At 36.1% G+C, this 72,089-nt stretch overlaps 2 protein-coding genes and 1 long non-coding RNA gene across 13 annotated transcripts in view; all 3 read right to left on the reverse strand.

The window, feature by feature from the left end:
• Positions 1 to 6,003: 6,003 nt before the first annotated feature.
• On the reverse strand, positions 6,004 to 53,993 carry LOC141385628 (uncharacterized). Of its 4 annotated transcripts, none has more exons than XR_012406398.1 (3): positions 53,804 to 53,975; positions 46,418 to 46,677; positions 6,004 to 7,052 (listed from the first exon to the last, which is right to left on the reverse strand). It is a non-coding gene; the product is annotated as an uncharacterized lncRNA (long non-coding RNA). The 4 variants fall into 4 exon arrangements; XR_012406396.1 differs by lacking the exon at positions 6,004 to 7,052 and adding an exon at positions 35,744 to 37,732 and having other exon boundaries at positions 53,808 to 53,971; XR_012406399.1 differs by lacking the exon at positions 6,004 to 7,052 and adding an exon at positions 35,744 to 37,732 and having other exon boundaries at positions 46,497 to 46,677; positions 53,804 to 53,921.
• A 2,670-nt stretch (positions 53,994 to 56,663) lies between these two features.
• ppm1db (protein phosphatase, Mg2+/Mn2+ dependent, 1Db) lies at positions 56,664 to 66,184 on the reverse strand. Its single transcript, NM_001007340.1, is given in 6 exon segments — positions 56,664 to 57,241; positions 60,295 to 60,519; positions 61,682 to 61,863; positions 62,588 to 62,712; positions 63,155 to 63,383; positions 65,630 to 66,184. Coding segments are annotated over 6 exon segments (1,605 nt in total). The 5' UTR covers positions 66,114 to 66,184; the 3' UTR covers positions 56,664 to 56,881.
• si:ch211-127d4.3 overlaps positions 63,155 to 72,089 on the reverse strand; it is a 32,140-nt gene continuing 23,205 nt past the window's right edge. For 7 of the 8 annotated variants that reach the window (XM_073951508.1, XM_073951510.1, XM_073951509.1 and 4 more), the window contains one exon: positions 68,740 to 69,332. In XM_073951508.1, coding sequence (XP_073807609.1) covers positions 69,130 to 69,332 — 203 coding nt within the window. In that variant the 3' untranslated portion in view covers positions 68,740 to 69,129. Of the gene's footprint in view, positions 63,384 to 68,739; positions 69,333 to 72,089 lie in introns of those variants that run through there. The other variant, XM_073951506.1, reaches the window with a different exon arrangement.

Consider the following 72,089-nt stretch of genomic DNA (forward strand, 5'->3'; position numbering starts at 1 on the left):
GCTATAGATGTTAGATTTTAAATGCTCTATTCTTGTAACATGTTTTGTTTTAACATTGGTCTGGCATCTAAATAAACACTTTGTGAATAAACCTGTTATGTTTTGGTCATTAAGAGGTAACTATTAAAATACATCAAATCACAGATTTCTGAGTATTCGTACAAGTTGGGAATCAAACCCGGACCATTAGCAGCACAGTATCATTGTGCACATGCATAGTCCACTAGGCTACATGAGATACGTTTTTTTCTACCCGTCTAAGGCAAATGATGATTTGCCAGGTCACAAAACGCTTCTGAAATAATCGATGCTTTGGTCACATGACCTGGTGTTTAGAAACACTTTGGTCATGTGACTTGGGTGTTTTGAATTACTTTAGTCACCTGATCTGGGTGTTTCAGATCATGCTTCGGTGCATTGTTTTAAAACACTTGCGCTTTGGCATCTTGACACTGTGTCGAAACATCAGTTCCACGTCAGCCATCCCTACGTGAAGCTAGTGATGGTGAAATCAATCTTTCTGAACCTGTCAACTGTTTGAATCAATTATATAGAAAAAAAGGTCTGTTACTTAAAGCTTTACAAATCAGAGCTTAATGAGTATCTCTGCTGGTTAAAGTGTTGGAAAGCATCGTGTTGCAAAAATGTAACAACTGATCAATTTAATAAAGGGCACCTATGGTGAAAAATCAAATTTTCAAGCTGTTTGGACAAACGTGTGTAAGTATAGTGTATAGACCATCAAATTAGGGTGATATAAACACACACAGCCTTTTTTTTTTTCAATTTTACAACATAAAAACGGTGGACCAATTGAAGCGGTTTTTAGATTGACCGCAACTTGACGTAGGAGTGCGGTCCCCCTGCCCACCAAAATTGATTGACAGCAAGCATCACCATATCCTTAGTTTGTTGTTTCACATCTGCCATTTTTAGCGTGTGAGTCAAAGCGATGTCACTAAAGGAACACCCTTGCTCTATTTTTAGATGTAAGGTTCATTGGGCTCAACAAAAGATCAATATTCTCCACATGATCACTCTAATTGAGGGTAAAGGTCAAAAGACACGAAGGTCCAGAAAAGGAGCCAAAATCATTGTCAAAACATTCCATGCAATTTCAATGGATCAACTGTAATCATACAAAGCATCAAGAACACTTTTGTGCTTAATAAAATAAAATAAAACAAATACTTTGCTTGTCTTATATTTCACATAAGATCAGAGTCATATTTATAATCATATAGAGTCATATTTACAATTTTTCTGGTGCACAAAAGTGTTCATGAGATGATTACTGTCATCACATGGAAAGCTTTGACAATATATTGGAACAATTGTTTAGCCTATGGAGGAACTGGGATATCTAAAATTAATTTGTGCTATGGAGATTAACAAATTTCTCTTGGGCTTACAACAACATATGAGTGAGTAATTAATTAAATAAAAAAATTGGGTGAACTAATCATTTAATGGCTTCTAATGAACAATTTTAAAAATGCAATATGCAATCTGTCAGTGTTTATTGCATATTTGACAAGAATACAGAACAATTAGGAGAGAAATGTTCATGCAAAATTCAGTGGTTGTCTGAAACTTTAAAGGTGCACAGAAAACCTTGAAAAACGCACAGAAACGTACATAGAAGAGAATGTGATCACTTTTTATAAGTTGCAATTAAAGTGCATTTAAGATAGTGGGAATGTACTATATGTGTGTTTGCAGGCTATAAGGATCAAACAAAAATATTTTAAAGTTAAATAGTGTTTATGTGTGTTTAAATAGTATACTATCGTAAAAAAATGCATGTTTAAAAAAACTGTACATCATTGTAGGACATTGGAACTTTTATAGCCTTCTTTGAGGTTGGAAGTGTTAAAACATGAAGTGATTTGTGTGCGCAATTGGTCAGGTGTGTTTGTACATGTACGTGTTAACGATAGACATCCAGACAGCAGAAAAGCCTCTCAATATCCTTAGACTCCACAATTCAGACAGACAGTAGATTGACCCTCGACCCTAGAGCCTGCTGTCTTGCTATCGTTTTCCCCTTATCTCACAGGGAATCCCGGTCTTAAAACCACGGCGCCTCTGGTTATTGTGGGGGAAAAAAACTGGCCTGAGCTTTGCAAGATCAAAGATGGCTGGATGTGTTAGTAGTAACATAACCTAAGCCATTACATTTGGAATCCAGGTTGTGGCACTAATCAAAAATGACAAGTATTGAGAAATGAGTATTAGAAAGAAACTGAATTTGTTTTAAAACGTTAAGCCTTCAACTTGAGCTAAAATGTCTTCATTTGTACAATAAAAAGTGTCTGGCATTAAAGGTAAAACTACTTTTGTTTCCATTGACAAGGACACTGTATTTAAACTCAGATTTGATTAAGCACAATGACCTAAAAGTAATTTAGAAGTATTAAATTTTCCTTTGAGAACACTGCAGAAGTGTCTATAAAGAAACAGCAGTAAAGAATTTCTCACTTTCCGATTCATTATGCTAATTGTTCAGGCGCAGAAGTATTGTTTGTTTTGGACAATTAGGGTTTGGTTCAATGCCCTGCGTCAAAGCCCACAGCTGTAAAGAACTCCAGCCTTCGCTGTATGACACTTCATTTATGACTCTCGCAAATCAATTATACTTTGTTCAGAGCAAATAGCCGGTTTGTGTCTTCCCCCACCGGAAAATGTCATTGTCAAACTGTGAGAGGGTTTCTTAATAATGTCTTCTGTCAGAAAAAGCGTAGAGTCTCACATGTGTGCGTGCGAGCCTCGTCTCTTGACAGTATTTAGAATACACACATAGACACGAGGGGATGAAAGGGCGTTTTGTGAATGTCGATTTCCAGTTATCGCTGAGACATAGTGCTGCAGTAAACAGTTCAGCACTGGGTGGCCATGCAAAATTTTAAACAGAGAGGCGCACTGAAATATTTTGCATTCAACAGAGAAGTTGCGAAACTTAGAAAGAAAAGTGGGTCTACACAACAGTTTCACAAACAACTCATTGTGGTACTCGATGTGTCATACAGTAATGTGTAGAGCTTCTAAAGAAACAGACAAACATCAAAAATAAGGATATAATCAATAACACTTGAAGGAGTGTATTATAATCATGACAGAACACGTCAAGAATAGGAAAGAGATTTTACTCATTCTTATGACTACTGTGCTTGTTTGAGATTTCTTTGTTATGTCAAGTAGACATAAAACTACATCATAACCTGTCTTTGTCTTTGACAACTTGACATAACCAAGACAACATAAACTTGACATTGGCTTGTCATAAATCTGTCATAAACATGATTGTTATGGGGCCTTTATACTTGTGTCATCATGAATTATATAACAGTGTCATTAATGTATTTCTTGACCTCTGACTGACTACAGTGGTACATTGAATTAGATTTTAAATGCTATTCAATGTCATTAAATTAGAGAATAAAGATAATTAACATTTTTAATGAAAAATTGTAATATCATTCTTTATTTTTATGGTTCGTTTGTTGAATTTAAGTAACATTGCATCTACATGCCAACTAATTCTCATTAGATTACTGTATAAGTAGACTGTTAGGTTAGGTTTTGGGTTAGGGTTAGGGTTAGTTTAAGGGAGCAGTATCAATGGACCAAATACTCAAATGGACCATCAAAATAAAGGGTTACCAATTGTCATGACAATTTAATTTTGTCCCACTGAAGAAGATTTGACACATTTATAATGGCCCCATTATATGGCCCCACGTTTATGACAGATTTATCACAAGTTATGATGTCTTGATAATTTCAATCTGCCATGAACCCATGATAAATTAACCCCTAATTTAATTTATTGATTCATTAATTTTCTTTTCGTCTTAGTCCCTTTATTAATCTGGGGTCGCCACAGCAGAATGAACCGCCAACTTATCCAGCACATTTTTACGCAGCCAATGCCCTTCCAGCCGCAACCCATCACTCATACACTACGGACAGTTTAGCCTACACAATTCACCTGTACCACATGTCTTTGGTACTTCCACACAGAAATACCAACTGACCCAGCTAAAACTTGAACCAGCAACCTTCTTGCTGTGAGGCGACAGCTCTAAAAAGCTTTACTTTAAGCTGAATACTATTATCTTGAAAAATAAGTAAAAATTATGTACTGTCATGGAAAGGACAGGCTTTATTAGAAGGACAAAAGTTTTTATAATTTTGTTATTAAAACTACTATGTTTAAAAAAATGTTGAAAAATCCCATGTCCATTTAACAGAACTTGGAAAATATTTCAAATATAAAAACATTTCACAGAATGGCTAATAATTTTGCAGAGACAAGTATACCATTGGTAACGTATATCATTTTACTTTCTATGCTATTAATCTCTACCCATTCTACAAACATTACATTGATGTCTGTTTTGTTAACAAACATTTTAACACTTCCTGTGCCATTATTCTCAACCCAATCAATGATCCGGTTTTCACTTTGTATTAATATGCATTCTGACCACAGGCGTTCACACTTTGTTAAGAACCTTTTATGTTATTTAGTCACATGTTACATCACTCTCAACTCCTGGTTAACTAAACAAACCCATATTGCAGTATGTGGGAAAGTAACGTAAACTTTGTAGATGATAACTTCATTTTAATTGGTTTGTTTTGATACCTTGACTACAATAAAGAATAAAATTCTTGTTTTTGTCCATTTTGTCACAACATAGCAGCTATGTGTTTGGTCAGAAGGAGGAAAGTATGAGGTCTTTGTGGTTTTAAAGCTTTGGCTAGGAAAGAGCATTTACACTTTAAAAGCATTTTTGATTGAACTCAAGTGGTTGAAAGTAAACAAGCTCAAAGCATTTTTGACCCCAGATACAGCTTTATGTGGCACTGTACACTTGTGAACAAATGAGCCAGGGTCCACTTAATTCCCTGAGTAAACCAGGCTAATGGTTTTGTTTGGTGCTTTTTTTTTCAGAGTAGATGTATACTTTTGTTAACACAAACTTGGGATATTTTCATGGTTTAATCTACCGCTTCATTTATTTAAGTAATACAACATGTGGTTTTTAAAGCGTTTACTTGGTTTTTATGGTTTTTACAATGCATCTTTACAACTATTTACTTTTTGATTTAATGGCTAATTTGTGTAATTTTTTTTACAAACTCTTTTTTACATTTAGTACAATGCCCTAATGAGGGATGTCTAGGGGTGAGGTTAGGGGTCATGACTCCTTTTCAAAACATATTTTAAAAAGTTGCTAATTTATAAGAATTCATACTAAGCCAATATGTAGAATACAAAAATACTTTTGTATGTAATATCAGCAACACAAGCTCAAGTCGAGCACAGGTATACACTTTTGGCAAACGCAAACATTTGCCCAGGCATACGCCTGGCTGCATTTTGTGTGTAAAATGAACAGTATGGGTTGTCTGATGTCGCTAAAATATTCTGTTCCTTTTTTACGCTACTGCTGACTGCTTACCTCCGAATGGGTGGCTTTTCTGGTGGAACTAGTTTGCTTAGTAGCTCACCTTGTACGGTGTCAGACTTCAAGCACAAAGGGTTTGACTAAATATGTATTTGAGATTCACAGAAATAGCAGCCTCTGGTGGATTTATGAGAAATGGCACATATAAGAAAACGTGACCCACTAAGATTCGCACTTAAGGAAATCTCCTTAAGTAAAGCTGCATGAGTCGTTCAAATATCATATGAGAACCACCTCCCACAAAATAAGGCTTTATACATATAAATGTATAAATAAATTAACTTATAAATGTTCATTACTAACTGTTCTGTGGAGATAATTTGATCATAACTGCAGATCAATAAAAGTGCTAAATAGCCTTCTGTAAGGTCTGCGATTATATAAAATAAATAAATAAACGCAACATATATGAACACATTCAGACATTTACAGTCTCCGATATGTTACCAATTACAGAAAAACTACACACAGCATACATTAAGTCCTTATTTAGGTTCAAAAGCAACATGCAACATTTAGCCCAGTCAGTGCAAACCTCTCATCTGTGTCTTTAATTTTCATCAGCACATGTATCCTCTGTTAGGCTGCATTTACACTGCACTGTTCAAGTGACTCAATTCACTAGATTTTTTTTCTCCCATGTGGCACAGATTGAATATGGCTCATGTACGTGTAAGCAGGAATAAATCACATGGATTCTGATTTACTCAAATCAGATTCAGGCCTTGTTCATATGTGGAAGTTTATCCGATATGAATCGGATCTGTGTTCTGCTGTCTGCAGTGTAAACAGGTAGATCGGATTTTCACCTGTCAATGCGAGTCGCGCATCATTAAAAACCGTAGCGAATGATGTCAAGTCTAACACTTTCTTTTCAGAACAAACTTCAACAGAGTCCCAAACCTTAAATTTCATACACGAGGACTTAAACAGCTTTCATATTGTCATGAAATACAGGTATTTAAGCATGTTAATGAGAGTGATAAAGAGCAATGTTCGCCCTGTAATCAATATAAACTTATATAAAACTAGTGCATACATCACATGCATAAATCACGCCATGGACATTACCTTAAGATGCCTAAAGGTTTTTCAAAAAAGCCTATATACCCAAAGAAGATGGACAAATGAAAACCTTTCTGTTATAGACTATAGTAAAACAGCTTTTCAAAAGCTGCGAACAGATTACATACAGGAATAGAGAAAAGAGCACTCTTTAATTATCAGCTGTTAGTCAGCGCCTGCTCCTTTCTTCCTGGTCATTGCGCCTTTGCCGTGTGCTGTGTAAATGCAGACGATCGGATATGAGTCACTTTTAAAAGATGAAGTAAACAGGTCATCAAAAAAAATCAGATACAGTCAAGAAATTAGAATCAACCATCAAAATCTGCAGAGTAAGTGCAGCGCTAAAGAGTAATTCCGTCATTCCGAATTCATAATAGTCCAAAAGGTGATGATAATAGTTAAACATGGCAGTTTGTTCATCTTTTATGTTGCTTAAACAATCATTTGCTCCTTTGTTTTTTCCGGCTTCTCCTTTGTTTTTTCACACTTTGCTCTCGCGTTTGTCCATATCTGAAATTAAGAATCAAATGTCATAAGTACTTCAATACTCACATGCACATTTGATCATCAGTTCAAAAAGTTTGTTATTTGAAATATAGATGTTCACGCGAGTGATCACAAGTTCTCTAAAAAAGTGAAATCATGCACAGTTTCAGTTGGCCTCGTTAAACAAAAACAGGACATGACAGATTTTGTTCTTCTTGGCTTTGTGGCTGTTCATCAAGACAACGACAAGGTTTGTTTAAGCTCTAGTCAACCATGTCTCGTTATTAAATGTATATATTATTAAAGTGTAATGTCTCAGCTGTGTATTTAAAAATGGCGGTGACATAACTCTGTAAACCAATAGTATTCAGTTGTGCATCTTGCTCTGCCTTTTGGTACCCTGTTGTTGTCCTAGGTACCGTTTGCAAAGGGTACCCAAAATGGGGTACAGTACAGTTCGCTTTTAGGTATCTTTTGACGGTGGAAATGGCCATAAAAGCTTAGCAAACTAAATCTTAACATACCACTCAGTGGAAACGGGCCATTTGTGTTCATTTACATTTCTAATATATCACTGCATGTCATCAGTATAACCTAGCAGTACTACTTACCAATACAACTTAAAACAATTGTGCAGGCATGAGCTGTTAGTAAATCTGGGACTTGGTCTTCTAGGCAAGCTAAACTTAGTTTAGTTTGTCTAGAAAATGAACTGTCGGTGTCTGTCTCGTTCTTGAGGCGTTTGTTTACTCGCAGGCTGATGTGCAACGTCTCAGATAAACAGAGACATCTTGGCTTGGTTAAAAGTATGAAAACTGCGAGTGACAAAGCAACAAATAGCAAACCCTCTGCCAAGTTAAGAAAAGCTGCCGTCAAGGATGCAGGCAGAGACAAAATACTCTTCTCTCTCAGTTGAGACATTCAGCTCCACAATCAAGTGAAGGAAAACGGAAACTTTTTTGACTGTTCCCTCTGCCATCAGGTGTTGTGTTAGTGTTTTTAGGCTGTTTATGTCGGTTTAGATTTGCAAGATTGATAGTCATGCTTTCAGCTTTGAAAAAAAGAAGGAATTCCTGAAAAGACACAAATGCTGCAAATGTTGACGTATTCAGCTTTTCGTTTCATCACCTTTGCTTTGTTTTCGATATTTAGGGCCTTTTGGAAAGTTCTTCAAGATTTCTCAGAAACAACTGGGGTGATAACAAACATGTCTCATTATTTCTGATCGGAGTTGACAGCAAAGGTTAAAAACGTTTGAAGTCGGTGGTGCCCCTGCTGTTATCTAAAACTAGCCGCCTGCAGGCCTCTCACCATGGGGCATCTGGACTGGCGGCATTCAGGCCCTCTCAGCTCACTGGTCTGTGCTGGGCCACTTAGACTGATTAATACTTAGCTAAGGGTCAGGAGAAAGTTTAGGGAAGTCTCAGAAACAACAGCTGAGTTCTGTCTTGTGCAAAACGTCAGGTGACAACAGCAAGACGGGTTTAATAAATTAATACAAATGAACTTTGAAGTCAGCTAGATATAAGACTGGAGAGAGTAACATAAACAGTGGGGTCTGGAAACTATTGCTTCTGTATCAGGTTTTTGTATCAGGTCCATTTTTAATAATAATAAAAAATACAATTTTGAGACTATTCGGGGGAAACGACATCTCTGAGTGTGCATGCGTGTGTTTGTGTGAGAGCGTGCATGCATGGGTGTGTGGCTAGTGTGGGAGTGTGTGTGCATAGTTGCATGTATGTGTTTGTGTTTGAAATAAAGTGGAATCTAATCTTTTGTACAAAGGAGTCACATGATCCATGTCACCAATTTAGTTCATAAATTACCTTGAAGAAAAGTATCTAAGTGGCCTTGAATAATGAAATCCACAAAAAATATAAGCTTTTGTAATAATAATAATAATAATAATAATGATAATAATTATTATTATTATTATTATTATTATTATTATTATTATTATTATTACTATTATTATTATTATTCATTTAATAATTTTCTTTTCGGCTTAGTCCCCCCACTAATCCAGGGTCGCCACAGCGGAATGAACCGCCAACTTATCCAGCACATTTTTACGCAGCAGATGCCTTTCCGGCCGCAACCCATCTCTGGGAAATAATAATAATAATAATTGTTATAATAATAATAATTATTATTATTATTATTAGTAGTAGTAATAGTAGTAGTAGTAGTAGTAGTAGTATTATCATTATTATTATTATTATTAATATTATTATAAACATAGATTTTGATTTAGTTTTTTTTCTGTAATTTAGCTTTCAAATTTAACAAAAAATATTTATTGATTGATTAGTGAAGTTAATTTATTTATTCATTTAGAAAATGTTAATTAAAAATGTTCTTCAGAATTTCATATTTTTCATTTTGTTAATTTTAAAATAACATTATAAATCTTGTCTAGGTCAAAATCTTATTTCTGAAACCAAGATTATGAACATTAGACATAAAATATAACATAAAATATTTTTTGTTTTGGCGTTGTAAAAATATATTTACACTATGTTTACAGAAAAATTTCAATCATTATACTTTAAGATTTTTTTAAGGAATCAAAGTGTAAGTTGTTTATTTCTAAGTCTAAATGTAAGTTTTACCCACAGATCAAATCAGAAATTGGGCCCGATCACGCGGCTTCAGACTTGATCAGAATCAGATGTTACCTCCTGATGAGGACTCGAATATATATTTATTAGAGTTAGACCTCTTTCTTGAGATCACACAACACGTGTACGGCATGACATCACTTTGTTGCAGAGACATTAATGGGTAAATGCCGCCAAAGCAGAACATGGAAGCAGCTTAAAGTGGAAAGCAAGAAAATGTCTGCGGTCTGGAGGTTTTATAAAGTTGATAAAGACAACATTGCCATAGCAAACTGTGAGACATGTAAACTTGGGATTGCCTGCCTGCACAGTTTAAAGTGACATTTAAAGGCTTAACTAGGTTAATAAGGTGAACTAGGCAGGTTAGGGTAATTAGGCAAGTTATTGGGTCACACTTTACAATAAGGTTCATTAGTTAATGTTAATTAATGCATTTACTAACATGAACAAACAATGATCAATACATTTACTACTGTAATTGTTTATGTTAGTTAACGTTAGTTAATGAAAATACAGTAGTTCATTGTTAGTTCATGTTAACTCATGGTGCATTAACTAATGTAAACAAGCATGGACTTGGATGTTAACAATGCATTTGTAAATGCTTAATTATGATTAATAAATGCTGTACAAGTGCTGTTCATGATTAGTTCATGTTAGTAAATGCATTAACGAATGAACCTTATTGTAAAGTGTTACCAGTTATTGTATAATGATTTGTTCTGTAGACTATCGAAAAAAAAAATAGCTTAAAGGGGCTAATAATTTTGTCCCAAAATAGTTTTTTATAAAATTTAAAACTGCTTTTATTTAAACCGAAATAAAAAAAGACTTTCTCCAGAAGAAAAAATATTATCAGACATACTGTGAAAATTTCCTTGCTCTGTTAAACATTATTTGGGTAATGATAAAAAAAAAAAACATAAAAGACAAAAATAAATCAAAAGGGGGCTAATAACTCTGATTTCAATTGTAAGTTGAGGTGCTATTTGTTTTTATATTAGTTTTATATATATATATATATATATATATATATATATATATATATATATATATATATATATATATATATATATATACTGTTGCACTAAAGTCCAGAAGTCACAAATTGATGTTATTTATTACTTGATTGTTCAAGCTAAACTTGTTAACAGAGTTGTTGAATGTTAAAATAAGATGAATCACATAAAAAATAAGGAACATCCTTGAGATGTTTCTTTGCTCTTCTTTATTCTTTTTATGTATTACAGAAGTATTGGATCAGGTTTCTGTATTCATATATACTCAAAATCCAATGACTTGGATTCGGATTCGATACCAGAATTAAGTTAAATAAAAATTTTAATTCATAGATATCAAAAATGTCTAGTACATAAAATATACATTTCATTTTATTAGAAACCTTAAACATTTAAATCTTCATACATAAAATTATTAGGTTAAAGGTTTCCAGCTTTCTTCAAAATATTCAGAGTGAAAAATATGAGTGTTTAAAAGAAGAAAAAAAGACAAGCAGGTTTGGAACAAATGATGTGTGAGTAAATGATGACGGAAATTTCATCCAGTTTTGGATTAACAAATTAATTAGCATTTTATACACAGAAAAAAAGTATATATATATTCTGCTATACTGTTATCATATGGGTTGAATTTTGTAATCTTCAACTTAATTTGTTTGTTTAAATTCAACCCAAATATTTTTTACAACCTCTAACCTAAAATAATTTTGTCAATCCAAAAAGTCGTCTTTGAACATTTTTTTTTCAGTGTAACTTTTCCAATATTCTAAATCTTCTAAACTAAATTTAATATCTGACCACCAGACATCAAACCTTTCTTATAAATAAAATAATCATTTACTTTTATTTGAAAACAGACCACAAGGATTAAGCAGTAATTTTTACTGTACAATCTTTTACAGTCAATTTCCCAATAGGAAAATATTTAGCAAATGATGTTTAACAGAGCAAGGAAATTTTCACAATGTGTCTGGTAATATTTGGAAAAAGTCTTTTTTTGAAAGTCTTGTTTTATTTCGGCTAGAATAAAAGCAGTTTTTATTTTTTAAAAGCCATTTTAGGGTCAAAATGATTAGTCTCTTTAAGCTACATATTTTTTTCTATAGTCTACAGAATAAATGGTTATACAGTAACTTGCCTTATTACCCCAACCTGTCTAGTTAACCTAATTAACCTAGTTAAGCCTTTAAATGGCACTTTAAGCTGTATAGAAGTGTAGAAAAGAAGTAGAAAAATAAACAGGGGGCTAATAATTCTGACTTCAACTGTATTTCTAAGTTTCGTTAGATTCAAATTTTCACTGTAATCTCACACTTTTTGTGAATCCACTGTCTATACAATTCTCTAGTTTAAACTAAGTAAAAGCAGTGTAAAGACAATGTAAAGGCATGCTTTAAAGAATTAGAGGTTCAAAGGTTGAGCAACAGTGCCCCCCTGAGCTAACAAAGTTGTTGATGTCACTCTGACCTGTACAACTTTGTTTTACATCAGAACTGATGACATAACAACTTTTCAACCGTCAATAGCCAACAGGGTATATAAAGTGAAATGCGAATAATATAAGCATGCTTTTATTTTTCATAAACACTCAATGTGCTCTTTCTCTTCTTTCTATCAAACATGTGCTTTATCATTGCAGGTATGATTAAGAAGAGAGTCAATCAAGTTTTTCATAAAATCTTAGAGTTAGGTCCCTTATTAAGTGTCTCCAAATAAAAGTAGAAGCTTTCAGCAGCCTCTCTAATAAAGCAGCTTTGAGGACACAATAAAGCATTGTCCATGCCTCTCTCTCTGCGGAAGGAAGTGGAAGAGAGAAACAGAAAACCAAGGACTGTGTGAATCAAAGCAATCATCAGAGAGATGCAGCCCGGGGTCAGGATCTGTTGCTCCATAGCTATGGTGATAGAGATAAGGCATGTTTTTACTGCGATAATGCGGTCAAATGTATGCTGTCTTAAAAATGACGTTGTCAGCTCATGACATGTGAAAAGGTCTTCTGTGAAAATTTGTTAATTTAATTACTTTTTACTTTCACAATTGATTATTTTGTTTTTAAGTAGCACGGAAGTTCAACTGACTACATTGATTCAACATCAAATTTAATCAATAAAACTTTTTAATTCAGTGGCAGTTAATATCTATAGTGTTGGGCAAGTTACTTCAAAGTAATTAATTACTAATTATATCATTACAATAGTATTTAAGTTACTTAACTGTTTATTTTGTCTGAAAAGTAACTCAATAAATGAATTCTTTACTTGAAAATGTTAAAAATCCAATTGAAGCTCTTAATTTTGTTAAGACCTTCTCAAGTAACATTTTAGGTTTATTTAATTAACACTTAAAATTTTAACAATATATGTATAAAACTTAAAATGTTTCGAATTAATGACACTATATTATATACATACACTAAAAAAAATGCAGAGCTGCACACAATTCATTCATGTTGTCTTAACACAAATCCATCAAGTTAAAGTAATTAATTTAAGTGGGTTGAACAAAAGACAATAAAGTTTCCTCAAAAAAGCTGCAGAATTGTTTTGTATCAGCTTATTTTAAATATGTGGTTTGAACAAGCAGCAAAAAAAACTTATTTTTATTTGAACCATATAATGACATATTTCTTTAAAAAAAAAAAGAATAACAATAACCTTGAGCAGTTTTCTGACAAATAAAGCCTTTAGTTGAAAAATGTATATCATATATTGTCATGAACTAATTTTTCAAATGTTTTCTTACCTCATGCGACAAGTTTTACAGTTTTCTGCATTCAAAGTTCATGTTTGGTGAACTCTAACCTGCGAAATTACATCACGTGACTGTGTGAGACTAATCGAAGATCATAACATGACCTCTGCGTACAGAAATTTAAAATATGGAGTAAACGCTCGCTTTTTTTAATGTATAATCATCTTGCTGAATTCCACCCCTTTTCACAGCGCAGTACAACAGAGTTTGGCATGCTCAAACTCTAGTGTGACCGTGGCATAACTGTAATAAAGTGATCTAAAAATGAAAAGTAATCCCTAAAAAAGTAATTAAATTACTTTAAGTTAGTTACTTTGTAACTAAAACACCCAACACTGTTATTATGCAGGTACGTTTCTGAAAACATTACATCCACACACTGGCCTGATTATTTTCACGAGATATTAATGTTTATACAACAGTTCTGTCTGGTTCTCGAATCTGATTGGCTGATAGCCGTGTGCGATATTCTGCAATATCAGAAATCCTACAGCCTCTTTACCCTTTGTGTATAACTCCGCCCACATTCAGCCAGCAAAAACAAAGAGCTTAGAATGACCAAGAGGCGACACTCTAGTGTAATTTGGGAAACAGCCACTAGAGGATGCGGCGGCCATTTTGGAATGAAAACTCCAATAGAACAGCATATTAAAAGTCTGTTAAATAAACTATTAAAAGTGCTAATGATTGTGACAGTAAGTGTTGTATTGTCGTCTTTCAGGTTATATCTCAGCTTTAATGCGCTTTTTAAATAAATAAATAAAAAACAAAGCAGCTGCTTGCCATCGCGACAGTAATGAGATCCAATGGACGGCCGATCACTTTCACTCCAAAATGGCAGAATCCGGGGCTGTCGCTGGGCGCTGCTGTTGCAATGGAATGTTCTATTGAGTGTCGCCTCTTGGTCATTCTAAGCTCTTTGGCAAAAAGCAGACACTACAGATCTAAAGTTTAAAAGATGCACGCTCAACTGTTTAACTGTCAGCTTATGATTTGAATCCAAGAGGAAGAAAGTAGTTCCTCATACAAAAGGGTTTTTGAGACTCTCCATGTTTGATTTTGTATTTATATACACAATTATGCCGTCAAACTGTTGTATAAACGCAATATCACAGGAGTAGCAGTGGGATATGGCGGTATATCAGCACTAGTGGGAGCCGTGCATTGGCGTTTTTTCTATTTATTTACTTTTTCAAATTGTATGGAACCTTAATCTCTGCTTTAACAAAATTTGATGTTGAGAAGTTTAACTGCAACCTTTATAAACATTTTTAGTGGTTAGAACTAATATACTGTCTGAATTGGTCATGTAAATTAAGGTAGAGAAAAATATAAATTTATAAATTTAGTTAAGTCAGTTAAACTGCAAGTTTAGCATTCAAGGTTGCCTGGGCTTGTCAGGATCTGAAATCCTAAATTGCAGCTACATTAAACTAACATTAAATTACAGCTCACTTAATTCCTTCATTCCTTCATTTTCTTTTCAGCTTAGTCCCTTTAGTTATCTGGGGTCACCAAAGTGGAATGAACCACCAACTTATCCAGCATATGTTTTACGCAGCGGATGCCCTTCCATCTGCAACCCATCTCTGGGAAACACCAATGCACACTCTTTTACACATACACAGACAATTTAGCTTAAGAAATTCACCTGTACCACATGTCTTTGGACTGTGGGGGAAACCAGAGCACTTGGATGAAACCTATTCCCAATGTGGGGAGAACATGCAAACTCCACACAGAAACGCTAACTGACCCAGCCGAGGCTCGAACCAGCAACCTTCTTGCTGTGAAGCGGCAGCCCTACCTACTGTTCCACCGCGTCACCTCTCATTTTATTTATCTGGTTATTTTTTATCAAGTTGTGATCAAAGCTATATTTTATGTGGTTGAAATCATAAAAATAGATTTGAGCATGCTGAATATTGTTGGTTTCTAATGTTACTGTGTTTAGTGATCGCAATGAGACAAGAGTTGCACATTGCTGAAAGCTGAAATAAAAAATACATTAAGAGTCAATGTTTTTTTACGTCAGGAGAAGTTCAAGCTTGATGGCAGGCAATAGCTACAGCTACAATCTATGTCACAGGTGTCAAGTTTCTGGAGGGCTGCAGCTCTGCACAGTTTAGCTTTAACCCTAATTAAACACATCTGATCAAACTAATTGAGTCCTTTAGGCTTGTTTTAAACCTCCAGGTTAGTGTGTTGAAGCAGGGTTGGACGTAATCTGTACAGTGCTGCGGCCCTTCAGAAACTGAGTTTGACACCACTGCTCTATGTGTCGTCAGAGAGGATATTAAACATTTGATATTTACAGCCAAATTAAGAAGAGACAGAAAACACATTTCTGTGTGAGTTTATTGTGTTCAGAATGATGTCTATTAGTTTACCATTTTGATTTGGCAAGTACTGTAGATGAAAGCTAGAGTTAAAAAATCTGATCAGATTTTAAAAATCTATCCATATTTAAGGAACTACCAGCGACATTGACACAACATGCAGAAAATGACTTGGAACTTTTTAAAAACTACAAATCAATTGCTTGAAAACTACCCACAACATCCTAAAATGTTCATCGATCATTACAACAATGATATTTTCTGCAAATGACCTTTACATAGTATTTGTCAGCTAAAAAGCAAAGTTCTCTTGGAGCAGAGACTACTGTGCGCTTATGTAATGTATACAAGCAGTTTATTATTTATTCATTTATTCATTTTCCTTCAACTTCAACGCTATGGTGGAACGGACCACCAACTATTCCAACTATACCTGCTCCATGCAGGGTTTTTTTCTGCATTTTTTATTCTGCATTTCCATCCCGAGGCCCCAAGAGACTATTCAGCACCACTGATGTGATCCAAGACCAGCGATGAGATGATCCCAAGGTTTCCATAAATCTTGGATCAGGCCATATCCTGAGCAGCTGCTGTGGTGGTCTTGGAGGAGTGGAGAGCATGTGACTGATTCCTGTGATGCTCCAGGGTCAGTCTTCGCTGACGTCCAGCATTCGCCAGCCTTCAGCGCCTAGACTGCAGCGCTGCACAAGACATTTGGCCATAGTTGAAATGGTCGTGCCCAACTGAGTCTAGTTTCTCTCAAGGTTTTTTATCCTTTACTTTTGCCAATTGGTGATGTTTCTTCCTGTATAATGAATTATAATTATATACTAGGAAATTACATTGACAACTTTACAGTTTGGACCCTGTTTGGACAACTTTACTTTGCACCCCTGGTGTAGATACTTCATTCTGATCAAGAGTTATGGGTAATTTAGTATAAGTGCTCCATCCACTCTACTACTTTTAATATTTTGGCATGCAGCCAATTAAAATATCACATTTCAATTTTTATTCATATTTTTTGAGAACTTTTTTGCACTTCTCAAACCAGTTTATGAAAGTAATCTGATAATGTTTGTCAATCAAAGCTAATGTATGTTTTTTTCTGTTTAGCTTAAGCCAAGTGTTTTAATTATAAAAGAGCTTGAGTCTGTAGTGAGTTGTGTAAGTTATGAGCACTTTTGATCACTGTCAGCATCACAAGAACAAATCTACAGAGAATAGATGCTCTGTGTTTTGTTAGTCTGTTCCTCTATCCCCCATCTTCTCACGTTCTCTCACTATCTCACTGACAATGGGCCCAGACACACTCATGTGGCACCTCACACCTGCAAAGGGGTCCCCACACCCACCATCCTACCTATCAGATCAATGTTCCCTCTTACTTTTCACCCGTCACAAGCCCTTACAGAAGGGATATGTCCAGTGTGATAACCCCCCTTCAGGCAGGGTCCCGAAGCCTGCGCCTGTCTGCACTTAATGGACCCTCGATCTGACAGGCCCTCCGTCGCCCCTCACCTCAGACAGTGTGGCACGTCTAAGAGTCCAGGCTTGGGTGTGCGAAAGCAGTACTCAGAGTTAAGTGCACCAAAGAGCTGCCTCTTCAAGGGCACAAGACAGACAGAGATGGTGTTTAGGAAAAACAATGTCTGCACCAGATTTTGGCAAGCTTGCAAAGTGTCTATGCCTAAAAAAAATTCCACACTATAATAATAATTGTAGACAGAGAGCTGTTCTTCTTAATGTAAATGATAAATCTGTGATGAGTCTCAGCAATGGATGCAATTTCAGTTTAAGAGTGACCATTCCATTCATATTTCCTTGTTATATGTTACATATACTGTCATTCCCAACAGTGCTGAGTGTAAAAAGAAGCTAGTTACTGCAATTAATTTATAGTCTTTTTCACTGAAAAAGTAAAATAAGAAATTACTTTTTATCTGAAGTTCGTTTAATTAAAAATACTGAATGTAAATTCAAAAGATTTGTAAAAATCAATTCAGAGAAGCAGAGAAATTGTATTGTAAAGAAGACTACATTTATCAAAACAAGTAAATATGCTTACGAAAGAAAAAGAATCGAGAAATTACAGTATTTCATGACAATTCAATAATTCATTTTCTTTTCGGCTTAGTCCCTTTATTAATCCGGGGTCACCATGAAGGAATGAACAGACAACTTATCTAGCACATGTTTTACACAGCAGATGGTCTTCCAGCTGCAACCCAACACTGGAAAACATCCATACACTCTTATTCACACACATATACTATGGACAATTTAGCTTACCCGACTCACCTCGTCTTTGGACAGAGGAAACCCATGCGAACACGAGGAGAGCATGCAAACTCCACAAATGTCAAACCAGCAACCTTCTTGCTGTGTAGCAATCGTGCTACCCACTGCACCAGCATGACACCCAGTTCATGACAATATAAGTCATAGGGCCCTATCATACACCTGGCGCAATGCGGCGCAAGGCGCGACGCAATTGTTGTTTGCTAGTTTCAGCTTGACGCAAGTGTCGTTTTGACGTTTTGCGCCATGCTGTTTAAATAGCAAATGCATTTGTGCTCATTTGTGCACCCATAGGCGTTTTGATCTAAAAAGGTAGGCGTGTTGAGGCGCATTGCTGGCGCGTTGCTGTTTTCAGAAACTATAATAGTCTGTTCTATAGACCAGAAGAAAGCCGGTCTAAAGTCCAGCACAGAGCGCGTTAGTTGTGCGCCTCCACTGCTTAATACACAGAAGATGTAGAGCAATACGCAAATATCTTTACAAATGAAAAACAATTACAATATTAAGGATATATATATATATATATATATATATATATATATATATATATATATATATATATATATATATATATATATGATATAATAAGGATATATATGGGATATAAATATAAAGGATTAAAATATCACAAAACATTATTTTCTAGCCTACATAAATATAACCACCATATACTTTCATACCTTACTCATCTTGGGGGGCTTTTTCAGTTTATTCATAACACTTTGCTTTTGTATAATGTTATTATTATTAGCAGTATTATTTATTATATCCATATTTGTTTTATTAAAAACAAGCTTAGATTTGCCCACCTGTCAGGTTTCAGACCATATGGGGCACAGGAAGTGTATTTGGATATTACTCAGGTTTTTGAACACACTTCGTTATTATTGTTCATTTATTTGATTGCTGGAAATTAGAAATTAGAGTTTGCTACTGAATTTAGAAATTATTTTGAAACAAATCTTTGCGCTTAATAAACAAAATTAATTAATTATAGGCTAATTGATGTCTGTGCATACAAGGTTTCCCTATCTACGAGAGCGAAAGTGAAAGTAAATAATAACCCCTTTCACACAGTGATACCGGTAAATATCCGGAAAATTTCCGGAACGACTTTACTGGTATATTCAAAAAAGCGCTGTTCACACAGGCGAGGACGTTACAGAATTATTCCGGAAAAGAGCATTCACACATCCATCGATGTAAATTCATTAATGTAAAACACATCCATGTAAATTCTGACATCATTAACCAGAAATGATCTCTAAACGGCTGCGCTTGTGTTTGTAAACATTTGACTACATTACAAACTCTTCGGATGGATCAGTATTGAGTACAACTCCAATGAAAACATAGAGAAACACTTTCGCATGTCGAAATGTTCAAGATATGTGTGTGTGCTGGCACTATGGGCACTCACATGGACACGCAAAGCTTGAAGGTAAACAAACAACGGATTATCTTTAACATTTTATCGATAACTATTTACACAGTTAGCATTAAGAAGGAACATATAAACGTTATCTGACTAACATCTAGCAGCTAAATATGTCTGGAAAAATATTCAAAGGCTTTTATTCTCATAAACCGCGTGCACGTGAATGCGTCTGACTGTTCTGATTTGATAAAGTAGATGTCTCACGTCAGCAGGTTCTTGACGTGCACCCACTATTTCTGGCAAACTTCCTTCTGCATTCACACAGCGCAGCATTCCTGCAATTTACCGGTAATGTTACAACTTCTCTTTCCGGAAAATAGCCAGAACGAATTTACCGGTATTTTCAAAAAGGGCCTGTTTACACATACAACCTTTCCGGAAAATTGTAGGTAATTTTCCGGAAAGGTCTGTGTGTGTCAAAGGGACTATTGAGAAGGCTCTTTTCTCATTCTCATGCTGTAGATGCTCTGTTTAACTGTTTTCTCTCTAGTGAAGCGTTCAGTTTTTCCACTTACAAAGTCTATCATGAGAATAGCAAATGCGCTATGGCGCGACGCAACTGACTCTTAAAGGGAACGGGAGATGAGACTCTGATTGGTTTATTCTCAAAACACACCTATAACTCATTAAGAGAATAAGCTTAACCCTTATAGACCATGAGCCACAGCGTAAAGCGGATTTTTCCGTTCTTATATTAGCAAAAGTGGAAAATAGAGCCCATATAGTTGTATATTATTGAAGTTGAAGTGTTGTTCAGCCAATGAAATCTTACAGCCAAAGATTGATGTAACTATTTCCAGCTTCATAAGGAACCTTTCACAGCATCAATAATGTAGATTTTTATTTAGTTAAATAACAAAACACCAGTAATCGGTAGCTTGTGCTTTACTGAGGTGAAGTTGGTTTTATATTCACATTGGTTCATTTTTAAACAGACAACCTGTGATGTGCTCTATATATTGTTTGTCATTGCTACTCTGAATATTCGGTCTGAAGTAGTATGGCTTAGTAATAAGTGTAAAGTGTAAAATTTTGCTTGCTACATCACTGAAAACGTGCTTGATATAACACAGTTTTTTATTGGGAGTTGGAGTATTATGTAAAGTACCATAAAGTTTTCAATCTGGGGAATGACGTGGGTTGTCTACTGTCATCTTTATGGTGCGAGTTTGTGCTTTTAGGAGTTGCGGTTTGGAAGGCAGTGTTTCAAAGACATTATGCTTAACGAATAGCATTTAGGCAGATCATCTACTGCACCTTTAATTTCTAATTTTAGCATTGAGATTCATGTGAAGGTTTGGTATTGAGTAATTAAATTATGTATTGAGTAATTAAGCTACTTTTCAGACAAAGATATTGGAAAAGTATTTCATTGCAATTTTATTAACATAATTATAATAAATAACATTTTTTAAATAACTTACCCAACCCTGAACCCAATACATGAAAAACACCCCTTGGTGTTAAAATTGTGGGGGCTTTCCCGTTGATATGGTCCTCTCTTAGGTCACTTCAGGCCCCCTCTCTGATCAGGGCCTTTCTAAACATCTTAGCTCCCCTGTTTTGCAGGTCACCGGCATAAGGTATGTTGCAGCATGGATGATCCCCAGCAAAGGAACCAGGAGTGTTGGGGAATAAAATGACAGCCAGTCCAGAAATATACCAGCACTATTGTCTAACAAGCATTGAGCAGCCTGGACCAGGATTGGTTTATGAGAGATTTTTCAGCATAGATGATTCTATTCCTGTCGCTTCCTTTTTAAAAGTTCTTCTGTAACTAAATTGTGAACTCTCTAAAAGATTAACTTTAACACTTTAGAGTAGTAACATATTGCCTTAAGGTATGACTATGAACTTTTATGAGTAAACCGGGTACATACATGTAGTAGGTACATAAGTAGTACTGCTCTATTCACAATCTGTTTTATTCATAAAGGTACAATTCTACACATATATTTAGAGCGATGATGAATATCCAAGTGTTAAATTAGCTGATAAACTACATCCCAGTTAGATCAACAGCTAAAACCCGACTACAGTCTCTTGTCTGGACAAAGGCATCTGCTTAAGAAGCACGTACAAGAAACTGTTTAAACAAAGAAGGTCCTTTTAGCGCTATAGGCGAAGACAATGTCGCCCTGTTGGGAATCCCATTGCCCCTTTGAAGAGAAATAAGAGTAGACCCGCATGCACAAGGTAATCCTATTACCCAGGAGACAAGGGAATCGCTGCTTTCGATCAAGGGTCAAGGCCTCAATGACCTCACTCTTACCAGAACAATAGAGCAGAGGACAGTGCGCTTGGGAAGTTGCCAGTGATGCAAAAGCGAAAAATAACAGACATGTTTTTACCAGACTATTAGAGTTTGTTTCTTCCCAGCAGACACACAATGACGTTGATATTTTGTGGGTTTTAGGTAGTGTTGAAAAGTGACCAAAATCCAACATCGAGCCAATATCTTAAACCAACGTCATATTCTGACAATCAAATACTGAATATATTAATACTGATATTCATTCGTCAGGTATGGCAACCAAAATCCAGCATTTGATTATATGGGTAATGTCTGCACAAGGACAAGCTGTAATATCATTAGACGTTGATATTTTGTTGTTTTGACCAAAAAGTTACCAAAATCTGACATCTGTCTGACATTGGACATTGACGTCAACCTGCTTTTCATTTCCAATCAAAATGCTACATCCCACGACGTTGGGGTAAAATATCAATCTGACGTCATGTCGACGTTCTGTGCCTGCTGGGTTTGTTAGTGCCAGAATTATAATTATATACAGTTGTGCAAAAAAGTTTGTGTACCGCTTGCAGAATCTGTTCAAATTTGAAGAGTTAACCAAACAAGAGAGATCATCCAAATTGCATGTTTTTTCTTCTTTTTTTGTGTGTGTACTGTCTATTTTGCATAAAATATTAAAGATAATTAAGATTAAAGATATTAAAGCTTGAATTATTAAAATAACCCCATGCAAAAGTTTGTATGACCTTGTTTTTTTAATATTGTGTGGTTACTAGCAGTGGTGGAAAGAGTACTGAAAAATCATACTCAAGTAAAAGTACCATTACTTGCCTAAAAATGTAGTGTGAGTAGAGTAAAAGTATATGTTGTCAATTTTACTCAAAGTATAAGTAAAAAGTAGCCCTTTTAAAAGTACTCATGAGTAGTGAGTAGTGAGTATTACACTGTGAAAAGCTGATGCGTTTACATGTAATTTGTGGATGTGTGTAAACGTAACATTCTGTAGTGCATGTAGTTATTGCCCAGCGGTCACACAATGTCATAGGAAGTAATATTAGGTTAGATTTAGGTTGTGATGTCAAGTGACTAAAATTCAATATCCAGCCAGCGTCTAAGTACAATGTTATTTTGATGTCTACTAACAACGTTAAATAAAAGTTGATATTTGGTTGATTTTAGGTTGTGTTAGAAAGTGACCAAAATCAAAAGTCGAGCCAACATCTTAAACCAACCTATTGACGTCAAATACTGATATTGATTTTGGACGTCTTCTTGGACATTTTTAATGCTTCCAAACAGTTTGCTGCATTTTATAAATCGCCCATGTCTTGAGGTAGTTATTTATGATGCTATTTACTTTCTATGTGTGATTTGATTGAACAGGAATCACAGGACTAATTTTGTTAATCTCCATAGACAAGAAAAAAAGTAGTGACTGCAGGTTGAAAAAAGTACAGATACAGCACTAAAAATGTACTCAAGTAAGAGTAAAAGTACACATTTTTAAAACTACTCAATCAATTACAATTCCTGAGAAAAAGGAATAAATTACAGTAAATTGAGTATTTGTAATTAGATACTTTACACCACTGGTTACTAGGCATGGGTCAGTAAAATTTTCTGACAGTATGATAACCTAAAAAAAAATACAAACAATGTAGTGATGAGTGTTTACCTAAACCGTTGTTTCTCAGTCGCAGATCCATTGTTTGAACCACATTAGTTATAATGTAAAACCTACATAATGAGTACCTAAACAGGGTGGAGTAATTACTTCTTTAGAGAAAATCCTACTTAATAATAAATCTTTCCTACTTAATAATAATAATAAAAATGAAATATATTTTTGTTTTAAAAAGCAAGATATAAAGTAACTTCCCCTTTTAAATAATAGGTCACCCATAGCTTTCATCATGAGCCAGGGCTGTGTTCAAAATGGCATAAATGTTTTCAAAGTGCACTATGAAGGGAACATAATTGTCAATATGAAGATCACTAAAACTGAACTGTAAAAATACTCTGAAAGCAAATTACACCTAAGAGTGATGACTTTAAAGTTGTTGTTTTTTTTATCTTTCCAAGCTTAAATGTTAGAATGTTCTAAATAAATAGGGCACAGGGGGATAACTGGAAATAGAATACAGCCTGGAACTATGCGTCTAACTACAGCTGTAGTTGCAAGCGTACAACTTTGCGATGCAGTTTGCAAATGTTTGTTGGAACGATGGATTTGGGAAACGCCAAATCAACAAACTATGTTTGTAATGAAGAAACTTGCAACCTTAGTTAGCTAACAATGGTTTTCGCAAATGAACTGATCAGTTAACCTGTTCTCCAGAAAGAAAAAAATCCATGTACTGCAGATCCATCTTTTCACTCTGAAGATACACTACACAACTACTGTAAAGGTTTGAGTGCTCACTGATATTCCAGAAAAAAACAAAAGCCATTAAGAGCTGTGGGGTGAACACTGTTAGAATCTAAAGATTGCAATTTTTGACCAATTTGTCATCTGTGAAACATGAAAATATCTTTTGCTATTTCTGAAGGGCAGCACTAAATAGAAAGAAAATGATATCTCAACAAAAAAAGAGCATTTTCGTCCTGTTTATAAGTGTTCACCCCCAGTATATCCATACAGAGAAATGTCTAGAGGATCAGCAAAGTCTGTTTAAATGTTAACCTTTTTATCCCAGATGAAACCTCAAAGACAAAGTGCAGGCCTGGGTGCTCTGCTGAGTTCTTGGCAGAGATGATGGACTGGTTGAAAGAATGCAGCTTGGTTCTGTGTGTGCTGGCACAGTCGGTGCAATCGAGACTTTAATGCAGCTGGCATGATTCCGCACAGAGGTAGGTAGAGGCAATGCAGGCATCTCATCAGAACCACCAAAGCTACAAAAAAAAACAGCTGTTTCTTTTCCTGTCCTAGCGTGAGAACAGCAAAGATTTTGTTGGTGAGAGCACCAAAAATATTCACTGCTCATACAAGGCTGTGGTTTAAAGCTCTGTACTGAGAGTTCATTTTATGTACACTTGTGCATTTCACTCTTTCTGAAACTTAAAAATGAAGTGTTTTTTTTTTTTTAACTTTCATTTGAATTCTTGGATGTTTCATAAACTTTCTGTCTCCTAAAGTCATTGTGAATCATACCTACACAGGGAACATGATTGGAGATGTACTGTTCATTCCCTCAGCACTTACTTGCAGAATGACTCACATGCAACATTTAAATTTTAGCCTTAGGCGTTTCTTCAAAGCCTTACAAAATTGCTGTTCTTTCTTGCTATAAATTGGTATGAAATCATCAATCGTTTGCTCCCTATCATTTATTCATAATGTACAAAAAATTCAACATCTGACAAGAGTTTTTTCTGTGACAAATACGGTGAAAGATGTTAAGTATTACTCATCTATCCCAAATAAGTTGTGCATTAAGTCACCTATTATGCTTAATCCTGATTTTCCCACTACTATACAGAATATTGGCTTTTTGATTTGAAGGTCAAAGGGAATGTCGGAATTGGGTCACTTATTTGATGATGGCCAAATAAGATCCTTTTAGAAGTTAAGACAGGAATTTAGTCCTCCCAGTAAAGACTTATAAATTAACTTCAAATTCAACACTTATTAGCATTACATCTGAAAGAAGGTAATATACAATTTAATCTTACTGAAATAGAGAAACAGCTTTTTTCTTCATGGACTCTTGAAAAAAAAGATCTTTGAATTATATACGTTACTGTCTAATACTGGTCCTTCAACCTTTGATTCTTTAAGGGTAATATGGCAAAAGGATTTGGGGTCAATTTCGATTCATGAACAAAACTCTAAATGTATTCACAGGATTTATTTAACTCCAATTCACCTCCCCGATTGTTCTCAGTTATGTTTCAAATGTAAGGCAAAGTGATGCATGCATTTTGGGACTGTGAAAAAATCATGATGTACTAAAAAGAGATACACAAAATTATTCAAAAAATAATTGGAAAACTTTTTCTTTGACTTTCTTGATTGTGATAAAGAATGTGTATAAAATTTTTGTATATACTTTGCCACAAAATGTATATCATTATTATGGTCAACTGTTCAGATACCTTCAGTCAATACTGTATGTGGCTAATTCAGGCAACCACACTTTTACCACTATTGTCACATATATACACTGATCGCTAACATACTACAAATCCGCAATTTTATGGACTACAAGATCCAGTCATGCATCACACACACAGCAGTTCCTAATCCTGACTGATTGCATACACACCGCCTGAGGATAGTGAAGAACTAATTACATAGACTATTTAAGCAGCACAGACACACACACTGTTGCTGAGTCTTGTTCACTGCACGTGTGACATTACTATGCGTTTTTTTTTTGTCTTGCTTTGTCGTGTTTGGACCCTCACCTTATTTGTCTGTTTATTATTGTCTGCTGCCTGCCTTCTGACCATCTGCCATGCTTATTTAACATCTGCTTACTCCTGGTTTGACCATTGCTTTCTTGACCATTCTCTGTTTAATAAACTTGCATTTGGATTCACACTTCTGTTGATTTATATTAGAAATGCATTAGGTGCATTTGGTGCATTTGATCCTCCTGTTGGAATTTTTTAAGGGTTCTCAGTGACTGTGTCCTTCTAAATTTGGTTTAAGCATTTGAATGTCTAACAAAAAATGCTGTACATGTTGTCACAAGATCCCAGTACCACTTTTATTCTGTTAAAAAATTATTAAAAAAGAAAATAAATAAATAAATCATCAGTCAGCAATCAAAATCATGCTGGGAGAGGTTCCTAAGCGATTATGAGCTCCTATAAGCCTTTGTGCCTCATGCATTCTGTTCCCAGCCCCACCCCCTTTGTGCAACACCCCTGTATCTCACATCAAGCAAGCTATCAGACCACTGATCAAAAGATTTCAAGTGTTACATGACAAAAGACCACATTGCCCTGCCAAAAGTTACCAGCTCCTACAAAAGTGTCATTTCTCAGTCTCAATCTTATCACTTATTTTGCTGCCAGACCTGACCTTTCAGTTTCGACCGTTTTTGATCAGCAGGAAAAACTCCCTTAACTGCAATGATTAGAACATGCATTAGGGGCTGATCAATCAGAAGGCAAATGCTTCTCTTAATAATTGATGACAGGCAATTTACACACTGTCTCCGCAGAGGACTCTTTCCCAGCGCCTGACGAATTCAGGCGCCGTGCACTATTGACATGCACCAGTGTGATGGAGTTCACCCGTCCCTGCAGACAGCCACAGAGACTCTCACTACATTAACTGAATGGTTCTGAAGATGTCCCCAAACAGACAAACAGAAGTACCTTGACAAGAAAAAAGTTGCTTCACTTAGGTAACGATTCTGAGGTACATGAGCCTTGAGACCATCAGCAAAGTTACAGATGATGTTTAGGGTCAACATACACAGAAGTTCTACCTCCAGTAAACCTTGCGTGAAGATTTGTTCACATCTATGCACTGACATCTATGTTTGGTTTTAAATTTCACACTTCATAAATAAAACATCAAGGACTCTTTGCAGTTATCTTCTGGATTTAAAGACTGGCTATAGCAAATAAACTGCATCTAACTGCTATTTGTAGAAGCATTTCATTGGATGAATCTAATGCAGAGGTGCCCAAACTTTTTCTTATGAAGAGCCAAAAACCTGCCATGGGTACTTCCTAATGTATTTAATAATGTTTAATTTTATTTTAAATAACTTTCTAATAACTAATGTAGTATACATTTTTGAAAGTTTTTATAATGAACTTATTACTGTAAAAATCTCATGTACAACAGAATGGATTACGCTAGTCAAGCTGCATCTGATTTTGCCTTTATTTGCTCTTGATGTCTTCTGCATTGTCCTCTATGTCGAGTGACCATATTTACATTTTTACAAATTATTTATTTACGTATTTATAATTAACATTTAAATGAAATCGGTGTGACGACGTGGTGGCGCAGTAGTGCTGTCACTTCACAGCAAGAAAGTTGCTGGTTGCTGGTTTCTGTGTGGAGTTTGCATGTTCTCCCCATGTTAGAGTGAGTTTCCTCCGGGTGCTCCGGTTTCCCCCGCAGTACAAAGACATGCGGTACAGGTGAATTGGGTTGGCTAAATTGTCTGTAGTATATGAGTGTGAATGAGAGTGTATGGATATTTCCCAGAGATGGGTTGCAGCTGGAAGGGTATCCGCTGCATAAAACACATGCTCGATAAGATGGTGGTTCATTCCGCTGTGGAAACCCCAGATTAATAAAGGGACTGAGCCGAAAAGAAAATGAATGAATGAATGAAAGAATGAATGAAATGGGTGTCACAGGGTTGCAGTGAGTAGCATAATCGATTTCTGTGTGGAGTTTGCATGTTCTCCCCGTTTTCATCTGGGTTTCCTCCGGGTGCTCCAGTTTCCGCCACAAGTCCTTAACATTTCCCAGTGATGGGTTGCAGCTAGACGGGTATCCACTGCTCAAAACATATGCTGGATAAGTTGGCCATTCATTCCACTGTAGCAACTCCAGATTAATAAAGAAACAAAGCCAAAAGAAAATGAATGAATGAATGAACAAACGAACAAATGAATGATTGAATGAATGAATTATTATAAATAAAATATTTCATTTTAATTGGCTTTTTTGTAGCTGAGCAATAAAACAAACGACCTAAAAACATTTTTTTTAAACTGGAAATGACAATCTCTGTTAAAATCTTTCGCCCCAACCCTGGCCATCATTCATACTCCTTTTTCAGATGGGATGGTGGGCCAATTTAAAGGTTGCAACAGGCCAACATTGGTCCATGAGCCCTAGTTTGGGCATCTCTGATCTAATGCATACATCCTGTGCTGTCCTTTCAGAAATACAGTAATTACGAGATGGCAAAAACAGCTATTAGAAACTTCCAGACTAAGGTGTTGAAACAGGCTGAAGCTAATTCTGACTTCAAAGCTAATCTGATTTACTGAATAAACAAGCTTCCTTATTCACACAGTGATACTGGCAAATATCCGGAAAATTACTGGAACCACTTTACCGGTAAATTAAAAAAAGCACTGTTTACACAGACAAGAACATTCAGAATTTTTTTTCTGGAAAAGACCATCCACACATACATTCCAAAATACCAGTAAATTCTGATATCATTAAGCAGAAATTACCTCTTAATGGTTGTGCTTGTATTTGTAAGCATAGAAGTGGTCAAACATTTTATTAAAAACTTTTTTACACAGATGGCATTAAGAAGGAACATGGAAACATCTAATTAACATCTAGCAGCTAAATGTGTCTGGAAAAGTATTCAACGGCTTTTATTTTCATAAACATTGTAGACATGAATGCGTCTGAATGTTCTTTTTGTCTGGAGTAGACGTTGCTTGTCAGTGCGTTCTAAGCATAAACATGCTCTTTTCTGCAATTTTTCTTTTGCGTTCACTCAGAGCAGCATTCGGGCAAATTTTCGTTAATGTTACAACCTCTATTTACGGTGAATTGCCGAAAGAAGTTTACCAGTATTTTCAAAAAGGACCTGTTCACTTGCCGGTAATTTTCTGGGAAGGTCTGTATGTGTGAATGGGGCTATTGAGATCCCAGTTTCTTTGCAAATCCTGTTCTGTGAACATGTTTATATGCGTAACAATGGAGACATGTTAATACACGCTTGTCTATCAATTTGATGGAAGGGGAAAAAATGCACTGGGGATTGCTGGGATTTGTATGCTACTTTAACATCAGGATTTTTTTTAAAAAGAAAAAAGTTGTGGTGTTCAAACCAGTATAACAGTTGTGGTGTTCAAACCAGTATAACAGTGAACAAACTATACCTACAAAATTCTGTCTAAACAGCTTACAAAAGCTGATTTTGCATCATAGGTGCCATTTTAAGTTTTCATTCAAGAGTAAATAAAAGCTGAGAAACTTTTTTTTCACACAATGATGCCTCCTGTACATCATTTTATTATCTTTTGAGAAGCCTGTATCCTTTCAAAAATCATTTGAAGTATATTTTATGTTTTTCTAGCATGGTTTTAGCATGTTTTTAACTTTGACATTGAAATTTGTCCTTCAGAAGCAGAAATGGACACAATCGGGTTGAACATAGAACTCAGAAAATACTGTTAATTGTGACACCGGTGGCCATTTATGAGCAATGTGCTCATGCTAGCACTTGTGCGCACGTAATCAAGCACACACAACAATTAATAACAATCATCAAATTCAAGTTTTGACCAAAACTGGTTTAGATTAAGACGGAGGCCAGCAAAATGGCTAAATAATTCTGCATGTCATGGATTTAAATAAATGAATGCAAACTGCATTACATTTCCCTACTGATGACACAATATTTTTCCACCGTGTCAGAAAGATTTATGATTCGAGCCCCTTAAAAAAACTCAATGACATCTCTCTTTCTAAAACTGTAGATTCTATTTCAGACTCGAGAATCAGTTAAAAGGAAACACTTTTGTTCTCTTATTCTCGTTATCTCTTCTATCTGTCTCTTGCTCTGTTTCTCCTTTGCGTCTGGACATCTCTGAAGTCTCCAGCTTCAGACTCAGATTCAAGCTTAGGCTCAGGGGCATTATCATAAATTATGACCGCGGCCACAGACTAGCAGTCTGCGAACCCCGTCCCCTTAACTTCATTTTCTCCTTCAGTCTCTCAGCGTACTCCCTTTGATGCCCTCAACCATTAAGCCTAATGGCCCTTGTCTCGCACAAGCTGTTGAGGTTCGTTAGGGTCCGATCAAGTGTCTGGGGAATACACACAGTAAATCAATGACAGTGCTTTCGGTTTGGGAGTGGACTGAAACCATATGGGAAACTCCATGACTATGCCACATCAGCAGAAGAGCAGAAAAGGTCACGTAAACCATTGCATTATAAGACCATAGACATCAGTTTCCCCAGATTGAAGCTCAAAGGTCATTTACGTGAGTCCACATGTCTCTAAATATGTCTTTTAGTTACCTGAAACCAAGACATCACCTTCAGATGCATAAGAGTGAATATCTATCTATGCAGGGCTTTTTTTACTTAAGAAAAGCTTTATTAAAAAACTGTTAAATGATTAGCTGTCATGTACCTTGTAACAAAAACTCATTCAGCGAAATAACTGTTGTCTAATTTGTGTTTTACTGACAGTTTGCAGATTAAAGCTTCAAGCTTTTGTGTTTTTTCTTTAAAGAAAGGACATGTTTCTCTAGGATTAAACCTTGTATTTTTATTAAATAAAATTGTAAATATTATATTAGATTTAACAAGCCAATATATATCATTTTATGATGAAAAATAAAGGTATTGTATAGATAGATAGATAGATAGATAGATAGATAGATAGATAGATAGATAGATAGATAGATAGATAGATAGATAGATAGATAGATAGATAGATAGATAGATAGATAGATTATAATTATTTTTATATTTATAAGAATTTTTTGTAAAATTTGTTAAAATAAACTAATTTTGCGACAGGACTATTACTAGTATTACTTCTCAAAAAAAAAAATAATAACAACCCTTGTGTACTGTTTAAATTCACTACCCTTTTGTGATGTTCAGGATGAAAAAATTGCTTAGTTAAACAGCTGTAAAAATGCATCAGATATGTTTTTCCAATTTTTTTTTTCCAATTTTTTTTTTTTTTTTTTTTTGCTTGAATCTGTTAAGCAACCTCAGTCCTGATCAAAACTTCTAAATGTTTTGAAAAACTTCATGATTTTAACATGAAAAAAACATTTGCTGGATAAGTTGGGAGTTCATTCTGCCCTGGGAAAAAAATTAATGGATGAATAATTTTAACTAGTTAATTTTCAAGTTTACAAATTATGTCATTGATTTTATGGAGAAAAAAAAAAAAAAAATATCATGTCTTGGACATGTGAATAATTAGTAAAGACATAGGCTTTAATCCATTGTTCAATTTTCATCTCCAACACCACACAATGGATAATATTAATAATGGTAAGTATTATTAATATTGTTAAAACTTTCATTTTAAGGAATAATTTTACCTCTGTTTTTAACAATTTAACAGGAATTTTCAATAAATTGTTATGTGCCACAGTGTGCTCTACAGTGTATCACTGTACACAAAGATCTGAGTTTATTAGCCATTATTCGTTTAAAAATTGCAGGTTTAGCTTATTAATTATGTCACTGCATTTTTATAACATCTGATATTTTAACTTAACTGTGGATAATTCCATTTATTGATCTTGAACAGCAATAAGTGCATCGTTGTTGATATTATTGCAAATTTTCACAATTTACACTGTATTGACACGAAGTACTATAAAATCTCTATGTAATATCCTACTTCGTTTTCATGCAAATAGTAATCATATGAAACATGATGTATTCATACCCGGGTTAAGAACACACAGGGCAAACCTAAGCCCAATCTATGTATGTCACAATGCTTCCGACAAAAGGAGCCATTTCTTCAACACACAGTGATAAAGTGAAATAGCGATACGCTAAACACTCCAGGCTACCCATTAGGAGAATAATTACACTAACACCAGATATGAGATCAAAGCAAACAAGTTTTCCAGAAACAGCAACAACTGTTGCACATATATGACAGCCTTAAGGAGTATACTTGAAATTGTTTTATCTTTAGAACGTTTACTTTTCAACCCCAGAAGACACTCATAGATTAGTGCAAAAGTTCAGCTCATTTGGACCACACATTCGCAGGGAAATATGTGGCACTGTGGGTAGCGCTGTCGCCTCACAGCAAGAAGGTTGCTAGTTCGAGCCTCGGCTGGGTCAGTGGGCGTTTCTGTGTGGAATTTGCTTGTTCTCCCCATGTTGTGCTGCGGTTTCCCCCACAAGTCCAAAGACATGCAGTATGCGTGAATTGAATATACTAAATTGTATGTGTGTATGGCCTTGTCTTCCAGGTTGAGGATTGAGCATTACATCCCATCTTGAACAAATTTGATGTTACGGAACACCAATATGGTGTGGCTAAATATTAACTTTAATATAAATGGCCCTGGGAGTAAGTAATTCAATTTAATTAATTAAAAAAACTATAGCAAATAACGATGATACAATTTTGTAATAAACAGCAGATGAAATAATAAGCTTTTTGTTACTAATTGTTGAAATCATATTTTAGAAGATTTAGATTTAGGATTAGGCTTAATTTAAGAGATCCAGGTGATATACCTCCTAAATTTTCTTTAATCTTTCTAATGAGTTTAAATCATGCATTAACTTGTTTTGACCTTTTTTCTCATGATTATGCCGTTATGGATTCTGTAACAAGAATTAATCATTAATAATATTAAATGTAAAATGAGTAGATGTGTTCACTTGTTTTATTGTAAATAAACAGCTGAAATGGTCAGTGGCGACGCAGTGGTGCAGTAGGTATTGCTGTCGCCTCAAGAAGGTCGCTGGGTCATTGGTTCGAACCTCGGCTCAGTTGGCGTTTCTGTGTGGAGTTTGCATGTTCTCCCTGTATTCGTGTGGGTTTCCTCCGGATGCTCCAGTTTCCCCCACAGTCCAAAGACATGCAGAACAGGTGAATTGGGTAGGCTAAATTGTCCATAGTGTGTGTGTGTGTGTGTGTGTGTGTGTGTGTGTGTGTGTGTGTGTGTGTGTGTGTGTGTGTGTGTGTGTGCGCGTGTGAGTGGATGTTTCCCAAAGATGGCTTGCGGCTGGAAGGGCATTCGCTGTGTAAAAACGAGATGGAAAAGTTGGCGGTTCATTCCACTGTGGTGACCCCAGATTAATAAAATGGATTAAGCCAAGAAAATTAATGAATGAATGAATAAATGAACGGTCAGTAATATATTTTATTATTCTAATAGATTTTGAAAAAAATTTGTTTAGCCGATTAAAATAAATAGCTATCATAAAGAAACTGAATCAAGATATCAAATCTCATTAACCTTTCCTTCACTGTGCAATTTAAACATTCAGATTAAAGAGCAGTGAATATATCTCTTATTTAGAGTTTTTATTTGATTGCATTAAATAACAGGCGTCATTTTAAAAATGCACAGATCCATAATGAAAACATTCGATTAAATTTCTAACTTTTTATGCTCATTTAAGACAAATTTTGTGTTTAAAAGAAACCCCAACAAGATTCACATGTTATACTATTATTATATGTTATGATATTAATATGGGCGGTGCAGTGGTTATCGATGTCGCCACACAGCAAGAAGGTTGCTGGTTTGAGCCCCAGCAGGGTCAGTTGGCATTTCTGTGTGGAGTTTGCATGATCTTCCCATCTTCTTGTGGTTTTTCTATTAGTACATTATTATGTGTATATCTGTTCAAACAAGCACCCAAAACCCAGTGTCTACTTTCGCTTATCTTCAAATCACATGCACAAAATCTGTTTTGAAAAAAACGTTTTTTTATCACTATGAAGCACGTCTGACAGTCATGCACCATTTTTATATTTATTTTTGCATGCCTAAATAAAATATAAGCACAGAACAGATTCACATTTAAAAGCAAGGAGCGTCCCCTGGTGGTTCAACGGTAGAGGTTGCATATAGGGAGGTTGGCTCTTTAATGTTTATTGCCACCCTTGAAAAGTTAAAATACGAGAGAAATACAGGAAAATACCATTACAGGATGATAGCAGGATAGAATTGTAAAATACGGGAGAATCCCGGGGGGAGGGGTTGACAGGTATGATAGTAACGTAAAAAAAAACATTTGTTGTCATGACTTTTTATCACATTTTTAACAGGCTATTGAAAAACAATGGTACTTGTAATGTTCCACTTTTTTATATTATGCCATGACATACTTTTTGCCAAATTTCATGCCAAATTTTTAAAGGGAACAATTTCACAGTCATTCTTTCACGTTTTACATTGTTAACTAAAGTAATTAACACTGTTAATTAAAGTAAAAATGTATTTCCTAGACTTTCAAAAAGTGAATTTTTACCTTTGAAACCCCTGGTTAAAAATACAGTGCATTCACTAGTTAGGAAGAAAAACGTTTTTGTGATGACATTACAGCAAGAAGTGGAAGAAAATGAATCAGGCCACACTTTCTTTAACTAAATAGACTTTGATCAAACCATTCCTGTTTTCTCCACAGAAAAAAAAAAAAAAAAAAAACCTTGAGGATTTCCTTCCAGAGTATCCCGAGCACAATTAGTGCACCAGTCAACGAAATAAGTGTGTCCATCTAAACCAATTACACAGCCTAAGTGGAGAGCATGCCGGCCACTGGCGGGATGATGGCTCCTGTACTGATTAACTGGCAGACACATTGACCCGCCTGACCTCTTAAAGCCCTTTGGGGGAAACCCTTGTCATAAGGAATAAATCTGGGACTCCCAGTGTTCAAACGCAGCAGACAGCACACAATATCCAGTAATCCATTAAGCAAAAAGTAGATTCGACTAATAACATAAACCTGGTTCGCGCAGCACTGATCGTTTTGAAGACAAAGGAGGTTACGGCCTATGAAGAGAGCAATTTGGAAGGAACAATGTCTGTGATCTGTTTAGGACTTCAGGGAAAGTTGTTTGTTTAGTCTATAGCGAGTTCGGTTACAGCCTTGACTTGATTAGCCAATTCCAGTTATTAGAGAGCGGAAGCTTTGATCGCTGATGAAGAGAGGAACCTTCGTGGAAATCCGAACAATGTTTTGATAGGAATCTAGTGGGTCAAACTGACCTGTCGAAATGTGATGATAATGGAAATTGGCAGCAAACGATTGCTTGTGGCTGTTATACCAGTCATTTTTATCATACGGCTTAAAAACATTAAGGGTGAGATTTCCTATAATAACGTTCACCATGCAAACTGTATTTTTGGAATTAAAACAGTACTCACAGTATTTACTAAACACACACAAAGTGAAGAATAGCACTGAAAAGGCATGGTCACAGCTATTGGTGTACCCAACCTTACTAAGGGGCCAGTCACAATTTTTTGTTCTGAGAATGCAAGGCAGACCAAACTGAAAAAAAAAGAATAGTGCTGCGTTAAAGACTATAGGCATGGCAAGGCAAGTTTATTTATAAAGCACATTTCATGCACAGTGGCAATTCAAAGAGCTTTACATAAACAAGAATAACAGGTAAAATGTGATATAAAAGAATGAAGAAGAAGAGAAAAACATAATAGAGTAATCTGTCGGATGCAGCACAGTGCTCATTAAGTAAAAGGGTATAGAATATAAAATACATAAGACGTGCAACTTGTGTACTTTTAAATAAACCAACAATACTTGAAAACAAAAGTTTTTCTTCTCACATATGAAGCTTTAAATAATCTATAATATATAATAATCTAATAATCTATCGCCTGTTTATCTAACCAAACTTCTGTCTGTCTCCCTACAATCCAACCTGCTCTTTCAGATTTCAAAACTCAGGGCTTCTGGTAGTACCCAGAAAAAGCAAAGTCACTAACAGAGGTTGAGCCTTCTCATTTATGGCTCCTAAACTCTGAAATAGCCTCCCTGATAATGTCTGAGGCTCAGACACACTCTCTTAATTCAAAACTAGATTAAAGACCTGTCTTTTTAGCTAAGCATATTCACATTGCACCACATAACAGCACGATGCATGAGTGTGCTCAATGCAGGTGAGTGGGCTTGACAAACCATCTGTAGGATACAGTCCTCCTGTCTTTGTACACTGGATATTTTATTAGAAACACTCCTATGCTTTACATGTTTGTTTATATAACTGCTATTTTTATTCATAGCACATATTTTTGCATTGACATTTAATATCTCTTGTTCAAATAAACTATAAACAGCAGCTAGGCTAATTTGTTTTCCTTGTTCTCTATTTCCACCTGGGGATACTTATCCCAAGGCATCTAAAGACTGTGCAGCACCATTGATGTGATCTAAGTCTTGTGAAGAAATGATGAACCATAAAGGACTTCGAGAGGTCTCCATAATTCTGGACCAGGCCGTATCATGAGCTGATGCTGTGGCGGTCATGGAGGAGTGGAGAGCATGAGACTGATTCATTAAAGACCCCAGTGACAGACTGGTCTCAGCATGGATCCCGTAGGCCAGCCTGATCTCCTGCCGGTGACCTACTCACACCTGCAGCTCTCCACAATAAACATCCAGCATTGTCCCCTGGTGCCTGGACTGCTGCTCTGCACAAGAAGTTAAGCCAGAGGAGAAATGGTCATGCCCAACTGAGCCTGGTTTCTCTCAAGGCTTTTTCCTTCACTTCGTCAATTGAGGAAGTTTTGCTCCTCGCCACTGTTGCCACTGGCTTGTTTGGTTAGGGACTTGTGGAGCTGCACATCGATGGACTTGCTCTTCAGTGTTTGGACTTTCAGCAGTGAAATTTAAACCACACTGAACTGAACTAAACTGAACTTCAACTTTAAAAACTGGACTGACACAGTTTGAATTTACTATGACTTCTATGTTAAGCTGCTTTGACGCAATCTACATTGTAAAAGCGCTATAGAAATAAACATGAATTAAAGCATTAACATATAATAAATAAATCAATTAATACACATTAATTGAATTAAAGCCTTAAAAAGCACTTAATTTACATTTAGTCATATAGCAGACACTTTTGTGCAAAGCAACTTTTGCCATTCAGCGATTCAACAAGAAAAGCCAATACACAAAAGTAGTAATAAATATATAGTGGAATTGTCAATGCTCAGGAAATTAATAGCTAGAGTAAGGAGAGGGGAGTTTTTTAGTGCTTAGGTGATCATGGATGGGTTGAGTTTTTAGTTGTCGTTTAAATGATAACAGGGAATCAGCAATTCGTGTGGGAGTTGTAAGGTCATTCCACCACCCAAGGAACATTAAATTAGAAGGTTTTGGAAAGAGACTTACAGCCTCTGACGGAACCTTAATGCAGTGCTCACTTATCGACCAGAGGCTCCTGGAGGGATTGTAGACCTTCAGTAGCAGGTAAGAGAATGCAGTGCAAGTAGCTGTTCTGTAAGCAGGCATCAATGATTTGAACTTGATACAAGCCTCGACCTGTAAGCAATGTGGAATGATAAAGTGAGATGTGACATGGACTTTCTTGAGTTTATTGGAGTCCAAACAACATGCAGGGTTTAAATAATCTGTAGAGGTTTAATGGTATAAGAAGGTAGCCAAAAGATCATTACAGTAGTCCAGAAATGACCAGACAAGATGTGCAGCATGATCTGTTAGCAAGGGTCTGATTTTTCTGCATGCTGAAAGCAAGCCTGTATGACTGAGCTGTGTCTCTGTCTTACATGTTGCTCTTGACACATCATCAAAACATACTGTTTGCCAAATATGTCATTTTTAATTTACTTCAGGAATTAAAAAATAATTTTTTAACAAATAACTTTGGTGAGTCCTTAAATACAACCTGATTTTAGTTTCCTTAAACAGCCTTGCTATAAATGCTCATGTAGTTATGTGCATGTAATTGACTTTTTAAGATACAGTTTACATATATTACTGTTTGTATTAAAGGACAAAATTGTATTACAAATAATATTTAAATTTATTCATTCATTCATTTTCTTGTCGGCTTAGTCCCTTTATTAATCTGGGGTCGCCACAGCGGAATAAACCGCCAACTTATCCAGCACGTTTTTACGCAGCGGATGCCCTTCCAGCCGCAACCCATCCCTGGGAAACATCCACACACTCATTCATACACACACTCATACTCTACGGACAATTTAGCCTACCCAATTCACCTGTACCATATATCTTTGGACTGTGGGGGAAACCAGAGCACCAGGAGGAAACCCACGTGAACGCAGAACATGCAAACTCCTCACAGAAACGCCAACTGAGCCGAGCCGAGGTTCGAACCAGCTACCCAGTGACCTTCTTGCTGTGAGGCAACAGTACTACCTGCTGCACCACTGCATCACCCTAATATTTACATTTAAATTAGGGCTGTCAAATGATTAAAAAAATTAAAGTGATTAATTACACTTTTTTTGTAATTAATCATGATTAATCACGAAACGTAATTAATCATGATTAATCATAAATAATCACGAAATGCCGTATTTATTACTAAAGTAATAACACAGGCATGTAAGTGCCATTTAAATTTCAAAACAATCCATGACAATAACAAACAAAAATGCTTTCCATGTTGGATTCTAAGTGGACTACAAACATACACACAGCACACACACACACACAAAGAACGTGCGCAGTACCGGTGAGCGAGAGGGATCTCTTCAGATTCATTAACATGCATGATCACGTTCATCAAATTTGCTTAAACTAAGCTTTCTAAAGTATGGCTGTATTTAACAAGCAAGGATTCTGACAGAGGAACGTGAAGCAGACGCTTTACAAAAGGGGGTAAACACGTCAAACTTAATGAAACATTTGAGGGACGCAGCTTAAGGGCAGAAAAAATTTTTTGACAGCGTGTAAATTTATCTGGCACTTTCATTCACATGGACACCATTACTCAGCTTTGATGATTAAGAAAATACTGATCAAGAGTCGATCATGTAAACAGCGATTTTTGTGATTTTCTTAAATGACCACGCGAGTCTCGAAATGCAGAGGTTTTTCTTTCCGTTCGCCATGCGGTATAAAATTCAATTAAAACATCCTCAATGAAAATATGTTGAATGAAAGTGAACTGCTGAACTGCAGTTGAAGTCTAAATATTAACAATGAAACACCCGAAATTGCATGAAACCCTGGAGAAACGCCATATTGTTGTTGCACGTTTAACACACACAGGGCCAGAGCAAGCTGAACTGGCACTCTAGGCAAATGGCAATCACGCCGTTTTATTCATATGTGTCACCGACTCGCTGGCCAGCAGAGGCCACCATCTCCGGACTTTTAGCATTACATCATCCACTTAAACTGATAAGCGCACACACCTGAGTCCAATCCCGTTAACGACCCACGCTACCTGATATAAGCTACGCTCACACACTAGTTCAGTGCGAAGTCTGGTTCTGCCATGGCTAACATCTCTGAGCGATATTTCCTGATCTCCTGTGCATTACCCTAGCCTGTTTCTGACTCTGAGTTGCCTTCTGCCTGCCCCGAACCTTGCTTGTATCTGGACTCTGAACCACGCCGCCTGCCCTTGATTCACGCCTGATATTGAGACTCTGAACCACGCCGCCTGCCACTGATCCATGCCTGGTATATCACTCTGTGTCTGTCAGCCGCCAGCCCTTTGACCCTTATTGCATACTGTTGATGTGAGTTCGCACATAGTGCGTATTGTATGATTGTGATTGAACTGTGTCTATTAAATATACTGCAAATGGATCTCTCCATGTCAGGCTCCTTGTTTCAATATGGAAGGGCCAAGGACCGTGAGGGAGGGGGTGGGTGTAGCGGATGAATGCGGGGGGTTTGCTCGCTACTCTGCTGCCCAAGGCAGCAACCTAGGTCGCCTCTGTGGACGCGTCGGCCCTGAAAACACATTGGCCACAACAGGAAATAGAAAAAAAACTGCAACTGCGTTATTTGCGTTACTTTTTTTTTTACACATTAAATATTTCAAATTAATTATGTGCGTTAACGCGCTAATTTTGACAGCCCTAATTTAAATATAATGTATTTATACATTTTAATACTAGAATTGTTGTGCTGTGAAGAAAAATATAAAACCGTGTACAGAAAGCATTGTCAATGCACCCTGATATCGAATTGAACCAAATCGATGGCATGATAATCATAAACGAACCAAATCGTAAGACCAGTGTAAGTTCACATCTCTACCATTATTTGTTTATTATGTTCACCTGTCTGTTAATCAATCAAAATCAATCAATCTCCTTTTTAGTCTCTAATTGTCTGCTGTTCTGTGCCAGCTTGTTGTTGTACAAACATTGTTGTCTAGTTTCCTGTGTTGTCAAGCCTTAATCCCTGCCAGCCTGCCCAGTCAAGTTTGTTTGTTAGTTTCGATAATGTTTTACCCCTCTGGGTAGTTTTTGTTGTCTTTTTGTTTTTTCTAATAAACTGCATTTTAGTCCTCGCTCCCTTATTCCTCCTGAAATCTTGATGCTAGGGCTGCACAATATATCAGATAAGTCGGTGGCTCATTCCACTGTGGCGACCCCTGATTAATAAAGGGACTAAGCTGAAAAGAAAAAGAATGAATGAATGAATGAATTTGTACAGATTTTTCATTACAGTAAACACACATCATGTTTTCGACTTGCTTTTTGCCCTTTTCGTGTGTGCGTCTGCATTAGGAGGAACAAAACGTTCGACTTTGTTGATTGCTGTGTCTCACAGGTGTCTGTCTTGTGCCAGAGCACAAATGCCCTTTTGAGGTTGAATTGAATAACAAGTTCAAGCCCTCCTTAAACAGTTTATAACCGAATCAGTGGGACGACAGGATCCATGAATGCCCTTAGGAATGAGACAGTGCTCCGTCAGAGGAATTCTTAATTTACTATTTCCCCCCTCCACTGGACAGATCTCTTTGTTCCAGTGGACATTACACATGTAAGGTCATAACAGCATTTCCAGCAGCTGACAAGCAACGGCATGGCTTTAAACGAGACCCATTATCATGAATCACATTTGAAAATGCCAGAGTCTGAAAACACAGGAGGTGGACCAGAGTTCTCTTCTTAGATCCTGATCGCCGTCCCGCCGCTGATTATATTATATTATTGTATCAGTTACATTGGATGTGATTCCCCATCGACTGGGGATCAAAGCAGATGCTGCGGTGTAGGGGTTATTGGATTAGACAGGGGTGCAAGTAGAGACGAATGTATCAAAAGACTGTTCAGATCAAGGCCGCGCAACTATGTTTTGGATTAATTCATTTATTTAGATATTAACCTTCACTACTGAACAAAGATTACATGTTTTGTTGTAATTGGAACTGGACTAGGTTAGGATTAGGAACTGGAATAATCTACAACATAAAAAAAAATTTGGATTGTACTGTTACATCATTAGCTGTATCTAAAATGTAATGTATAATATAATATAATATAATATAATATAATATAATATAATATAATATAATATAATATAAGCATGTAGAACGGGTTCAAATTTGTGTATCTGTCTATTTTTGTGTAGATGCAAAGCTTAAATGCAGGCAACTTGTCCAACTTGTGCAGGCAACTTGTCCAAAATCAAAATGTTTGTCTGTCGTATGCTGTTCAATATGCAGGATCACTAAATCAAACAGTGACAACATCAAATACCATTCTTTTTATTTCATGGGTAAAAACTAACCAGTACACATTTACAAATGGTTTTATTTTAGTCGAATCTCATCATGACATACTGTAAAAAAAAATGTACTGTTTTTTTAGAAGTACTGTATGTCCATGCTTTTCCTACTATGAAAGTTAATGGTCACAGGTTTTAAGCTGTCATAAGATAAGCAAATATCTTATTTAATGTTCAACAGAAAAAAAGAAAATCAAAAAGCTTAAAAATTATAGATTAATTTATCTGTTTAAAGTACAAATGAAATCGAAACTAGCCATATGATTTTGTTACCTCACATTGCCAGTTTTGAGGTGAACAATTCAACTGTGCATGTCATTAAAAAAAGAGTTTGCACTTGTAATCTTCAATTGAAATCTGAAAATGCACATCTTGTTTTTATTTCTTGTTTTTCAGTTAAATTCTCAGATGTTGGGCAGGGTCAACATATTTAACCATGCCCCTTTAACTGTCAGTTTTGACAACAAACAAATCGTGAGCAGGAGGTGTCTGTTTGGTAGTAATATGTCTACCTAAACCCTTTTCCTAATCTTTCTGAATAAAATGACTATTTTTATGACATCCATTCAGCTCTCAGTAGAAAAAACAAGCCATGGCCACTGTTTTTCTGATTTAATATTCTGTTTTTCTAAAGGAACTGTGTCACAATATAGAAAAAAAAAAAAGCTGCAGCGTGGCCTTAAATCTTGCTTCCTTTAGATCCGAAGTAAAATTAAGTTGTTGGCTTTGTATATCCAGTGTAAATTTCTTGAAATTTCTTATAAAATGTTTTAAGGTTTTAGATTTTTCATGGTTAAAAAAAAATGTAAAAACTCTAAGAACACATTTAGCAACATTAAAAAAAAAATAAATAAGTGTATTTACTATAATTGCAATGTGCTAAACAGTAACAAAATAACAAAATCTGCTAATTCAAGAAAACATGTATACCAATATTAAGTGAAAAATATAATTCTTCGCAAGTAAATTATTCTGGAAAGCATTTTTTTGATTGGAAAACAAGTGCAAACTTCAACTATCATGTAACAAATTCATTTCAAACTCAGAGTTTACAGTTAAAACTATGTAATAAACAGAAAAGTTTTTTTCTTTGCTTTTTGAAAAATTTGTATAGGCATCAACAATGTCAAAACAATCATGGATCTACATAAATAAAATGTACAATATCACTTTGCAAAGTAACACCACAAATCTTGGATAATTATCTTTAAAAATGTGTTTTTAGCCTCTCAAGTGCCATTGTTATAAAACTGAATGGCCAAAATACATTAAATGTTTTCTTTTCGTTTTAGCTGTTGTATGAACTCCCCAATTCAGATTCCACTATTCAGATCCAATGGTAACTTCAATATCGTCTTTTTCAAATTCTGACATAAGATTTTGGGCAGAGCTTGCTGGGTAAAGTGATAACATTTTCCAAAGGCAAACCGGTTGAATCGGTTTCTGATTTACAGCTCAATCTTTGAGTATGAAAACATCTGGTCTAACACTGACGCTAAAAATAATAGCATGTTTAGCATGACGAGAGGCCATTATCTTCACATTTTATGGTGTTTTTCCCATTATGCAAGCCGAGGTCTCCGATGTTTCCTGTCTATATAGGTAAGGCAGGCTTTGGCCATCGGCATTTACTCAATATTGATTCAGCCTTGATGGAAGCTTCAGCCAAGTCGATAATTGTCATTTTATCCAACTTCAATAATTGATTAATATATGGACCAGATGCAACCCCATTTTTTTACAAACCATCTTTTATTACTTCATTACTACACTATAGGAAGATTGTCTTGTAGATGGCTAGTATTTCATTGCATTTACAGAGCAAAGTAATAAAAAGAGTTGAGGTTTTGGAAGTCGACTCGTTCCTGAATATTAATGCCAATTAGTCTAGAAAACAGAACATGCTGTACAACAAGCTAGTGTTTAACTATCAGAAATCCGAAACGTTCCCCACAGAGGAAACATTCAAAGCAATAAAGTGATGGTCATCATAATGATGAGTATATTCATCTTGTGATAATGCTGTAAGAGGATGAGCAAAGCCACTGAGAAGATTTAGACAAACAAGTGCTATAATGCTCTGCATACTCTGTAAACTGATTTTCCATGGCATGCTAATGGTTATCAGTTTTAATGGAGTGTGGTTTGGATTAGAGAGATTTTAGATTGTGCTGCTTTCCCATTATTGTTTATGGAGATCAGAATATAAATATGGATCAGTGGCAAATAAGAGTGCTCATAATAAAAATAAAAAAATAGGGAAATAATTTAAATATATAGTTTAAGAAACTGATGATGGCAGTTCTAGTAACACACTTTTAAAAATTTAGGTTGTAAAAATTTAGTTTTACAGCAATGACACAGAAGAACCATTCTGGGTTCCACAAAGAACCTTTCAGTCAATAGTTTTTAAAAGAGGAGGAAAAAATAATTTGATGAACATTTTTAACAAGAACGTTTTTGTGGATGTTCATGGTTCTACATGGAGACCCTCGTGTCAGACATTTATTATTAAAAATGTATGTTCTACTGGTTTTAATGTGGTTTCTCAAACAAAGTACACAAAGTACAGACTTGCGACCTTGAAAATTCAGACCTAACAAGTTCAGACATAGAAGAATGAACTTCCGAGGTTGCGAGGACACACGTCGGGTACTTCTTTAAATTGAATGGCCGTGTACTTTATGACTTCACTTATCTCAGCATAGATTCATCAGTTTCCCTTTACATTAACAATAAAATGATTTAATTATATAAAGCATGCCTTTATAATTCATATTATAATAATGATATGAATGCATATTTTTGATTTAATAAAACTTAAACGTAAATAACCATATATGTGGAGTGATTGACTGGCCAGGAATCAGTTGATCTCACAAGAAAACATAAGTATTTATGTATTGTCAGTTTAGTGGCTAATTCGTATGAATTCGAATTCAGTCATATGAATATGTACGATTTTAAAAAGATGTGGCACCCAACCCCATACCTAAACCCAAGCGTCACTGGGTGATGAGCAAATCATACTAAATTGTTAAATTAGATTGTCCGAATTCATAAGAATTAGCCACTAAATAAAAAAGTTACAAATTGCCGTGAGATTGCATCGGTTTATGTCCATGTGGACGGCTTTTCCACTGTTGCACCAGTGGCTCGCTGCTCACGTTAGTGGACATGAGATGCAGAGCAAAGTTAACTGTGACAACAGGGTTTGAGTCTGGTGAATAATTAAAGAAAAGAAAATAAACATGTAAATAACAGGGTGAGATAGTGGTAAGATCTGAAAACAAGGAAAAATTACACTACTTTTCTTTTTCTTTTGTGTTGGAAAACACTATCGGCTGGATTTAGGGAATGTGGTGGGTGGGGGTATTTGTCGGTCTGTCGGTCAGTCAGTCAGTCAACAGCTGCCTCTGCTGAATTATAGCACTCACAAGAGAAATTTGAAATCTCAAAAAGCATACACAGCGGCCTCTGGTAGATTTGCAAAAAAACATACATCCTAGGATGTATTTTGCGCTCTCCAGAAATGTATTCAGGGGTATGTATCCATAATGAGCCCTGCTGTGTTTTTAATTTGCATCGTTGCCCATCAGTGCATTGCATTATTAAATCTACCCCCCAAAAGAGAAATTCTGAACCCATTTAGCTTATAGAAGAAAATTCAGTGCATGGTGAAATACTGCAGCACTGGCTGGGACCCCTCATTTGTCAGGTACAGAGCAGAGCTGCCTCTTTAGAAAGCATGCTGATCTGCTGATTAATTCAATTCAGGTTTAAGTGTATAGTGCTTTTTACAATAACTGTTGGTTTAAACGGTATAGTGTCTTTCCAAAATGGTGGTCTATGTTTATGGTACATGTTAAATGAGGTGTATTTGTGTATTGAGTGTTTGTGTTGTCATCGAAGTCCTCCACACAGAATGATTCCCTGCACACGCACTGACCTCTCTGCTCCATTGTTCAGGATACTACATTTTGCTGGTGACCTGCTAAGTCACTCGCTTTTTTTTTTTGGATTAGTCCCTGATTTATCAGGGGTTGCCACAGTGGAATGAACTGCCAATTACTCAGTCAATTGTTGTGGCGATCCCAGATAAATAGAGGGACTGAGCCGAAAGGAAAAATAATGAAAGAATATCAGTCAAATGTGTGTTTAAAAAGGAGCAAACATGACATTAAAGTCTGTTTTATCAAAATCAGATAAAACAAAATAAGAAAATAAGTCTCTATAACCTATAGTAAAATAGTAATAGTAAAATGATAGAGATTTTTGTTTATATAAAATACATATATTTTTGCTTACCTTTGAATTTTTTTTAAATAGGTTATAAACAAATTGAAATTACACGTTTTGCTTTTTTTTTTCATGATGTTCCGGAAAATTGTCATTTATATCATGAAAAAAAATTAGATATATGTTTGTATATGCTGTCAATTATAGAAAATCTGCAAAAAGATCCATACAGTAGGTCACACTTACCAAAAAAATCATAAATCAGAATCAGCCAAGAAAAACTTAGAAGATTGAATTGATGTTGCAAGACTTTCCAGCGTAGTACCTGGCAGGCTGCCTCCTGCTCCATCTAGACCTTGTGTCATTTGCATTTGAACTCCAAATTCTTAATAAACATCTCTGCTAGGTCCTGCTGAGTCAGCAGTCCAGGATCATCCACCATCTGAACAACACCTGCAGCTGCTTCATCCTCCGACTCCTCCACCATTGATGCTTCTTCTTGTTATCTGAATGATAAAAAGACAACAAAGTAAAAACTAGAAACAGCTCAGGTGCATTATAGATAGAGTGTTAAATGCCAACATTATCTCTTGTAAACTCTGCCAAACACGAATTTAAAGGTTAACAGAAGGTAAATAACATATTAGCCCCCAAACATCCATAATATTAAAAACAACTTAAATTAAATAAAAATCTATTGAAATAATACAATAGACTGTTATAATACAAAAGATGAAGGCAGCTCTTTGCAGACACACACACAATAACTCATGGAATACAAATCCGCCATTCATAGACTACATTTTCATACATGCACTCCGCTCACACATTACACTACTGATTACACTCACACCACCTAAGGATTGTCAAACACTGATTACACACACTATTTAAGCAGCACACACACTCACTTCCATTGCCGAGTCTTGTTAACCATAGTGACATTACAACGTGTTATCCTTGTCTTGTTTTCCCGTGTTTTGACCTTAGTCTTGTTTACCTTTTTTCTTCTCAGTCTGCCGCCTGCCTTCCAACCTCTCGCCTGTTATTTTGACTACATTTCTGGATTGCCTTTATACACTTGTTTGCACACGTATTGACCATTGCTTGCCTGACTATCCGAATAAACCTGCATGTGGATCCAAACCTCAGTTGTCTCTGTCACTTCCTGTGTTACAGAAGACTCGGCCAAACAATGGATCCAACGGGAATTAAAATCATGTGTCTGCTGACAACAGGGCTCGCTGTACACCCCACGGAGACGTTAATGCTGACATCACTAACACTCCAGTCTACGGCACATCAGCCAGCTCACAAGATGGCCGCCTCCAGTCCACCAGCTCACAAGATGGCCCAGAGTTAATGCCGCCGCCAGAGCTGCCAGAGTCGATGCCGCTGCCAAAGTCGACGTTGCCGCCAGAGCTGCCAGAGTCGACACCGTCGCCAGAGCTGCCAGAGTCGACACCGTCGCCAGAGCTGCCAGAGTCGATGCAGCCACCAGAGCTGCCAGGGTCTGAAACCTGGGTCAAATGCTTCCGGTGAACTGTATGCCATTATAAAATCGGGGCGTTTAAGGTCTGTTTTTTTTAAAAATCCATGATCACCTTAAGTTTATTAGTATTGGAAGAAACACTAGCTCTGCATATACCCTGTTCTAACATTCTAAAATAAGTCCTCTGTAACATCTCAGCACTCCAAATAGGCCTAAGTACATCTTTAAATTGGCCAACACACCAATAAAAATAAGCCTTTCTTAACAAATGAAATTAAAATTAATCATAAATTTACTTTTTTTTCGCATTTGTCATTAACAAAATTAAGAAAATTAATTAATGCGGGATTTCTTTCGCCACTTCTCTTCTTAACTTCTCATCTAGCATTAAGGTGACAGTTAAGCTGAATATTAAAATAATAATGCCAACATTAGCCTATATGGGTCTACTTTGTCTATGATTTATGGTTTATTTAATATTTAGTTATAATTTGAAAATCCTTTACTCAGCAAGAGTAGGCTACGTGTTTTGAGAAGGAACATTATTGAATCCACTGTAGATGGCTTTAGCGCAGTCCTGCGCTCACTGAGCAGCACTGAACACCCTTTCACTGCTGCTGCTACTGGATGGGATGCATACTGATCTCGCTAATTTTGCAAGTTTTGGGTAGGATTATTTGTTCATTTTCCACCAGCCAAGAACATCCATTTCATTTTCCATTACAGCATATACATCAATGTAGCGAGTGACCATGTAATCTTCCTTGTCAGCTTGCTTTGCATTGCTGTTTAGTGCTCTACTGTAATATGCAGTGTATGAGCAACCGAAAAAATCTCTCTGTGGCTAAAATGACCGTTCTTTTTAAACTGGAGGCTGGCCTCACCACAGTTAAAATTCACTCTTTTTGATATCTCCGTCATCATTTATTTGACCTTTGCAGGCATGGGTTTTAATGTTTTTCTGTTAATGTACCAAACAATTTGATTTCTTTCTCGTGCTAATCAAAATGCATCACATGACTGTTCATTTACTGCGCAAGCCCAAGCTCAGCCCGACCCGACCCTGTCTAAAATCATAGAAATTAAGCTCATCAGGTCCTGTCGGGTTCGGTCAAAGATCTTCAGCTCTACCCTATTCTACCCCTTAGCCCTTTCCCTTAGCCCTTCCCCTTGTTTTGTGCGTTCGGTTGTAGAGGTAGAGGTGTCCAAATTTTCTTTGGCGTGATAATGAAAACTGTAACATCAATAAGTTACAGAATGTATTCATACTGCAATGCATGCTGAGATTTTTGTACTTTGTCACACCCAGCAAGTGTAAAGTGTAGGCCAGATCTGGCCCAGAATAAAAACAAACTGTGGCCCAGAATAGGGTCAGTTCAGGTTCATTTTGGTTAAATTTTGGCTAATATATGGTATTGCTTTGGTTTATTTGTGGCCCAGATCTGACAAACAGGAGCAGACCACCCTAGAGCCATCATTCTATTCAGTATGTGGACCAGATGTAAGTGTCCGGTGTGGGCTGGAACTGGGCCAGAATAAAAGCAAACTTTGGCCCAGAATAGGGTCAGTTCATTTACAGTAACAGTTTAAGATATCTTGTGTATGATTTTGACATTTTTCCCGTATCAGTATAAAAATTCCAATAACAGAGGAGATCACATATGATAATTGAGAGATTTAAAGAGAAAAAAGGACAACACGTCAATCGACAGCACGTTACACGGCTTTCGTAATTAATTAATCGAGTAAGTGATATTGAAATGAGTTCAATTACTAACCTCTCGATATTGTTTATACAGTTGAGGGACACAGCACCGTGCGTCAAGAGAAGAGCACGCGTTTAAAGAGCGCAAAGCAAAAGCAAGATTAAGTGTGGATATGTGTCGAAATGTTGATGTTTTGGACACGTCACAAACTGCAACAAAGTGCTTTGCACTCGTGTTTGAATTTTGTATGTTGCACTTTGCATGAACTTTACTACTGAAACTGCCTGTGATTTCTCCATTTCTGTGCGCCATTAACAGATAGTGAACTTAATATTTGCTCATTCCATGCAAAAAATACTATCATTTTTTATGTTAAAGCGGGCCCGATACATCTCCCGATTATCCAACTTAGTGCTGCTGAACTGTTTGTTTTTTTAAAGACTTTCTATAGAATGAATTACGACTGCATAAAATGATATTAAAGAGAAGTGCTTTTGGTAATACACGGTCAGACGCGTGATGCGCACAGAAACCTGCGCTCTATGCTGAAAAATTTTCTCTTTCATCTTTTGCAGCCTGAATTGTTTAAAATTATTAAAACAGATATAATAATAATAAATGATTCTAGCTTGCCAAAACATGTTTATGAAGCTCACGGTCACATCTTATGCTGCTTTCTCGGTTATGAAACGCATCGCAATCTTATAGGACCAGGGTGGGCCAAGCTTCTGATTGGAGCCAGGCCTGATATCGTTGCTTGGGAAACGCACTCCTGGCCGATCTCATGAACTGATAGCAGGTGTTTGCTCATCAGTTTACACGCAGAGGAACCAGACATGCTAGTTGGAGAGCAAATTATTGGAATGGCCTTGCATGTATTTAGACCTTTTACGTAAATAAGAACTAAAAGATCTGTGTTTTTGACAATATTGCAAGCTCACAAAAACCTGGCTGAACATTTTTAATAAAATAAAAAAAATTGAAAAATTTTTTTACTCAAATATTTACAAATACCTTTTAGTAATATTCTTATTGCAATAAACAAATATGTACAGTATTTATAGGTTTGCATTTTAACTTCTCATGCAACAAATATGCACTCACAAACTTTTCCTTCACTGAGACATGTTGAATTCTTTTTCCATTATTTGCAATGTTTCCTAATTGCTTTGGTTGTTTTTCCTCAACATTTTTTTTTTCTGTTTTATTTATTATTTTCTGTAAAGCTAGTTCTGACCATGACATGTCCACGCTAAATTGTTATAAGAGACGTGTCAGGGATTATATACAGCATCCTTCATTTATTCTTTTAGAATATCATTAGTGGGAAAATGTGCTCAACGCATTATAAAGCTTGAAGCATTAAAATTGGTATTTGGTATCAGCCGATCACCATGACAAGGAATGGGTACTTGGTATCAGCAGCAAAAATCCTAATCAGATTTTTCTGTATTTTGTGATTCATGTTTTTATTTTTTCTCATACATTTATGTTTTTGAATTGCTTTATGGGACCTTGATCTTTCTTCCAACAAACTATAACCTTAAAAATTTGAAAAAAAAGTTACTTTTATGAACATTTTTAATAGTTTTAAGTGCAAATATTGTCGGGTTTGGTGGCCTATTATGTTGCAAATGCATTGTAATGAGATGCCAGTACATTTTCTGTTATTTTAAAGACTTATTTCTCTATATAATACATTATATTATTTCAAAATGTCAATAAAAGCCACTTTGTTTAACTGAGGAGTTGAATTTTCAACATCAAAAGTCGAGTCGAAAACATCCCATAATGCAATTCTCAACCATAAATAAATGGAAAACATTTGTGAAACATAAAATATGTAAACTGTTAATTATAAAACAGATATTTTTACAGTGTAAGCATCCTCGGTTTTAATTTTAACCCAAGTTAAATAAATGATCATGAAAATAGGAGCATCAAATCATGCATGAGATCAGGATCACCAGTTGTGTTCTTTTAACTGCCGTTTTAAGCCTGTCACTCCAAGTCCTGAACTCTCAAATGATAATATCAGCTCTTAGCGAGTACAATAGGCTTATAGTAGCCTTATAGTGCACTAATACATAGAGAAAGTGCAGCAGTGACAGGTGTGACGCCAATCTCTCGGCCCAAGGCACTGTAATGTAATGTGGGCTTCAGATGCAAGGACTTTACAATGTAGGATTGTTTTTTCTGGGTTAATCTCTACACTTTGCACCATTGTCCATCAGGTCAGCCGATGTAAATCTGATAACCATCCTACATTGAGACTCAATCCAGTGAGGAAGTGCTGTAATGTGGTATATACTGCGACATTAAGTGCACTAAAGCACACAATTCAATCATGTTCTCTTTATAAGTAATTCCTCATAATATTCAATTCAATTCAGCTTTATTTGTTTAGCGCTTTTACAATGTAGATTGTGTCAAAGCAGCTTCACATAAATGGTCATAGTATCATAATATCATGACAGCCTGGTAATGTGAACTCCATTTCTTTTCACAACATTATCAGAATAAGTCCGCACTTAAACACGTCCTATTGCAGCAAGAGAGACATTGCTTCTCTTATTACTCTGCAGTTCTCCACAATTTATTTATGAAATAAACAAATAACTATTTACAAATAAATTTACATTTTGCTATTTTGATGAAATATCAAATGACAGAACTTTCAGTTTTGGTTGAACTATCCCTACAGAGCTTTTTTCTTCCCACAAATATAAAGGATAGGGAAAATAGTTAGCAGTTAGAACTATTCTATCTGTCAATATACATGTACTATGCACAAGACTTTTGGCCAGCGGAGAAATTAAAATGGGCGTGCCGAACTGAGTCTGGTTCTCTCAAAGTTTTTTTTCTTCACTCTCCTATTGGTGAAGTTTTTTTTTGCCACTGGCTTGCATGGTTCAGGATCTGAAAAGTTACTCATCGATGAATTTGCTCTTCAGTTTTTGGACTCTCGGTAATGATTTCAAACCACACTGAACTGAGCTAAACTGAACTGAACTTAAACACTAAAAACTGAACTACCCTGATCTTGTTACAATGACCATTTATGTGAAGCTGCTTTGACACAATCTACATTGTAAAAGCACTATACAAATAAAGCTGAATTGAATTGAATTGAATTGAATTGAATGTACAATATACATATACAAATACATATACAGTACATGTACATATAACTCAAATATTTGGCACAGTATAAAAAGACCTTTTTTAGGTATACAGCTCAAATTAAAAATAAAAAATTACATAATTTTCAATGAGGGTTGAGGTTAAAGATTAGGGGTCGGGGGGTTGAATAAATGGGTTGCACAGTTTAACAATCATTGTCTCTAAGGGAAGTCCCCATAAAGATAGCTGTAAAGTGTGTGTGTGTGTGTGTGTGCGTGTGTGCGTGTGCGTGTGTGTGTGTGTGTGTGTGTGTGTGTGTGTGTGTGTGTGTGTGTGTGTGAGAGAGAGTGTGTGTGTGTGTGTGTGTGAAATGTAATAATGTGCAACAAATAAATACATAAACAATTAATGAATGATTGTATTCATTAATTGGCCAACTTTTTGCAAATATTGATTTGCCAATTTTTAATCAAACAAAACAAATATATATATATTTTTTATTAATGAATAGTTTAAATCCATTGTTTAAAATTAGGGATATCATTTTAAGTTAAGTCCTTTTTAAATAAATAAATAACCTAAATTTTGTGAATCCTTCAAAGTTGATAGTGTACCTGCTTTTTAAATGAATTAAAATATGTTTTTATAAATTAACATTCATATGAATACATTTTTACAAATCATACTGTTGACATATCTCTTGGAAAATGTTATCAGGTTTTGTTGTATATGCTAGCATATATGAGTACATAAAAATCCTGAAATAATAATAACGAATGAAAAAGAGGTCTGTAAAATGGATAATTGGATGCGAATTTAAAAAAATTTTGTTCATGAAATATTTGTTTATATGGACTGACGAAATAGCTTTAACTATTTTACCAAACTTGTAAATTGTTTATGCTCTGTATAGGGACAGACAGTAAACTGAAAATTCTGTCATCGTTTGTACTCACTGTTCTCTTGTTCCAAACCTGTTTGACTTTATTTCTTTTGCTGAAAACAAATGAAGGAATTGTTAAGAAAGCTGGAAACAACTGACTCCTTTAAATGTGTGTTTCCTACTATAGATGTCAGTGGTTACTGGTTTCCACCTTTCTTCAAAAAAATAAAATAACTAAAGCAACTTAAATGTTTGGAACAAGTTGAAGATAACTAAAAAGTGAGTAAATTTTCGTTTTTGGGTGAACTATCCCTTAAGTATGTTTTCCATTTGATGAAGTCCTAAAAGTATTTTTCCGTCAGAGACCTGTGGCCATTTTCCATTAATTTCCCCCATGAAGAATAGCAAACTTAAACATTCACACTCACGCACGTTCTTCAGTCAAGAGGAGCAGCAGACCAGAAGTGGTTTTTTGTCAGTTAACACCATTATGGGGGGCTGTGGGTTTAGCTGCTGTCAGGTGTGTGTCACCATCACTCAAACTCCGAGATTAGCCGTTAGAAAAGGTGTGGTTTCAACCTACTGCATACGCCTACAAATCCAACACAGCGTAATCTCCTATCTCCTAGTATCGACCGCCACCTAGTGGTTGTTAATCAAAGTGACGTTAAATGGAAATTGCCGACACACTCGAAAACATACGGTTGTTGCCTCATAAATATTTTCTTTCTAATAAGACTAAAGAAATTAGTTAACTTAAAATATTGCTTAAATATATGTCCTGTTAATCCATTTTTTTTTCAAAACATGTTGATATTCTATTTCCAGATTTTGTGGAAAAGAAGACCTAAACATTACATTACATTATTATTATGGTATTTTGTTTCTATTCTTTTATTTTGACATTTTATTGTAGTTTTATTGTAGTTTGTAGTTTCATTTCAGGTAAAACCAGCATGACCATCCTGGTTTAAGCTGGACATAGCTGGCTTTGGCTGGGCTCCCAGCCTAGCTGGGCTGGTCATGCTGGTTTTAGCTGGTCATTTTCCAGCCTGACCAGCAAAGACCAGGCTGGAAATGTCCGAAACCCCTCTAAAACCAGGCTGGGCGACAACTAAGACCAGCTAAGGCTGGTTTAAGCTGTTTTTTCAGTAGGGAGGCTATTGCATCAACTGAATTTTATTTTTATTTTTTTTATCATGTGAAGATGATAGCTGCAACAACACACATATTGGTAATTGATGTTGTAATATGGCAAAGATTTTGGTACACACTATATTATCTTTAGAGTAGTATTAATGTATAATTCCTCAATTATTCAGTTTAGTCACCGAATGAGTAAACATTTTAATAGCAACAACGACAGAGATAATGCAATGAAGAGAGTTTGCAAAAAATGTTGCAAAGCATTGTACTAAAATATTACAATATTGATTTTTAATAGTGATTGATAATGATTTGATTGATTTGTTTATTGTTGTTTTGTTTAGTTTATAGAAATAAATAAATCACACTTCACTCAGATATTTTCATGTCTAGGTGGACAACAAACACAAAATAAATAAATAAAATATTGGGGGGGCGGTGTTGGGGGTTGGTTTGGTATTGCTTTAAGTACTTGAAATGCGGAAATTCTTCCAACACAACAACAGCAATAAAATATACAAACATAAAACCGATGAATATCTATATTGCAGAAAAATGAAACACCCTGAATAAGACAGCATCCAATATATATATTCCGGGTGCTCCGGTTTCCCCCACAGTCCAAAGACATGCAGTACAGGTAAATTGGGTAGGCTATGAGTATGTGTGTGAATGTGTGTGTGGATGTTTCCCAGAAATGGGTTGCGGCTGTATACCCACACAAACAGTTGAACTCAGAATTATTGGACCCATTTTTATTTTTAATATATTTCCCAAATGATGTTTAACAGAGCAGGGAAATTTTTACAGTATGTCTGATATTTTTTGTTCTGGAGAAAGTCTTATTTGTTTTATTTTGGCTAGAATAAAAGCAGTTTTTAATTTGTTTTTAACATTTTAAGGTCAATATTATTAGCCTCTTTGAGCTAGGCTATATATTTTTTCGATTCGTCTACAGAACAACCATCATTATACAATAGCTTGCTTAATAACCCTAATCTGCCAAGTTAACCTAATTAGTTAAGCCTTTAAATGTCACTTTAGATTGAATATAAGTGTCTTGAAAAATATCTAGTCAAATAATATTTACTGTCATCATGGCAAAGATAAAAGAAATCAGTTATTAGAGATTTAAGCAATTAAAACTTTTATGTTTAGAAATATGTTGATTTCTCTTCATTAAACAATAACAGAACTTTACAGAAAGTAAATAAAAAATAAATAAACAGGTGGCCTAAAAATTCTGACTTTAACTGTGTGTGTGTGTATATATATATATATATATATATATATATATATATATATATATATATATATATATATATATATATATATATATAAGATTTTTTTGTATCTTGAAATAAAATAAAACGTATTGTGTATGTATTTAAATCCAACAAACTCTCACTGTCATATAGGCAACCCCACATGAAGTGCTCAAATCAAACCCGCCACTATAGCAAATAGTAAAAATTCCTCTCTAATGATAAAAACACATTCATAGCCATCTTGACCATTTATTGGAAAAATCTCCTTCAAAAGACAGACCCTCAAACACAGGGTAACAAACATCCTGCTAAAAATGTGCTGTACATCACCTTACAATCACATTATAGCTCTGGAACTGGTGTTGGAAGATGTTATCCATTTTACATCAGACAGTTTTTGATATTAAATAACACAATATTAAAATACACATGAAAAACGTGGAGCCCATCACAGTCAAAAAAAAAAATCTAACCAAAGAGTGTAACAGAACATGCAGTCCTTGCCGTTTACTAAGGTTTTATCAAAAAAATAAATACATTTGCTCTGTAGTTTAGTGATCAGAGATATGCCTCAGCCTAGTTTAAGATATTAATTCAACTCAAAACTGACAGGACAAAGATGATAAATACTGGTGTGAAAATTTAATGCACAAAGAATTAAAGTATATTGGCATGGGGGAAAACAGAAGTGGGCATTTTTGAAAAATATAACAAGTATAAAAATATATCTTGTACAACTATTTGGTCATTTTCTCAAAATCTGTACAAGCACTTCATGATATTTAAAAGATAGACTTGAATAATTTAAAATCTCAAAGATTAAATACCTTTTTTAAAATTAATATTCCTTTCAAAGACTGATCTGTTTTTTTTAATAACCATAAAATCAAATGGTAAAACATTTTACTCAGATTCACACCACTAAAATAGAAAGGAAAGAAATGACCCAATGATAGCACACGACAACAACACAATCTTACATTACAAACAGAAACAATGACGTACAGTCAAAACATGGACAAAAACGCTAACAGTTATTTACTCTTGTGATCATGCAGAAGCTCTGAGAGCAGATGTAGGTTGAGTTTGTGTTCAGCAGACACAGAGCGCTGCTTTGCGGTGCTGTAGTATGGAGACGCTGGGAGTCCGTTTTTGACTCTTGGTGGTGTTGCGTCTGGGGAGGGAGCGATCGGTAGTCCTCTTGCGGGAGCTGCTGGGGGCGAGGGGGCTGCGTCGGGGCCTCTTGGCCACCGGAGAGGACAGGGGAGTGTCTGGGGTCCGCTTGCCCCCACTAGGACACACAGTCAAGTCGGTTTTATCAGCGAGCTCAATGTAAGGGAGGTTTTCCTCTAGCGGGGCTTCAGCACACAGACTTACTCCTGACAAGCCGTTCCTCCTCTCCAGCGCTGGCAAAGACTCACTGCTGGCTGAGGACAGGTCTGGATCTGGAGTCTGAAGAGGGTCAAAGATGAAATACTATTACATTTTAAGTTTGAATTATTTCTGATTCTATACTATAACCAACCAACCAACCAACCAACCAACCTACCTACCGACCTACCTCTCTCTCTCCCTCTCTCTCTCTCTCTCTCATATATATATATATATATATATATATATATATATATATATATATATATATATATATAGGAGAGAGAGATTTATTAAACAGATATATTTATTGAAACAATATTTTAGTCACCAAACATATTTAGAAATTGAAATTTAATACAATTAAATTCATGCAAAATATTGCAAAAAAATGTATTACAACCTACAAACATTTTTTGCGTCTCTTGATTTTTCCTCTTTTTTTATTTTTGTATTTAGGATTTTTCTATAATGTATAAATTTGGGTGTACTAGTTTTTGGACCGTTATCTTAAGTTATTTTGTTAGATAAGCTCCAGATTTTGCTTCAGTACTGACTAATTTAATATATAGGTACAGATATAATATTTTATAGCTTCCTATTAAATATATGAATTTAAAAGATAGATTTGTGAGCAGTGCATATGCTAAGCACTGTGTATATAGACACACACATAATCTTAATTTAGGCATCACAGGATAGAACATTTTAAGATAGACTTGCTAAATATTACATTTAGCAATGTGCTTTAACCTTTAAGCATTAGAAGACTAAAAGCAATCTAAAAATATAAAATAAAAAATAAATAAATAAATAAAAATATTAATTAATTAATTAATAAAAAATCTCAGTATTACATAATAATAAATCCAAAATACATATACCCATACCTAACAATAATGGTTGTCTGATAATTCCTCAACAAAAAAAAATCTAAATAAAATATCAGTTCACAAAAAAAAGTGAGGTTAAAAAATACAAGTCCCGAAGGAAGAATAAAAAAAGGAAAAGATTAAAACTGCAAACAACTATCAACAAAGCGTCTAAAGTCTGGTCTTCATCACTACTTTACAAGAGGGGAAACGCATCATGTCTGCTCTTTTTGCATTCTCTTGCCCCGTTTAGTATTTTTCATTTCCCCTCTATCAAAATCATAACAGCACCAGAAGAGCAAACAGGAAAAGCGATCAAAGCGGCCTCCCTAAACCTCAAATCCACTCCACTTAAAAGGATTAAAAACACAAACATCTGTCCACTCTCTAGCTCTCCAAGCCAAAAAGCAAAACAGCCGAGAGCAGCTGGAGGAGCCACCAGGGCCAAACAAACACAGAGACATGGCTTCCATCGGAACTGCTCTGACAATGGAGGCCTCGGTCAGGAACGAAGGAGACGAAAAGAGAGAGAGAGTGAGAAGATAAGGAGGCATGGAGCCAAAGTGTGGCTAACACGAGGAGGAACTCTGCAAAAAAAAAATAAAAACTTATCCAAAAGCTGATTCTGGACAACGTTAAGAAATCTTTGAAGTTCAAACAAATCATGAACTCCTGTTTTGTTCCGCTTGAAGTTGCAAGATAGTGTTGTGAAGGCTTTCGTACTGTATGCACTCACCATTTGTAACAACAGGGGGCGACTCAAAAGTAACTAATGACAAAACTGGGGTGAAGAATTAGCCAGCAAGTGGAGTTGCTAAATAAATAAATTTTTTAGCCTTAAAGCTGATTTATACTTGTTGAGTGATCGCTGTACCTCATGGCACATACCTTGCATCAGTAAGTACATTTATAATGACATTAGTAATCTAATTATTTACCCTAATCTGAATTAGACAATATTAAGATTAAGGTGTTTACATGAGTTGCTTTTTGAATGTTCCTTTTTTTGTTTCAGGTTTACACATTATAGTGCATAATGCAATAAACAACATAACATTTAAAGCAACGGCATGTGATAGAAGGAATATTTTCCATTTAAAAGGAGAAATTTATATTTTTTAAATGCCTTCTATTTCTTGCAGCTGAACAACAGAATGACAATGTTGACCTCAGGTAAACCTTGTGTGCTTTATTCAGTAATAAATGTGTATAATGGGAGATTGAATGCCATTTTACTTGGCATTTATTAGCATACAACTGAAAGCAGAAGCAGATAGTTCACCTCAGATCCTGAAAATGAATAAACCATTGAAATGTCACTCCACTTATATATATATATATATATATATATATATATATATATATATATATATATATATATATATATATATATATATAAATTGGCAAGGCAGTGGCGCAGTATGTAGTGCTGTCGCCTCACAGCAAGAAGGTCGCTGGTTCGAACCTCGGCTCAGTTGGCGTTTGTGTGGAGTTTGCATGTTCTCCCTGCCATCGCGTGGGTTTCCCCCACAGTCCAAAGACAAGTGGTACAGGTGAATTGGGTAGGCTAAATTGTCCGTAGTGTATGAGTGTGTGAGTGAACGTGTGTGTGGATGTTTTCCAGAGATGGGTTGTGGCTGGAAGGGCATCCTCTGCGTAAAAACGTGTTGGATAAGTTGCCGGTTCATTCCACTGTGGCGACCCCAGACTAATAAAGGAACTAAGCCGACAAGAAATTGAATGAATGAATGACATATTTAAATTTTAATTGCAAAATTATCCACAAATTTCTATTTCTATTCTATTCCACCACAATCACTAATTTATAAATACAAAAAATAAAATCACCAAAAAAAAATTGTGAAAAACTAAGGGGTCTGACTTATGTAATGAACAGTGAAGGAATAAATATTATATGTTTACAAATGTGTACTTTAGGTAAATTATAAAATGTGACTTATTATACACCATTGTGATTACCTGTGTTTTTTTTTCTTTTTTAACATTGTAACTTACAGTCAAAAGTGACTTGTTTCTTTAAAAAATGGTAGCTAAATAAAATAGTATCGTTTTCAGTTAGTACAGGGACCATCAAGTTTTACTGGTATTAGTATTGGCTACTGAAACTTTGATATTGTGATTGTAGTATTGAAAAATTTTGGGGTACTGATAGCACCAAGCAGAACATCGAAGATAACAATTTTCTTTCCTCAAAACTCCAGCAGTTTTGTGTAGTGCTTAGGCTTCTCTTCTTGACTTTACCTTGATGAGTGGCGTGTTGGAGCGGGATCCTGTTGCTGGATCACAGTGTGGACCCTCTGCTAGGCTGAGTATGACCTCGTCTCTGTGCATAGGTAAGTGTGGTTTGCCAGGCTCAGGAAGGGCGATAACTATGACGCTGGTGTTGTCGGCACGAAGCATTCGCTGACGCCATCGCATCAATGCATGGCAACCCAAACGACGTGCAACCGACATCCCAAAAGGCGCCTGTAGGACACAACACACACTTTAAAAACAAACCCGGCTCATTCGCAGTGAACATAGCTGTGTCTCTTTCTTTTATCGTAGTTGCCAAGGTAGCACACAACACAATCGATGCATCTATTCTCGACCTTTAAGGTTTCACAAAAGTAACGTGCGTGAGCAGTTATCTAGATTATTTAAGCTGAGCTCAGATTAGTAAAATCAAATGATCTTCAACTTGCTGTTATGGAACTAGTTTAGGCGTGGACGTTTAGTTTGAATCATTGTAGTAAAGTTTTTGACTTTAATCCCAGCTTTTTATAAAACATTCCCCTGAACAAGCTAATCAAATCAGTCTTGCTAGAAATGCTTGACACTTGGCAAGGCAGGAGCGCTAAAACAAAACAAGTTGGAGCTCAAATGTGCAAGGACACCGGCCTCCAGGACCAAGGTTGGTGACCCCTGCTTTTATGTGATGGGATGTGCTGTGATGTCTTTTCTCCTTTCAAAAATAAATAAATAAACAAATAAATAAGTAATAAATCAATACAACATTAACGTCTAAATATATTGTAACAAAAAGAATAGCAAAACATGTCTGACATAGCCTACCTAACAGCCAGTCATAAGCTTACTTTCTATCCCTTATTTTCTGTAAAAAAATGTGTCAGATTACCAAAAAAGGATAATTATTTAGCCACAGCGTTGTTAATGAGGGTTTTGGAGATACACACTACCTGTATGTTAACAGAGTGTGCTTCCTGTTGCAATATATATGTTGATACATGGGGGTAATCGTAATATATTTTAGCAACTGTTTCAAGTAGATTTGCAAAATACAACATGAACCATTTTTTTTTTTGAAGAACTTCTGAGATATCTGGAAAGGTTATGCACTTCTGAACTACTTTCATCAGTGACCATGAAAAATGTAGGTGAAAATGGAAAGTGTCCAGCTAAAGAAAAGCTGGAAGACAAAAAGTAAGGGCTGGAATTTGATAGACCTGAAATTGTATCACTCCTCCTTGTTGTGTGTTTAAAGTTGTCTTTTAATCATTTAATTCTTGAAGCAGATTAAAATGACTTGGAAAACTTGAATGAAATCTGACAATTTCCATGGTTAAAAAAATCAATATTGGGGAATCACTACAGCATTTCATGTAGTTAGAGAACAATCTGTTCGTACCACAGCCTCATCGTGGCTCTGGCACACAGTTACTGCCTCTTGCGGTGGCACCATGTTCCAAAGCCCATCACTGCCAACGATGATGTAACGATGCCTTCTTGGGTCCAGGGTCACCACACTGGTGTCGGGCTCAGGAGACACCACAAACTCTCCACTGTAGAAGTCATAACTCCATAGATCACCTGCACAAAACATCGACTGTAATTATCAGAGAAATTACTGTTTATCATCAGTAAAAACCAAAATGCTGAAAAAAAACAACAAACAAACAGTTGTTTTCATCTCGACATTAAAGTATAGATGTACACTTAAGCCAGTGGTTAACAACTGAAGTCCTCGGGACCCTCCGCCCTGCACATTTTGTATGTCCTTACTTAAAGACCCCTATTATGCTTTAAAAAGGGTAATATTTTGGTTTGGGGGGTCTCTAACAACATGCTGATATGCATGTAAGGTAAAAACACACTTTCATTGTCTTATAATATGCATTTATTTTACCTAATTATCCCAACGACTCCCATATGATTTGTTCAGCAATTCATTTGTTCCTAAACCCCTCCAATCAGTTGAGCGCCCCTGCTGACCTCACTAACACTACTTTCAACAGCAACCTAGTTTTCCCATGTGGTCTTCCATCCAGATCCTAACCAGGCTTAGCCCTGCTTAGCTTCAGCGAGTAACCAGTCTTGGGCTGCAGGGTGATATGGCTGTTGTAGGTTAGTGTTTGAAACTAACAGCCACTTTGGAACAAGTGAAAAGTGAGTAAAAGATGGCTGAATTTAATTATTTAAGTTTGCTACCCTTTATGAAAAGGTTATTGCCATTTTAATGAGAACTAAAGTCAGTACAGATCACTTAATACTCCATATTTATTATAGCTGGGATACAGTGTAATAGAGTGTTTACCCAGAGCCCTGGCAACAGCGAGAAAGGGGATCTGATCGATTGGGGTGCTCCTCCTGACCGGTCCATTGTGACTTAGCCTAGGTCGTTTCCACACCACACGGTTCACACCAGACTTCTTCACCACACTACAGTCAAACAAAAAACAATAAAATTAATTAATTGGGTGTATGAAATACAATAGTGGTCAGTTGATGTGTTTTACGACAGCATGTTAAAGGAATAGTTCACAAAAAAAAGGAAAATCAATCACTGTTTATTCACCCTTGAGTGTTTGCAAACGTTAATGAATTTATTTTTTCTGCTGAACACAAAATAGAAGGATATTTTGACTTTTCTTATGAAACTTGGTAGATTTATACGAGATTGAGATCCATAAAAAAGAAAAAAAAAAACAATCCAACATTCTTCAAAATATCTTCTTTTGTATTCAACAGAAAAAAAGACACTCAAACTGGTTTGGAATAAGTGATGTGTAATGAAAACAATGACAGAGGTGTCATTTTTGGGTGAACTGTCACTTAAAGACATCAATTATAATAACTTCAAACTAAAGTGCCACGTTCTCACCTTCCTCCCAGTCCCTCAATTCTCTGCTTCTCTTTCGGGAGCTCGGGCTTGTGGTCTTGAGTGACCTCCACAGCTTTGATGACCTTATCCGAGGGGTCCTCCCTCACGCCCAGAACCACAGATGAATCCCCAACATGAGCCACAAACATATGGTCCCCTCTGATGACCACCACACTGGCTGTAGTGCCCGAAGTACTGGGGAGACCAGTTAAAGTCTTGGGCCATTCAGCTGAAGAATAGACACATGGTAAACTACTACTAACTACTATTTATGGCTGCAGGGGAAAAAAAACATTCTACAAGTCACAGTAATGAGGAACATTCACATAGCATTAAACTAACATCTCATAATAACGAGAGACTAATATTTAATTTTAGTTTATGATAATGGAGATTACGTTTTATTGAAAATCATCACTCTGCAGAGTGCCTCATTTTTCTCGTATTTACACGGTTTTTACCAGCAGATGTCACTAGTGTGTACATGAAGATTTATAAATTCTCATAATTATCCTTTTCATTTAATAGCAAGTGATTATTATAGGTAGGCATGGGATGATAAGGTTTAGAAAAGTCAAGGTATAAAACCTCTAAAAAATTCTGTTATACTGTCCGTTCCTAAGGTTTTTATGATGAAGTCATTATGATGAAGATTATCACCACAAGAAAATAAGCCAAAATGAGAAGTCAATATTAACGTTAATAAATGGATAGCTTGCACAAAACTGAAACTTCTGTCATTATTCACTCGCCCTTGTTAAAAACAGTTTCTAATTTAGCTGAAAATCTGTAACCAACATTGACTTCCATAGTGTTATTTTTTTACTAATTTTTTTACTACTATAGAAGTTAATGGTTATATGTTTTCAGCTTTCTTCAAAATATCTTTATTCGTATTCATGATAGTAAAGAAACTCATAAAAGTTTGGAACCACATTGAGGGTTAGTAAATAATGAGTAACTTTTCATTTTTGGTGAACTATCCCTTTATTAATCTTGATTCTGGTAGAGTTGGATTTATAGTCACATATTTCTCTTTAAAAAAAATAAAAAATAAAAAACATGTGGCATGCTACTTTGAATATTCAGTCTAAAATTGCATTAAAGTATGACTTCAAAACAACATTAGCATCGTATAATAGACTGTGAATAATGTTGTTCTTTGGTAATCATTGACAGCTAATATGATTTCCCCATTTATCTAGAATATGCAAATAATACGTTTCCGAAATTATATTTAGGATAATGTTTTAATGTGCGAATATAAAACCAACTTTACCTTAATTTAATCTTGCAATTATAAGTTTTGCTGATTCATTGGAGACAATACTTGCAGAAATTCTCATTACAGTGACATGCTCTTTCTTAATAGTCATTACTTCTGCCATTATATCAAACTTTGATAAGTAAATATTTATATTATAAAATATATTGCAATAATAACATATTGTATTTGCATCTTTCCTTTACATCTATTGTATTTGTGAAAAAGTTCTACAACATTTATGAAATAGTTCCACTGTTTAACCAACAGTATGTAAATAATTTTACATGTACATATAATAGACATTTTGAGGGATGTAAACAGAAACAACAGTCCCAACATATTTCCGATGGTATATTTTTAATTTCTATAGCTTCTGAAAATCTAAAAAGATTCACATATTAATAAAAAATGTTATGATAGCTGTTTTAACATTAAGTTATGAATATGATTGAATAGCCTCTTGTTACAGTTATGAAATAGTTTGTCAACAAGGAGGAAATGTTCATGAGCCAATGACAAAACCACATTGAAATGGTTTATATGGGCAATTATTCAACTACTACTGTACAATAATTATACACATGTCAATGAAATAAATTAGTCCCTTAGGACCAAATGCTGAATTGTCCACCTGTCAAACTAAAACATTTTACATTAATTTGGTTAAGAGCTTATTAGAAAATAAATGAACTGAATGTGTATATTAAATAGAGCATGGACTCATTAATTGTGAACACGTTTTAAATGTGTGATAAGAACTTTTTAAATATTTGATTAAAAATTTGTGTGGTGATGGAAATGACAGGGTGTTGTGGAAATGCCAGTCAAAATGGTCCGCACATGCGCAGAACGATCCTTCTGATCGATTTTTTTTTCGTCTTTTCGGCAGTAAGTAGTTTGAGTGGCGCCCAATTTCAAAAAGGTCTACTAGCTTGACAGCTAATTTATGTAGTCGCAAACTCTATGTTATCATAATCCATCTTGCCTTAAAAGTGATACTAACATGCATGATTGCAGTCGCTATAACTTGCCTAAAGGTAAATTGCAGTGTCGAACATCATAACGTTAACCTAATCGGAGCTAATCACAATATCGGGAAACGTCACGTTGTTCACACGGGTGTATGGATACGAGTGTAATAGTGTTAAATTGACAAGAGTGTGATAATGTTGAATTGATATGCGTGTAATGGTGTTGAATTGACTTACGAAGCTTTTTCCACATCGCGTGATGACATGCGATAAAGCCCTTCCGAATTGCGGAACAAACCTTCCGGTAATCCTTAGACCAGAATCCCCGCTGCTTCTTGAGAAAATCCCAGAGGTGATCTCGAGCAAACATCGCAGCTTCTCGCCCTCCGTGTCCGTCAAATACGGCAAAAAAGGCGACCGATCTCCTGCTGTCCGCCGCCGCCGGTTGAGTCCCAGGCTCATCCGTACCGTCAGCCTCCTCGGTCGACAGCGGGTTTCTCCACGCTATCAGAACCGGTAAAGGATTGTTTGAGCAGTCCGGCGGTTCGCTATCAGAGACCGGCTCTTGGTCCGGCTTTGGATCAGCGTGTCCCGCCGCCTGCAACTCATCTTCGGTGGGTTCCAGCTCCACGATCACCTCCGTTAAATCCTCCATGTATTTCCTTCCTCCTTGTTCGGAGAAGACGCTCACTCGCAGCGATAGGTCGCAATTCATATCCATTCGGACCTTCCTTTAGTGCAAATCAACCTAAACTCTGCAAACGCGTTATTTAAACTGTTTTGGTTAACCTTAAAAACATTTATTTATCTGAGATCGTCTTTTGTTTATTTCCTAAGCTCCCAGTCCTTCCTTCCTTCGCAGACACACAGTGATGGATTCAGAAAGGTCACTAGCGCCATCTCTTGGGCAGGAGGTTCGTGTGCGACAGCCCGGAAGAACTCTCGGGAACTTGTCGATATCTTGCTTAATGTCCAATCCCACATGAAAAATACAACGTTTTTGAACCATACTGTAGTAAAGTCTACTGTAGTCTATGTATAATATTTACAAAACTTTATTAATGAATGCTAGCATACTGTACACTCACCGGTCACTTTACTAAGTACCCCTTAACGTTACTAGTATGGGGTTGGACCACTTCTGACTTCAAAACTGCTTTATCCTTCATGGTATAGATTTAACAAGGTACTGGAAATATTCCTCAGAGATTTTGGTCCATATTGACCATAGATATATACACTAGATGTCGCATACGTCAATAGAGCCGCCATTTTTGAACAGAGCTCCCAGGACAAATGTCATTCAACCGCACTAGTCAAGACAGTGCCAATGTGAAGATTCTGGACTTTAGCGCTGTCTACGGGTGTAGTAACGAGCAAACAAAGAAAACATAGCACACAGGCAGAATATTTCATAGGTAGGATTTAGTTTTTTATGTTTTTGTATGTTATGAACTTTTGTGCTAAACGGGTAACGTTATTGATGATGATAATACAGTCACTTACTGCATTCACCATAAGGCAAAGTAGCACAAACTTGCACTAAATACTAGGCTTTCATTTCAGCTAAGCAATACCCTGTACTAAAATGGCGGCTCTATTGACACATTCCTTTCAGTAGACAACAACAGGGTAGGCAACATCTCATGTCTATGCATATTGACATAATAGCATCGTGTAGTTGCTGCAGATTTGTCGGCTGCATATCCTTGATGTGAATCTCCCGATGATGCTACCACATCCCAAAGGTGCTCTATTGGATTGAACCCTGCTGACTGTGGAGGCCATTTGAGTACAGTGAACTCATTGTTATGTTCAAGAAATCAGTCTGAGATGATTCATGCTTTATGACATGGCGTGTTATCCTGCTGGAAGTAGCCATCAGAAGATGGGTACACTGTGGTCATAAAGGGATGGACATAGACAGCAACAGGTAGGCTGTGACACTGACGTTTGGCCCAAAGTGTGCTAAGAAAATATACCCCACACCATTACACCACCAGCCTGAACCATTGATACAAGGCAGGATGGATCCTTGTTTTTATGATGTTGACACCAAATTCTGACCCTGCCATCCGAATGTCACAATAGAAATTGAGACTCGTCAGACCAGGCAATGTTTTTCCAATCTTCTATTGTACAATTTTGGTGAGCCTGTGTAAGTTGTAGTCTCAGTTTTCTATTCTTAGCTGACAAGTGTGGCACCCGGTGTGGTCTTCTGCTGCTGTAGCCCATCTGCCCCAAGGTTGGACGTGTTGTGGGTTCATAGAAGCTCTTCTGCATACCTCAGTTGTAATGAGTAGTTATTTAAGTTACTGTTGCCGTTCTCTCAGCTCGAACCAGTCTGGCCAATCTCCTCTGACTACTAGCATCAACAAGGCATTTTCTCCCACAGAACTGCCGCTCACTGGGTATTTTCTCTTTTTCTGACTATTCTCTGGAAACCCTGGAGATTGTTGTGCAGTTTCTGAAATACTCAGACCAGCCGTCTAGCACCAACAACCATGCCATGTTCAAAAGTCACTTAAATCACCTTTCTCCCCCATTCTAATGCTCGATTTGAACTGCAGCAAATCATCTCGACCATGTCTACATGTCTAAATGCATTGAGTTGCTGTCATGTGATTAACTGATCAGAAATTTGTTTTAACGAGCAGTTGGACAGGTATACCTAATAAAGTGACCAATGAGTGTATATTAACTATAGTGAACTGAAAGTAATTATACCTTTGTATACTTTAGTCTTGTAGCATTGGTTAACAGCAAGAAGCTTGCTAGTTCGAGCCTCAGCTGGTTCAGTTGGCATTTCTGTGTGGAGTTTGCATGTTCACCCAGTGGGTTTCCTCCAGGTGCTCCGGTTTCCCCCACAGTCAAAAGACATGCGGAATTGGTGATGTGAATAAACTAAATTGACTCTTTTGTATTTGTGTGAATGTGAGAGTGTATGGGTTTTTCCCACGATTGGGTTGCAGCTGGGAGGGCATCCGCTGAGTGAAACATATGCTAGAATCGTTGGTGGTTTATTCCGTTGTGGCGACCCCTAATTAAAAATTGATCTTTTTTTTACAGTATAAAAACAACACTCTTAATTAACACTGTAAAACTGCTAGGTTCCACACAATAAATTTGTGTTAGGACAACATCAAGGAATTAAGTTAACTTATTAATTTTACTAATTATTTTAATTGAACATAAAGCAATTAAGTTGTCCCCAAAAAACTCAAGAATTATGTTGTTTCAGCTTATTGTAAATAGGCAGTTTGAACAAAAAGCAAATGCCATTTTTTCAGTAAACCTCAGTTTCTGTTTTATACAAATAAACATTAAAGAGTGTCAAGATTACAAGATTTCTGTAAAATGAATATCTTTTATTGTTATTTCTCCAACTGTCAGCTGAACTATACAAGTTTCTACAGTTTGGAGATTGTGTTCATAAACAAAACTGTTAAAACTCCATTATTCAGAAACTTATGAGTATGAATAATTTTTGAACAACAGAAAACATTTCACATTATATTATTTTGTACACATTTTGTTGGTTGTTTCTGTTTCTATATATTTAGAGCTGTAATATTTACAACAGTTTGTCTGTAACATAACAATGACCATTTTCCTGAGTAGCACCTCATTGCCAGCATATTTCCTAAGTGCAATAAAAAATGTCCACAACGTTCAAGCCAATGGTGAATTGTAATTGCTAAACTGCATGATAATCTTAGTCTTCTACTGTAACTTACTCACTGCTGAGTGATGGCGTCTGCAATCGTTTGCTCAGTTCTCTCTTTCCCAGCAGAGCTCTTGCAATGCTCTGGTTTACTGCCCAACTGATGGCCGTACTCAAATCGGATCCTCAGCTCTCCCACCTGTGAGTGTGGAAGGATGTCTGGGATCCACTCGATCACGAAAGGCACTGGCTCTGTCTGCTCAGCACTACATGTCCCTGTGAGATCATACCACAGTGGGTCAGCCACAAACAACAATACACTGACAGATAACTAGAGATGTACCATTCAAACATTGTATTCAGACAATTTATGCTCCACACTTGGATATAGTTGAAGTCAAAATGATTAGCCCTTCGGTGAAATCTTTTTTAAATATTTCCCAAATGACATTTAACAGTACTAGGATTTTTTTTTACAGTATTTACTATAATTTTTTTAATCAGATAATGAAAATGCGATTATTGAATACTAATTTATAATCTAAAATTGAGCTGTTATGACATTTTAGCTGTTTTTGTTACCTGTGCCTTTAATGCAAATGAGGTGGTTCTCCCCACCCACCATTCCCACGTGCATGTCAGAGCAAAAGCCTTCTGTGGCCAAACAGCACAGTGACAGACAAGAAGGAAGCAGATCTCCCTTACTACAGTGAGGACTTTCCCAATGGTTATTTGATATGTTTGTTGTGGAGTTAAATCAAGCCTTTCTGCAGCAATGAGTCTCACACAATGTCGTTATTAAGTACACTCACGTGCACGCACACACACACATACACGTTTAGTTTTTACAAGTTAAATGTGACACGATACATGTTAATATTCTCTGCTGTATGGATATCCGTTTTGTTAATGTATAAAACAACCTGATTAAATGTTACGTTTGATGATGATTGATGATCACAGAGAGCTGAACAGATCTTTTAATACCAGTTGCTTTTTTCGCACGTCCTGTCTTGTGGATATGATTACACGCAAGGAAAACCTCACTCCTACGTCACGTTACGGTGGGCCTCAAAATGGGAAGGATATGTATCCTATTTTAAAGGTTCAGGACACCCTGGAGAACTTATTTTTATATTAACAGATGTGTGTGTGTTGAGCACAGTTAACACTATGTTAGCACCTGTCAGCTTTAATTGTGGGGAAAACTGGATAATTTTGAGCTTTTGTCAGCTAATTTCAGCTTCCGGGTTTAAAATGATTTTTGGGGCGGGATCAAAATCGGCGACGTACCGCAGTACTGCAAGTGCAATGATGATGCGTCGGTTTCTCATTATTATTCATAGCGGAGTTTTCTTATCCTATGAGAAGAGCCGGCTGCTTAATTATTCATGAGAGCATGTGCTTTCCGAAGGCAAGGCAGACCTGCGAGTTTCAAGCAAGCTGTGAGACACAGACCCACGGCACGCAGTAGCCGTTCATGAAGGCTCGTATGTGTTTGTTTCCATGATCCACGGGGTTAGTTGCATGTTTTTCCCCGCGATCTTGTCAGGGCCGATCATTCAGCAAAGCTGTGTGTGTGCTGCAAGCATTTTTGTCGGGAGAGCAGTACGAGAATTGAAGAATGGCGTACGTTGACTTTTATCAGGAGTTCGTTCACATTCAGACACATCGCCGTGCTGCTGTGTCCTCTATATTACCAGCAGGGCTAATGGTTAAAATAGGCAGGTCAGGAGACCTGCTGCACTTAGTCTGCAATCAGATCAATAATTTAGACCCGGGGATCGAGGGAGAATCCTCATACATGTTTACATGGACACACTTATTTTTATAATGATATAAATTGTGGTTATGTGTATATGAAATTACGAATAACAAATGTAGCAGGGCATTAAATTACTGTTTATTTCTTTGCATTTTAACTTTGTGAACTATAAACTCTTGCGTCTCCTCATGGTTTGTGTCTCATTTTGTGAGCTAACTGTCAACAACAGTTGTTCGCTCCCCTTCTCCCTTGCTGGCCACGCCCACTCCTGCCCTATGCTCACTGAGCTCGACGCCCATTAATCATGCATCTTTTGAAAAAATTCTGAAGTAGACTTTAACCGAAAGTGGGGGGTGTCATGGCCCTTTAAAGAGCAACTATTATGGGTTTTCGAAAATGACCTTCAATGTAGTGTGCAACACAGCTCTAAGTAAAGTTAAATATCCAGCTAAGGCATAAATCAGAAAGTAAACAGTTTTTAAAACTATTGATTCATCTAAAGCCTAGTTCATATTAGAGGATTTAAAGCAGTGGTCACCAAACTTGTTCCTGGAGGGCCGGTGCCCTACCGATTTTAGCTCCAACTCTAATCAAACACACCTGAACAAGCTAATCACAGTCTTACTAGGTATACTTGAAACATCCAGGCAGGTGTGTTGAGGCAGGTTGGAGCTAAACCCTGCAGGGACACCGGCCCTCCAGGACCGAGATTGGTGACCCCTGATTTAAAGCCTGTAATCGGGGAAAAAATCTGCGGGTGCACGGCGCTCGCCAGTCTTTATGTGTGCACTACAGAACAACCCATCAAAGAGGCTTGCTAAAGCGTCGCCGACACCTCACAGACAGATATCCAATATCTAGCATGCTGAATATTTCAGAGCAGTCGGCCGACTCGACCCCACGTGCGGTCAGATGTAGTGACGAGCTGCAGCCAATGAGAGAGCATATCAGCATGAGCTGAATCCCTGTGTGCTAAGGAGCTCAACAGAAACGTCTGTGATTGGGCAGAATGGCCATTGATGCACTTGCTTCATTCTGTTCAAGCTGTTTTGATAGATATATCTAAAGTAAATTTATGTTTTTGCTATCAGACAGTTTTGTTTATGTTAGCAGGAAGTTGCTAGGCAAAAAAAATGCACAAATATTTAAAGTCACAGACATAAGTAGCAGACATGCATGCAGTCATTTTGACCAATATGCTAATTAAATGTAGAAATGCTCAGTTCTTTACTGTTTTGTAATTTTAAAATAACAATGTTAGAAAGAAA

The sequence above is a fragment of the Danio rerio genome, chromosome 5, assembly GCF_049306965.1.
Source record: "Danio rerio strain Tuebingen ecotype United States chromosome 5, GRCz12tu, whole genome shotgun sequence".
NCBI classification, from domain to species: domain Eukaryota; kingdom Metazoa; phylum Chordata; class Actinopteri; order Cypriniformes; family Danionidae; genus Danio; species Danio rerio.